Raw genomic sequence first — 72,089 nt, 5'->3', positions numbered from 1 at the left:
GCTAATGGTGGTGAAATGTAAATGGTAATGAATTATTACCTGGTTCAGATATAGGTGACGCCAAAGACGAGAAGGATGACGCAATGGAGTAGGTACTCGATACCGTCGACGTAGAACATTCCGATACGGAACGTCGTTTCGACAGCGAGTGGTGTGCAGATAATTGTTCCAAACGCCGTCGGAGATATCTGCGTTCCCGATTTAAATGCTCTTTATGTACAGAATGTTTTCTCTCTTTGTCCTCTAGATTCTGGAAAAAAGATCGAATTAAAGTGATTTACTTCACGTGCAAATTTCAACGCGATTACCATAATTAGAGTCGTAAATGGCGCGTAACGAAACAATACTAACCTATGAGATCCATGATATAATTTGCATTATGTAAGTTTAATTAATGGGTAGTGTTGCTAAGTTAAAGTATAATACGACAGAAAATCTAATTCATTTACCTAGTGCCAACTGTCAAAACAATGAATACACACATAAAATGAGAAAACATACTATGGGCACACCTTGGTACTTTTAATGGCGTTGAGGGTTTCCTTGCAGAAGTCACAGTCATTTTTTTTAAATGACCGATGCCTATTGTAGGTAATTAAAATATTAGCTTTCATTGACATTTAACAACTACATGTTCGAAATTAGGGCTAACTGACAAGATATAGTGCCAATTAGTGCCAAATGACAAAGGCTAATCGAAATAGTGCATATACTATTTATTTATTTTTATCTTTTGGACAATAAAGATTATTATTATTATTATCGTCGTTTTTTTACTCACTCATGGTGGTATGCTTCACATGAGACGGGTCCTAACCAAGTCATCATGTGGTAATGTGTGGCGTTTAGTGTCATTGGTTGAGAGTTATTATTATGGTCGGCGTTTCTTGTGAGAACTCAGGTCTAGCCTGGTTAACTAATCGCACGGATTAAAATCAAGTAACGATTAGTGTCTGTGTCTGTGTCTGGTGAAGTTATGTAGGGTCCCCTTAATAATAATAATAAAAAAAAAAAAATCACACACGTACATTGGACATCTAGGGGTAATGTAATTCGTACTTACCAACACACCTATTGATGGGCACAATAGCCAACGCTATCAGGAAAGAGGAAAACAAAACAAAACAAAAAAAATCATTATAATAATTCCTGTAATTTTATTAAATAGAGCCTGTCCGTTTCCATCTTCGTGATCTCCAGATACGTACCGAAAATGAAGCGATTCATCCCTTCGTCCCATTTCATACGTCTTTTGGAGGTTTCCTTTGCGCTGGTCCCATCCACAAGCGGTTGAGAAGCAGGCACAAAGGTCTCTTCTTGGCGGTCCTCTTCAGGTGTTATTATTATTATCGTTTTTTACTCACTCATGGTGGTATGCTACTCCGGTACCTTACGAATTAGGAAAACTGCAGGAGCAGCAGAATCACTTTACTTGGACAAACTGGTGGCCGCATGCACGTTTTACTTTCAAAAGCAGGACCTCGGGATAGTTCGTTTGGCACACCTTTAAATAGGGTACCTATTGCAAAAAATTTCAGGGCTCTAGGACAAGTATAGCAGATTAAAATAAAAAGCTAATGAAAAACCCAATCACGGCGAGTTCACTGGCGCAGGTAACTAGTCACAAATGTAAGCCTTGTCAATTGCTACGTAAAATTGAAGTAAGCGTATTAGATTTTAGTTCCTTTTAAGAGACTTCAGAATTCAGATGTATCCATCCGTATGTTATAGGTCTTTATGAACAAATTTAAGAGCAAAAATAACACACTTTCTGGTATTGAGAATGCAAAATTTACGTTTTAGAGTAATTTATTAATAGTACAGTGCAATTAGACCCAAACTTCAACATCCAAAGTAAAAGTTTCCCTCCAACTGCAAATTGTTCTATACTGTCCACAGATTGTTTGGTAGAAAGTTACACCATTTTAAGCGTCGGGTTTGGTTGGGAGGTGGAGTACAGTTGGAAAATTAATAATTTTGAATAGTTGTTCTTAAATATTTAGCAAACTGTGTGGTTTAGCGCGAAAAGTGCCGTATACAAAAATAATCTACAGTAAATTGCGAACAAAAATGGCCTCGTATATAATCTCGGTAAATTGAACCGTTCCAGAGTTACGGAGGGTGTAACAGTAGAAATTTTTCATCTTTTTTTTTAGATTCTTTTTGAAAAAATATGAGATTATCACTAAGGAAACTAATTTTTTGTTAAAACAAATTGCGCTTTAGTGACCGGTAGTATGTTACTGATAAGTCCTTGAAGGAACGCTAACCTTACCACCTTCTCAAGGGGGGCCATTTTTTAAAGAGACTTCCACTATGAGGACAGTAATTCTTTGGGAGTTGCAGGATGTGTTGATATTGCTCTCAGGTGTGCAACAATCTTCCATCCCCAGCCCCACTTCAGCGGGTTCTTCTTCTCATGCAGCCACTGCTACACCTTCTGCCTGGTAGCTGCTGAAGTGGGGAGAAGCGCAGCCAACTTGAACAGTGAATGTATAGGATGCTTTGAAATAGCCTGCAAGTAACACTGGTAACGAAAACAAGCCAGATCTTCAGTGTTATTTACTTCAAACATAATTTCATTTTTCCAGAAAATCGAAAATACATATACGAAAAATGTCTACTTTTGCACCCTCCGTAACTCTGGAATCGTTCACTTGAGCAAGATTATACAGAAGACCATTTTTGTTCGCAATTTAATGTAGATTATTTTTGGATATCGTATTTTTCTCGCCAAACCCCACAGTTTTCTAAATATTTAAGAAAAACTCCAAAAATTACTAATTTACCAACTTTCCTCCCCCCTCCCATTCAAACCCGACGCTTAAAATGGTGTAACTTTTTACCAAACAATATGTGGACTGTATAGAACAATTTGCAGTTGGAAGGAAACTTTTACTTTGGATGTTGAGGTTAAGCCGTTTTTTCGACTAATTGCACCGTACTATAATAGTGAACTGTTGATTTTGTAAAAATTAAATGGTTTCCTAATTAACCTCTATGAATCTAATAATGCAGTTTGCCAGTTTTAAATAACTCGCCTAACTGAATATGATCAAAGTTACTACTCGTGAGTAAAACCAATATAAATAATTTCCATAAAATGTGAGGTTCATTTTTATGATATGATAATTTGTAGTGACATTTGTAGGGTATTACAACCCTTACTAAATTTAGTTTTTCAACGAATAACCCATTTTTAGCGTATTTCCATAAAAATTTAAAAAAATGCGCTATTGTGGCCACTTTGTCCGTCCGTCCGCCTGTCCGTCCGTCCATTCGTTCGTTGAGACGCTACTAGTTCTTTATCAAAAGAGCTATTGTTCTACTTTTTTCGCTATTTGGTTCGTTATGGTGTCGAGGCTTGCACCAAGGAATTTTTTCTACGTTTATTACTAAAAAAGTTATTGTAAAAAAACAAAAAACCGTTTTTTACATGTTCTATAAATTTTACACTTTTATCGTCTGTCTGTTGGTCTGTCCGTCTGTTCCTTTGTCTGTCTGTCCCTCTATCTGTCCGTGTGAACGATAATTTTGTTTAGAAATGTCCGATCGCTTTTAGATCTCCGTTAGTTATGAACTGAATTGCATGAAATTGAATATGGGCATAGCTTTAGCCATATAAATACGCTAGGCCAAAGGCCAAAAGTTGAGTCGAATCGATTCCAAATTTACAGTGCCCTTTTCGCATCTCGACCATTTATAAACCGAATTGCAAACTTTTTTATTTATAAAAGTATTTGAATTAAATTTGATACATAGGCACTTGGAATAAATGAAAATCTAACGCCAGTTTCAAAATTTGGTTTTGCGCAAGCGCAGTGCCAAGTTTTTTATTTATGGAAAAATTTAAACGAAATTTGATACATAGGCGCTTGGAATAAAGGAAAATCAAACGCCAGGTCCAAAATTTGGTTTTGCGCATGCGCAGTGCCAACTTTTTTTATTTATGGAAGCATTTAAATGAAATTTGATACATAGGTGCTTGGAATAAAGGAAAATCTAACGTTAGTTTCAAAATTTAGATTTGCGCATGCGCAGTTCCAACTTTCTTATTTATGAAAGCATTGAACTGAAATTCTTCTTATAAACAAAAATTGAAGTAGCACGTCAACAATGGATTGCACATGTGCAACGCAATCTTTCATATTTGTGGCCGGATTTTTACGATTTTAACAGAAGTTGCATCTTACAAATGGGAAATGAATGCAAGGGGAAATGCGCTTTCTGTAAATCGTTTACGATTACTTTTTAACTTGTTAAATATTGCGATCCCGTATTTGACTGTTGAATACGAGCCACCATTTGGACCAAAGTTTCTTCGTGTTCTTTTCTATGTGTATTAAAGAAACTGAATTGCCCCAAAACGAATTGATAGAATTCAGAAAGTATTATAATGATTACCTACTTAACCGATCTTCTGTATTTTCCGGAGCATAACACGAATAGGTGCTATAAGATCAGTTTATGGCGACAGTTAGCATCTGCGTTAACTTCATTCTGATCCACATTATGCGATATCTTGCACGCAATTTTATCGCATGCAATAACTAGCGCACAATCTTCTCAGTTCTCAGTCACACACCACATGGTCAATGCTCAAGTATTAAGGATATTAAGGGAAAATGCTCTTTTCATTTTAAATACTTTTGAGGATTAAGTAAAACAAGTTAAAAAATCATTATGCAAACATAAATGACGAGAGCGTATTTTCCCCCTATCCTAATAATATTAATGATAGGATCGGAATAAAATACCGGTAGGCACGAGATCCTTACCCCATTCTCTTTCAAATGAGCCGCCTATCGTCGAAGTCTATATTTAATGAAAAATAGTGGAGCGTATACAGATACATATGTACAAATTTTGAAATGGGCATTAGTTTAACTTTTATTCTAAGTGTCTGCATATGAAACTTTTTTTTAATGCTTTCGTAAATAGCATTGCGCCTACATTAGAAATTTCATTGAATACCTTCATAAATAAAACATACAGCATGCGTTAACCGTAATTTTTAAACCGGTATTAGATTTAGTTTGAGCCCTATATCGCCCAAATCGGTTCAGTGGTGTAGAAGGAGTACGTGTGACAGACGGACGGACGAACGGATGGACGACAAAGTGCAGCCATTAGCGATTTTTCACTTTGAAGAAAATACGCTAAAAAAGTAATAGTTCATAAATGAAATGGATAAAATTAAATCGAGGATAAATAAAAATTATCTGGCCATGACCACCTCCAATAAGTAATGTAAATATGTATAACGATATCTCATGCTATAAGTAAAGCCCCGGGTGGTTTTGTTGAAACTACAAACAATACTCACTATCAAATGAAAATAATTTGTATGCACTCAGGGGCAAATAGCATAATATATACATTGACCAATCAAGTATCTATACATACTGAAGATTTGCTATGAATGTATTTTGTGACACTGGAAGACTGGAAAAATTATGAAGCGGAGAATGATATCCACGGTGTGATTACAACACCTAACATTCCCCATACTTGCTGCAAGTCAAGTATGGGGAGGTTAGATGTTAGAAAATTCCTCTTTTTATTTATAATTATCAATATGTGTGTCGCCATAACTGCAGAGAAGACAGGAACGCTGCTATTCATTACCATAGTCCACGCAGATACTCTATCATGTTTTCCCCCTCACAATGTTCACCTTATTTAAAATCCTGCGATTGGCATTACGATATTTCCATCGCTTAACCACATCCAGACACGTACGAAAAACTCATAGGTAAGTACCTACTCTGCATTCATCGATTTTTGTATATTGAAGTATATTATATCATAATATAACATGATTATATGGATGGAATCTTCTTGCTCACTCTGTTGCTATTTCATCAACTATTCGTAATACTTTGTAAGAGAGGGGAACAGTAGGTACAGGCTTGTTTTTCTTATTCTTTTTAGCGTATTTTCCTCCTTCTATACGGCTGAACCGATTTCGGCGATATGGGGCTCATTTGAAAGGTCTTGGTCCAAGGATTCCGTACATACCGATGTGTTTTGGTTTTGCGCATGCGCAGTGTCAAAAATTTGGTTTAACGCGTGTGCAATGCGAACTTTTTTATTTATGAAGTAATTAAATGTAGCTTTATAATTTATATGTATTATATTCACTACGAATATAAGTAAAATTGACGATGACAAAATATTGTGTTGCGCATGCGCAATGCCAATTTTCTTATTTAAGAAAGCATTTAAATGCAATTTAATACATAGGCACTTGGAATAAAATCAAATCTAACATCAGTTTCAAAATTTGGTTTTTTTTGCGTAAGCGCAATGTCAACTTTCTTATTTAAGAAAGTAACTATAGAGCATTCGCACCTTAGTATGCAGTATGGGGTCTTATGGACTATATCCCTCCTTTACTAATTTGCGTCATTCTTCAATAACGCTATCCTTATTCCTTACCGCAATGATGCCAAACTTACATATGATTGAATTTAAGCTTTAAAACAAAATATAACGTCAAATCTTCTTGTATTGTCATTACGTGTGTGGTTCGTTTTTGTCTTTCGTATTTAACACATTTTATTGTCTCATTGCTTTAAAAATCGTTCTTTTAAGAACGCCTCCATCTCGTACTTTATATACAAGGTAACTTTGAGTGTTCTTGTAGAACCGTTATTTGATTTCATCTTTTTAGAATATCCCATTAAATGGAAGCCGAAGCTGAAGCAGGATCTGCTAACGTGAAACGCCATAAAGGAGAGTGTTTTAGCCGGAAGGAGAAACACCTCATTATCAACGTGCTGAACTATTTCTCGGGAACGATGAACGTTACTGCAGCTGTGAAAGAAGCAAGTAAAGCTTTATGTTGTTCTGAACGGAGCATCTATGCCATTAAAAAGGAAGACGGAAACGAAGGTGTATCAAGCCCGAAAAAACGCAAGCAAAGAAAAGGGAAACAAAGCAATGATCGTCTTCATGTGTATGATGAAAATGTGCAATCAGTTATTCGACGTAAAGTGCATAACTTCTTCATTACAAATATTCCACCAACTATGAACAGCATCTTAGCTTCCGTAAATGACGATAACGATCTACCCAACTTTAAACGCACCACATTATTCAATCTCTTGAAAGATATGGGTTTTGAATTTAAGAAGGTTGGCCGCAAGAGTATCCTTATTGAACGGGATGATATTATACGATGGAGACATAAATACCTACGTCGCATCAGGAAGTTGAGAGAAGAAGGTGCTTAATCTTTTTATTATATTTAATTGCAAATTACATAATATTTATATTTTAGGTAAAAATATTGTGTATACGGATGAGTCATGGGTTAACATTGGTCATTCGGTGAGCAGGGCGTGGCATGACACCACCGTTGAAAGCAATCGTCAGGCATTCATCAAAGGACTCAGTACAGGTTTAAAATCACCCACTGGTCTAGGGCCTCGCTTTGCGTTAGTACATGCTGGTGGTGATAATGGTTTTATTCCGGGCGCGGAACTGACTTTTCTCTGCAAAAAGAACACTGCTGATGCACACAACGAAATGGATGCAGACACTTATGAAAAGTGGTTTTTTGAACAGCTTCTACCAAATGTGCCACCGAATTCAGTCATTGTTATTGACAATGCCTCGTACCACAGTAGAAAGTTGGAGAAGATACCAACAATGTCGTGGAGAAAAGAACACATTATAGATTGGCTTCGTGAGAAAAATGTACCGATTGAAGAAAATCCATTAAAACGAGACCTACTGGCTTCTGTTGCGCATGTTCGGCATCACTACGACAAAAATAAGCTTGATGTTATTGCACAAGAAAAAGGTTACGAGATTCTCCGTTTACCTCCATACCATTGTGAATTAAATCCCATTGAAATGGTGTGGGCTCAAGTTAAACATCATATCAAAATGAATAACAAAACATTTAAAATAAAGGACATGGAAGAATTAATAAAAATGGGTTATTCACAAGTTACGGTTCAAAATTGGCAACATTATGTCAATCACGTGAAAACTATCGAAGATGGCATGTGGGCAGCAGATTATCTTCAAGATGATGTTGAAGAATTTATAATTCAAGTGTCGCAGTCATCTTCCGATGAATTTCAATTCGATTCCAGTGACTAATATGTATACTGTACATTTGTAAATTTTTGGGGACTTAATAAATACAAGCTGTTCTCGGCCACATTTGACAAACATTCAAACAATTACAACTTGTTATTAATTTACCTTTTTGACTTCTGAGGTTAGGTTAAAAAGTAATAAATAGTGTCTAAACTACCGTTTTACGGTGCAGTAATCGATCCTATAATAAGTTTGGCAAGCATGTACTGTTTCTCCATAAGCCCCATACTGCATACTAAGGTGCGAATGGTCTATAAATGAAATTTTTAGGCTATCATCACAAAAACGTTGATTTTGTTGTCGCTTTTGCGGCCATAAAGTTTAACTTTATTGTACGCTTCTGTCAAACTTTACTTTATTGTACACATCTGTCAAACTGTACCTACTTATTTGAAACTGATGTGTGAGAAGCAGTAATCCGTTTGATACAAAGCCTCTATCTGGTTTAGCCCCATCAAGGATTGGGTCATCCACGTGCGTTTTTTTCATTTTCGGACTTGTAGGAATGTTTCACACTATTTTGCATAATCACAATGTTCACATTTAAAATTATAGTTTGACGTTTCAATCTTTGCTGCTTGCAGACCTTTTTGAAGTGTAGAAACAAAACATGAGGAAGATGTTATTGCTTACATTATTATACGAAGAATCACCAGCAATTAACCGAGAACACAAGTAGCTGCCTATTATACCTACCATCAAAGTAGGTAATCAGGTTTCTAATAATTGTACAGCATGTTAACTATAAGGTCTTGGAAGCCACAGTTACGAAGGACCTATTGCATTATTAAAATTTTGTACAACGGAGGAAGTTGCGATTGTACTTTTACTCTCAAACGCCTGCTGTTATATCATATATGACTTAGGGTCGCAACGCTTGCAGCTTCCAAAATTTCATTTGGGGTATCTGAACTGTCGCTATCACCCATTTTGATACGCACAAAACACACGCAAAGATGCTAATTATAATTTATTACATATGACAGGAAATGCTTTGTTTTTAATTGTCTAAGATAACTATGATTTTCAGAAAAAATATGTTTATGAGCAAATTTTTGAATTCTTTTTTGATGATCGCCTAAAAAATGTTGTGTGCACCTTGGCCAAAAGTGATTTGTTAGGCCTCATCTGAATTGCGGCCTCGGCTACCGCCTCGGCCACAAACAGCAGCTTCGGCCAAAAAAGATCACTTTTACGGCCTTGGTACACAAATAACTATTAATACCTATGTAGGCAAGGGGTCTAGGACCCTTCGCCGAATGCCCACAACACCGACACGATTTTTTGATGGTCCATATCGCCGACTAGGGACACACGGTCGGTGTGACCGTGCCCACATCGTCGACAGGTGTGCAAGGGACACAATGCCGACCATGCCCACACCGCCGAAACGTGTCATACTCTGTCCAGGTTCATTAAGAACGTTCGTATGAGTTTGTAGTTCGAAAAAAGTTAAAAAAAATATTCTAAACCTACAATAACCTACCGTCAAAATCTGCTTGGTGTTGCCACCGTCCAGCTTCATTAAGAACTGTTGTATGAGTCGACGTTATGGTCACGTTCGGCTTAGTGTCTCTTGTACACTTGTCGGCGATGTGAGCGCGGTCGGCGTAGTGTCCCTAGTCGCCGATATGGACCATCAAAAAATGGTGTCGGCGCGAAGCGCCCTGGTCCCCTTGGAATAAAAATAAAACTAACAACCGTTTCCGAATTTGATTTTTCGCATGCGCAATGCCAACCTTCTTAAATTTCATATGTAGACACTTCGAGTAAAAGTAATGCCCATTTCAAAATTTGTTTATATTATATACGCTCCACTATTTTTCAATAAACTGTATACATTTCGACGATATGCGACTCATTTGAAAGAGAATGAGGTAAGCATCTTGTGCCTACAGGTATTTTTTCCCGGTCCCAGCATTAATATTATTAGGCATCAAAGCTAGCGAAAATTATACAATAATCCGCTCGATTAGAAAATTCTGGTCAAATTTCAGCCCTGATGTAATCGGCGTAGATTTCCAGAACACAAAACGCTATAAAAGATGAATTTCTTGGCTTAATGATTTACGGACAGAGAAGGGAGGTTACATATGGGGGCGTGCAACACCCAACGATTATTAAAATTTTGATTGTTCACGTAAAACTGTCAAACTGCCCATAAACGAATTCCCGACTGATTTTGACACCTTTCACTCAGTAATATTTGGACTTGTTACTTAGATCATATAGTATATGAACTGCTAATTGTAACTAAAATATGGTCAAGGACATCGCCTGGGTATGTGAGTTTCAGAGTAAACGAGCCTGGCCGAAATTGTCCGATGAGACACGATTTGATATTGTCAACCTATAAAATAACAAATGTCAATTAATTAATCGCCTAGATATCGCAAAAAAAGCAAACCTGTTCTTATTTGTGGACGTATAGAAGATAATCAAGAGTATTTTTTGCGCGATCGGTCATTTCTGACTATTTACCATGGGTGTTTCCATGACAGTACGTAGAATTTACCAGTTGCTATGATTACGACGACGCCAAAATTACTTACCGATCTAAAAACAGAACAGCAAAAATACTTACCGACGCCTTTTTAAAAATCAACAGTCTTACATTACATTTAATCTTTAATTATTGTTAGGTACATTAAACGTACAATTTGTGCTGTTGTTTCCTATAACAAGACGCTCATAAAGTCATAAAGGAAGTGCAAAGCTAGTAAACTACATCAGACACATGCACATTTTTATGAAATTATTAATTTCAATTTTGACATTTAAACTGGTTACCTAGTGATGTACCCCATACCACTTCGATCATTTCGATTTATTCTGCTCGTTAATTTCTTAGTGCATATTTATATTGGTTGCATAATTTTAATTTCGATCGCGCAAAAAATGTTATAAGCACGTCGAACGTTAAGGGTACCGTTCTCAGACAATAATTGGAGTCGTCGCTTCGCTCCTCCTCCAAACAATTGTCTTCGAACGGTAAAAATCCCTTACCGTTCTCCATACTTAATATACTATAAAGCTTCCCGTACTACGCGGTTACCATAAAAGCTACTCTTTACGCGATCCGAGTGGTGTTTATACGACTTTAGTTTACCCTGAGATTCACATACCCACGACTACAGTGCCCTCTATCCGTGACCACCCATTTTGTATTGAAAGCATAGGGCCACAGATCTACACATACACAGATTGCTAACCCTATGCATTTTTTGGGAAACAAATTTAGGTATAAAGTCACTAGATATAGAAAGTACCGCAATCATCCGCCATTTTTGGGCAAATTTGCTGCCAACTTAAAAAAATTGACAAATAAAATCTGAATAGCTGTAATTTTTTATAACCTAACTTCATAGTACTGTCATGTTTTATAAAAATATATACAGATATCTCCAAACAGGTGGAACAATCCCTAACATTAAAGTTACTAGAATCTGGTAACTTCCGCCATTTTTGGGCAAAAATCATGCGTTCTCTCTCTAACACACGAGCCCAATGGATTGCGGTACTTTCTATATTTAGTGACTTTATTTAGGTATACTTAAAAGCGCCCTCTATTGCGGAGCAGTATAAACATGTATCGTTTAAAACTGTAATATGACGCTTATGGATTTATGCGTTAGATGTCGCTGAAACAAAGTTAAAGCGTTAAAGTTTGCACAATTCGAATTCCTTAATATTCGTATTATTACAGTGATATGATATGATAGGAGGTACGCTGAGCCATAATTGTTTAATTTAACACTGGAGCTACTCATTCGTCGTAAAGGAGTTATTAAAAGCGGGTACCTGTGGTCACAGATACACACGAACATAGGGCACCTTCTTAAAGAATCGTGAAGGTTTTTTGAAGTGGGCGGAAATTATTTGCAGCTTTAAAGGTCTTGACAGATTGCTAACCGCAAAGGTATACTTAAAAACTATGTATATCTCTGCCATAATTAACGTTACACTCTTTACCACGTCGATAAGATATAAGATAGGGAGGTTATTTTCGAAAAGTTGATAGTTTTCCAGTTGTAAGCACAAAACTGCTAAAAAAATATCCTTTTCAACTTTTTTGTATTTTTTTCAATGTTGCGTCATGAAATTTTGTTAGCAAACTTCGGATTCGGATTCGGCACCCCAAAAAACATATAGAATCACAGAAATCAAAACTACCCCACAACTTTCCTGGTAAAAATACAATTAAACTGGATTATATGCACATTTTACCGCTTTAAATTTTTTGCAGCGACATCTAATGCATAAATCCATAAGCGTCATATTACAGTTTTAAACGGTACATGTTTCTACTGCTCCGCAATAGAGGGCGCTTTTAAGTATACCTAAATTTGTTTCCCAAAAAATGCATAAGGTTAGCAATCTGTGTATGTGTAGATCTGTGATAGGGCTAATAGCAGTCCATGTACTATATGGTCTAAGACTTGTTACCTTGTTTTCCTGAAAACTCAAAAATAAAAATATCACTGCTTCTCTTCAGACAACTTGATGTTAAATAAATATACTGAATACTAATGAAAAACATTAAACATTAACATTAAAATTTTGATCTGTATAAAATTTCCACTTCCCTCTACTGAAACACTCCAATTCTGAAAATTCTATACGAAAACTTGCCCAAGTTAAAGCAATAATTAATATTCTTGAATAGTAGAGTTTTGTGATAGCCCAATTCGTTCCTCCGTCAAGCTTTTAAAGGTAAAAAGCATATAATGATGTTTTTCTGTAGTGTTTGGCCTACTAATTAACCCCCTAAATTCGTCTGTTGATACCGATGTCCAAACGGCCCAAAAAAGGAAAAAATGGAATTTTTCAAAAAGTTCTTATTTTTAATTACAACGGTGCGTTTTTTTGTCGTTAGCTCTAATGGTAATGAAAATATAAAGTATTTTTCTCCGCGCATTTTACATTGCATATACCTACGGCAAGAACGCACACATAATCGTTAGCCATTCGCTTAAACAGTGTTTTGGCACAATAAATAGTCAATTTTTTCTACAAATATTCGTTTTTCAACGCCCGCAAATTGCTCTTGAGTACGAAGCTCTAGAAGATATTTTAAAAAAAAAAGTTTAAATAAAAATTATAGCTGGCAGCTTAACGAATCCAACGAGGGGTATAGTTTGAAAATATCTTTATAATTAAAGGCACAAGGAGGAAAAATGTATGACGTTGCACGGAGTAGCGGTGGTCGCTTTTCAACCGATTCGATGAGTCCCCTCCTTCACGCAATGTTTTTATTCACTTCAACTCTCGTTAAGTAGACATCTTCTTGTTCATCTCGAACTGAATCTTCTCAAATTGATTTATTTTGATTTTTCTCAAGAAGTAATAAATTTAATAACAGAAGTCTTCATCGCTGTGCTATGCTCATCTTTTTGTGTGTCATGTGAAGTGTATTTATTAACAGACACTTTTCCACTACAATCATACAATTGAGCAAGCATGCAGCCACTTAATTTTTTTGCCAGGAACACCTTCCCGTTTTACATCAAAAAGTAATTATGTTATTGCTTTGTAGACATTTTTGGATTTGCAAATGGAAAATATAATACCTACCTACAAACAACCTGTTTTAGACGAACTAAAACAAACGGAAATTATATTTTATACAAGTCCGGGTATCTGGTTGTCCGAAGGGGTTTAATTATACCCCATTATTGCCCAGTTTGGACCACAATTTTGCTGGCAACTCATTTATATTGTAACAACGGGAAATCGAAATAGACTGCGACTACACATAGGTACAAAATCCTACAATTGTTTTTAAATAATAAAAATTAAGAATAAGAATATTATAACAAGGATATTAATTAAAGATATAATATTTCCTCTAGACTACACTGTCGAGGAATGGAACCACCATTACCTCGTTAAATCGCTAAGGATATTCTCTGTATCAATTAGGTTCTTGCTTTGGGATCACCTGAAACTGAAACGTACAATATTTTTGCATCCTTTGAAATACGGGTTCAGTAAAATTCATATGCTCTACATCAATGTGTGCGATGTTTGCAGTCAGTTCAACCGAATTGGAAAAGCATCTGCATGGAAAGTGTTTCAAAAAAACTAACCACGATTTACTTTATGTAGAGCAGGGATGGCCAATTTCAAGTGGCTCTTAAGAAAAATTCAACTTGGGGGGTCGCATTATAACATCTTTGTATGCAACACATCAGTGATATTGTGCATATTTTTTATTGGAAGGAAATGCATACATTTTAGTGCTTGTTTTACGGGTCGCAAAAAACTAGGTATCATCCGACCCGCGGCCCTCATGTCTGACAGCCTTGAGCCATGTAAGAGCATATGCATTTTACTGAACCCCTATTTCAAAGGATGCACAAATATTGTATGATTTTGTACCTATTCGAAGTCCGATTTCCCGTTGTTACAATATAAATGTGTTGGGAGCATTAAAATTGTCGTCTAAACTGGGCAATGATATAAATTTCCACCTGAGGCCTTAAAACAGCACAGCTTAAGAGCATTTTATCAACATTTTATATGGAAAAGCAGTTTGACTCCCATCTTAAATACCTCTAATTGTGAAGAATATGGGTGGAACTTAAATGTGAGGGGTATAATTAAACCCCTTCGGACAACCAGATACCCGGACTTGTATAAAATATAATTTCCATTTGTTTTAGTTCGTCTAAAACAGGTTGTTTGTAGGTATTATATTTTTCAGTTGCAAATCCAAAAATGTCTACAAAGCAATAACAATAATTACTTTTTGGATGTAAAACGTGACGGTGTTCCTGGCAAAAAATTAAGTGGCTGCATGCTTGCTCAATTGTATGATTGTAGTGGAAAAGTGTCTGTTAATAAATACACTTCACATGACACACAAAAAGATGAGCATAGCACAGCGATGAAGACTTCTATAAGTTATTAAATTTATTACTTATTGAGAAAAATCAAAATAAATCAATTTGAGAAGATTCATTTCGAGATGAACAAGAAGATGTCTACTTAACGCGAGTTGAAGTGAATAAAAACATTGCGTGAAGGAGGGGACTCATCGAATCGGTTGAAAAGCGACCACCGCTACTCCATGCAACGTCATACATTTTTCCTCCTTGTGCCTTTAATTATAAATATATTTTCAAACTATACCCCTCGTTGGATTCGTTAAGCTGCCAGCTATAATTTTTATTTAATTTATTTTTAAAATTCTGATTCGTCTAAGAGCAATGGCGTTATAAACAATATTTTAAAAAGTTACATTTTGCAAAACACTGAGGTTTAAGCGAATGGCTAACAATTATGTGTGCGTTCTTGCCGTATATGCAATGTAAAATGCGCGGAGAAAAATACTTATATTTTCATTACCATTAGAGCTAACGACAAAAAAACGCACCGTTGTAAAGATAATTAAAAATAAGAACTTTTTGAAAAATTCCATTTTTTCCTTTTTTGGGCCGTTTGGACATCGGTATCACCAGACGAATTTAGGGGGTTAATTAGTAGGCCAAACTCTACATAAAAACATCATTAGATGCTTTTTACCTTTAAAAGCTTGACGGAGTGGATTTCTAAATCACTTTTGAGCGCGCAGGAACTCTACTATAAATCGATTAGCGGTTTCAATCTTATGGCGTACGATTCTGCCTTTCATTGAATTTCATTAATTGTTTTGGCCCGCACTAAATACCGAAGTTACAAAATTACTTAGCGGCATTCATCTCGAAATACAACTTTCGTCTAAGAGTTACCGTATCAAGGACCTTACATATTTTCTGGACTGGAGGAGATCCGGCTAATTAACCTTGTATTTATGTAGGTACTTGATGTAAGAGACTTTAGAATGTTTCACAATTTGCAAGTGGAAAAGATGTGGAGTTGCTTTTAAATCTGTTTGAGTTGACCACTCTTAAACTTGTCAAATTTTGGATTAGATTAATGTCATGTTAAAATTATTCAAATTCTAGTTCTAGGAAGAAAAAGAAATTTGTACGACAATTTAATTTGTAGCGTATTGCCATTTATAGCTAATCTATCACAATCCTATAGTATGTACGACCTTCGATAATATGTTTTTTGAGGTTAAGAAAACGAGTTTAATAAAAAATATATTTACTAAAAATATTATATACACTTAAATAATTGGCAATACATTTCTTGTAACGACACGCAACTGCAGAAATAACTTAGAAGGAAAAGGAGACAAACAGTGGAATAATAAATTAGTCTCTTATTTTAGCTTGAGGCGTTGATATTTTAACCATATATAAGCACTAAATAAACAACTACACGTTAACAGGGAGATTAGAAGAGCGGAACTAAGCACAAATCCTTGCGCTGACATGCAAATACCATCGTGGTTTGTTAGACTGATCGCAGTACTCGAATTGATGTCGTTAAGATCTTCGGGTAAAACGACTCTTAACAATTTACCAATTTTTAAAGAACTATCACTCGTATCATTTTGAGAGTACGTATCACGTTTTCGTCGACCCGGCTCAAGTTTCTGATTGGGATCTTGACACATCTCACAGTCTGTTTTGCAAAGATCAACGTTGCATTCTAAGGTAAGGTCCATGACGTCTGGAAACTTGAAGGCATTAAAGAATGCGTAAGCAATGATCGATGCGCCGGTGTCCTTCGTATTTCTGGTCTTTTGGAATGCACCGAACAGTTTTGGTTTCAACACGCAACCGTAATCGTCGGTTAGTGACACCACGTTCTTACCGCTGCTGTCTTTAGCCCTGCAGTCCTTAACCTGTATGTCGAATCCAGGATCGCCGGTTACCGAAACGACTAACGTCATGACCTCCCCGATTTTAACAAGACCATTAGCCGAAGGCGCAAATGGACCTCTACCTCGCTGAATATCCAAACGTGCCATTGCGGTATCGCCACTAAACGTCACGATTTCTTGATTCAACATGTCCACGCTCAGCGCCACGTTTAAGACCTTCTTCAGGTTTCCTTCCCAAAGACACCGTACTGAACGAACGGTATCCCACACCTCCTGAATGCCCGCTTCATTTTGTAGCACGAGTACATTTTCCAAGTACGACTTTCCTTGAGTATCAAAAGCGTTGACGAATTCCGTTCCGCACGAATTTAAGCTGACTGTGAACGTGTACTTGGTTTTTCCCGAATTTTCGTCAACGTATCTGCAACGCGGGTTGTTATAGTGATCCTTTGAGTAAATGATGCCATCGAACTGTCTGTTAAATTCTATATTTATCGTCATCATATCTTTCGAGCACTCAACGTCAATGGCGTGAATGTGGGGAGGATGTTTCAGGTCGTCGTCTTCATCGTCGCGTGCGGAAATTGCGGTGGTCTGTTCAGAATCGGTCGGGTAGTGGTCTGTGATTTCTTCGTCCTTTTCCGCACTAGGGATTGTATTTTCGTTATGTTTTGGAGCAGGCGTCGAGTAGTAGTAGCCGGTTGTCGGAGAGTCGGTTTCGGTTGGCGATTGAGTGGGATAGTTCGTGACTGGTCGCGATGTGATAAACGGTCGGGGACTAGAAGTAGGATAGTAAGATGTTCCATTTGAATAGGAGTGTGTAGTTGATGATACAGGAATGAAAGAGGGACGTCGAGTGGTAAATGGCTGGTTTGTTGTTGGATAATCTGTGGTGGGGTATCGATCGGTGCTTGGGTTCGGATAGCGATTTGTTGAAGGGGAGCCCGTGGGATAGCGGGTAGTACGATAGTCTGATGTTGAGCTAGGGTATTTTGGTGAGGGATATCCGGTGCTAGGAGAGGGGTAGTCGGTGTTTGGGGAGGGGTAATTACCGGTGCTGAAAGAAGGATAATCTGTGGTGGGATGTGAGTACGTGGTGGTGGGGTATCCCGTGGTGGGGCTTGGATAACCCGTGGTTTGACTAGGATATCCCGTGGTCGGATGGCGTGAGGAACTGTAGGATGGGTATCCGGTGGTAGCGGACGGATAATTGGTATTAGATGAGGGGTACGCGGTACTGGGTCCGTGAGGATATCCATTATTGTCTTCTGTAGAAAATGACGGCCTGGTTGGTACAGTGGCTGTATACCCATGTGTCGAAGACGAGAATGTAGGCTGCGGTTTGGAAGGATATTTAGTAAAATCAGGAACTGGTGGTTTCAAATCCGGATTATACGCTGGATAGCCATCCACAAATGGAGGTTGGGGTGTCACACTTCCTGCGGCTGGATAGCCTCCAAAAATTTCATTCTCTCCGGGAGTTGCAGTTTGAAAAGGCCTTGGTTTTTGCGTATTTACTGGAGGCAGGTACTCTCTTAATGATCCTTGTCTAACTGTAACACAAAAAAGTCATGTTTATGCCTTTACTTTGCGAATACGTATAATTGTATGCCACTTATGGTATACGCAAATGGTAAGTAAGTATGTTTTAACCATAATAGGCAAGCCAATGAAAGTTAATTTTATGAGAAAAGAACTTTTCTTAGACGAAATTTTTGAAATCCACACAATGAAATACAGTACCACTGCAATTATTTATTTGAATTTAAAAAAAGTGCTTTTTTCATTATTATACTATACTTAGAACCAAGCATTTGCTACAGATATCATCCACTTATAAATAAATTATTACATACTTCGCCTACTGTTGTCTGTGTACACGCCTTGGAGCCATTGGAGGATGTTTTGAACCATCTGATCTGCACTTGTCTGCCTGGCAACTCGTTTTCCTAAAGGTGCACATATTTACATTACATTTCTATATACACTATGCAATTATTTCGTGCAGAATGTAAAAAGCAAGCAAACATTTACGAATGAAATCTGGAAAGGACATAGCATAATTTCTTCAAGTCAGGTAGTGAAAATAGCTATACAAGCCTGTGCTCAAGACTCAAGAGTAAAGTGTTTCGAAGATTATGATGTTTATTATAGTTTCTTTCATATTGTCTATTGTCAGGAGCAACAATTGGTACAATAATGTTTGTTATTATCAAGGCTAATTCCGTATACTTTCTGCAACTTCGCTACCTACTATATACTTATTTATTATTCAAAATACTCTTCATGCTGCTGAGTGTTTATCCAGTGTTTAGTGGTATTCAAGTTACAGAGTCTAAATAAACTACATTTGCGAATTTCATTATAAATTAATGATGCAGTGCGATTGTTGACTATTCTTTAAATAAATATAGGGAGGAAATTTGTTTCACGTTTGTTTTAAAGTTAAAACATTATTACCTACAGTATGAAATCATAGAACATCCACAATAATTCCCAAATATCATTTTCATAATATACAAAAAATTGTAAATGCAAAGGAAAAGCCTAAATTAATAATAACTGAAGCTGAAGCTAAAGAAAAATTAACTGATCATTGTAACAGATGGTTGCTTTAGGCTTAGAAAGATTTGGTTTCGAATTTACAAATTTTCCAGTATAGGAAATTTATACGTGTACCGCTTCATAGTGAAAAATGCTACAGTGTTGCCGGTTCTAAAGACCGTTAACGGAGCATGATGGACAGATTTTCTGCTATACTCTTACATGTTTAAAAAAACGTGACCGGGTTTGCGTCGGGTCCGTTTCGGTTTTTGGGCTTAGCGACTATATAAGGAAAAATTGGGTGGGAGAGAGATTCTTCACTGAACCCTCAGAGCGAATCTATGTAAGTCGAGCGCGACATTTTAGATCGCGTAACATTTATTTTCAACTGAAAGTTTCAAGACGAATTCGTATAGTCGAGATATAGGAAGATTTAAAAGCCGCGTAATCTGTGTGAGATTTTTATTACGAAAGTTGAAATTAGTTTCCAAATTACAAAAGAAAACTGCGCCGCCAATTCGACGAAATTAATGTCGGGTGTGATTTTAAATTCATTGCGAGTTACCATCATGAGTAAAACTAATATAAAGTGGGGTGTTTACGCGAGTGAACATTTTTGTTGTTTTGTTTTGTTGTTATTTGATCAGCACGATCGCGTTTTTCCCACTTTACCCAACATATTCGGCATTGTTAAGATTTCGGGTGTTATAAAACCGCGACCCGAAACGGCGAAGAGAAAGTGACAAAATGTGGATAGTAAAAGTACGAGGACACGTTGTAGTAGTGCATCAAGCGCATAATGGCTGGTAGCGTGAACACGATCGCGACGCCCAAGCTAAAGGGGCCGCGAGAACTACTAAGCGGACGAGACATGAAAGCGATGGCGAAACTTGTTCTCTCTGTTGATGCGACACTTTACGTCCACATTAAAGAGACAAGAACAACGCGGGGTTTATTGCAGAAATTCGCAAGTCTTTACAGCGATTCGGGCTTTACCAGGAAAATTAGCCTTCTCAGAAAGTGAATCCCTAGAATTCTAGTCGATTGCCACAACATGGCGGGCTATGCAAACCAAATTTTTGAGTTGGGGCAATGTCTACGGACTACGCCCGGTTTTGAAATTAACGATGAAATCATTCGAGCGATTATGCTGGCCAGTCTGGCGACCGTCAACGCGGATTCCATTAAAGAAATGCTATTCGACATTGAATTCGGCGACGGTAAGGGTAGGACAAGGTGGTCCCGGCAACAAGGACGCACGGGCCCAAGCCGCCATCCACACAAGAAACCTGGAAACGGTGCATCTCCTTCGAACCAACGCCAAGGTGGCCTCAACAGCGGCGGTCTCACAAGTGACAGTTCCACAAGTGTCAAACGATGTAAATGTAAGTAAGGTGGTCATCTCAAAAACAGATGCCCGCAATTGAAAAAGCAGGCAGACAGCAAGAACAAGATATATTCGAATTTGTTTTCTGATATCTTTCCAAACAGGGTCGGAATAAAATAAAATCGAATATGGTTACTTTCGGTTTTTCTCGAATATCTCCGGAACTGATCGGAATTTCCCAGTTTTTAAAACATCATCTTACCATTATTATGTTCTATAAACGCATTTTCTTCGAATTTAACCGGATGCGCTTCTCTTATGGTTTACGCTTTCCCCATGCTGTTTATTCTAGGACCAACTGTATATGCCGGCCCGTGTGGCGCAGTTCAGTTGAAGCTGGACTGTGGTGCTAGGGCCCCTGGTTCGAATCCGGGTTCGGGCATGGATATTTGTAAATGTATAGTGGGTTGGGTTGGTAGAGCAGCCTTGGCTGAAACCCCGCCCACTCAAAAATAAAGGCAAAATAAATAAATAAATAAATAAATATTTGTCAGGATGTAACTTATCCAAGAACGTTGATGAAGAAATGGTATTATCTTGGGTGAGACGCGAATTCTCACCTATCAGTCTATTGCCCAGTTTAACAAGCAATGATTAAATTTAATCAATGATGAAGTTACAAGTTACCCATGCAATCTCATCTCTGTCAAATCCTAGTTTGCCAAAAAATTAGTTAAATAAAAATTAAAAAAGTTGCAACCACAATTACGATTTTTTTAATTTTCGTTAAAATAATATTCACGAAATTTTGGGCAAATGGTTCATTTAATAACCACTATTAAGAATGGTAGAGAAATTTTTGTTAGAAGACATTTTGGTTGGTTGGTTGGTAGTCGATATGAGGAGGAACGTTACTAATTGATGTTCAGATAAAAGCAGCTTTTTAAGATACATACCAACCAAGGAGAGTGAACTGCAATTAATTTTAATTCTCCTACTAAAGAAAACACTATTTTTGTAGGTTCATTTCAAAGAAGAGCATTTTATCCCCTCCTTCACCTAGTTTTATAATTGGGTTGAAATTTTGCTGATGGCCATTCTCTTTTCTGACTGTTGTGCTTATCACGAAGTACTTCAATTGTGATTTATGTTAACACTAAAATTTGCATAGAAAGTGTTTAAAAATGATAATTATTAAGTAATATGTATTACATTTATTCAAATTTAAAGTTTCAAGATTCTGTGTTTGCCCCATTTAGTATACCACGAGGAACGGCATGTGCGTACAGACACACTTATAGTTTCGAGATGATATTCGAAAGAAAGGATCGTATTTGATTGTAGAATTATGGTGTCCTGTACTGTTACGGTTTAATAAATTTAATGAATGTTAGTTTAATTTTAAGACCCTTATAGAAAACGACTGGGCAGAAATGATTATTTAAAATTTCAAAAAAGAAACAAATGAGACAATCACTGCCTCTAAACCTGAAAACGTCTGTACCTAGGGCGAGTGTCACAATACGGTACGACACTATTGCTAACTTTCTTAGATGTAGATTTAAATGGACGGTTAAATTATCAAATCTACGGAATCTAAACATGTAATTAAAAAAAAAACAAGACAACATCTCATTTTTGAGATAATAACCAAATTGCGATTTTCTATGTGGCACACCCTGTATATTATTACATCATATGAGAGTTTACTAATAATTCTCTACAAAATTTCTTTATTAAATCAATTAACCAATATACACTGTGTCTAAGATAAGGATATCCATCATGGGGATATCGGAAACCATAGAATATACGACTGTGGTCAATTAGGAAAAAGGTTCGCAATTAAAGAGTTATTATCACGCTTTAAAGAAAACCAGAAAATTCAGATTACTTCCGAAGATATTCCAGAAAAACCGAAATTGACCGATTTAGTTTTAATTTTTTTCTAAAGATATTTGAACAGATACACATGAAAAATAAAAAAAAAAGCTTTCTCATTGCCACTTTCTGACCTTTACAAGACACGGTTGAGAGATTTTTAATATAAAGTTTCGTTTCGAAGAAATCATCATTAACTTTATTTTTCTATATGGCCCGCAAAAAAGGTATATACTGTATTGAGTAGCATCCTTATTACGAAATACGCATACGAAACTGTTAGTTTCAGCAAGATGGTGCACCGGCGCACATTGCCCTAATCGTACAAGAATACCTATTGGGCATATTTTCCAGGAAATTTGTTCCCGAGGTATTCTCGCACTATTAGGGCGTTGTGTGCGGGTGCGTTGATTCGTAATAAAAAATGCTACGGAATACAGTATGTACTTTTTATACCGGCCATATAAAGAATAAAGTTAATAATTTCTCCGAAACGAAACGTTGTATGTAAAATCTCGACGGTGTCTTGTAGAGCTCAACAAATTGCAATGAGAAAGTGTTTTTTTTGTATCTATTCAAATAACATCAGAAAAAAATAAACACGAAATCGGTAAATTTCGGTTTTTCTGGCATATCTTCGGAAGTAATCGGAATTTTCTGGTTATCTTTATTTTATCCATGAAAATGATAAATTAATATACTTACATAAAACATAACTGAAAATAGGATTTATTATTGTAGGTTAACAAAACAAAAATAACAGGTGAAATAATTAATATGAAAATAAATTGCAAGTTAACAGAAGTTAAAGAAACGTTTCTATTTTATTCTGTACATTTTAAGTTGTTAACCCTCAATTGGAAGCTTTGGCTACAATTCGGAGGCCCATTGAATTAATTATTCGGCCCGTGTGACGCAGTTGAGTTGAAGCTCGACTGCGGTACTAATGGTCCCTGGTTATAACTCAGGTTCGGGCATGGATATTTGCGAGGATATTTGTAAATGCATAGTGGGTTAGGTTGGTAGAGCAGCCTTGGCTGAAACCCCGTCAAAAATAAAAAAATTATTTTCTAAATCTATGACGGTCTTGTATTGACGTTTATAAAGTTCATTTTTTACACAAACAAAAAGCAAGAAATCCAGAGGGGTTAAGTCTTGTAAAAGAGGCGGTCAACAAACTGGCCCATTAGTTTGTGTCCACCGATCTCCAAATAAATGGTGCAAAACTTTAGCAATGCTGTGAAAGTTATGCGCCGGAATTTAGAAGAACTAATTTTGAAATGTTGTTTTTCTGCATGGGTTTTAGGCAAGTTGTTGGTGTTGAAAATGGCGATGTCTATTATGTAAATGGATTTTGTATTTTATCGATAAGTCTGGTCTATTATTGTGAGTAGTTTCAACCGCGAAAATTTAAAACCCAATTCCAACTTTTTAGTAACTAAGTGACGGGATTTTCTAAACATCCGATACAAACGAGTATATGCAATTACTACGTTTCAAGTTAATTGGGTCATTTGGGTTGCGCCACGCCGAGCATTCCTTGAGGTTCTGCAAGGAGAGTCTTTAGCTACGAGCCAAGAGGCTTAATAAACGAATTTCCAGTTTCTCGAATCCTAATTACAGAGCGATCCAGGACTAGAGGGTAGATTTAAATGCCGTATGTTTAAGGTAAATTATATTGTATTTTTAATACGGACCGTTTTACTTTAAAGATTTTTACGGACTGGAATGTTGACGTTGAGCCAGTATAATTAGAAATATGCTTAAAGATTCGGTTTAATTACTTTTATACTTGTAGGATTTGTCGTAAAAGATTTTTGCATTGTGATCTACATTCGTGCATTCCGTTAAAAGAAGTAAAAAAAGTTTTCCGTTTAAAATCAGTATTAAGTATGTGTGCCGAAGAATATTTGTTTTGTGGAAGTTAAGAGTCGTGTAAGATTTGTCCGTATATGTTACTATTTTGTGTAGGACTGAAGTGTTTGATTTGCAATAAAAAAATTTGTATTTGTGTTTGGTGGTGGTCCTTAAGTCCTCTACCTCCTTGAAATTGAGGAGGGTAAAGTCGTATTGTGGAGGAGTGAGGGTTATGTATATGGCGTTTTGTTAATAGTGTACGGGTGTTTCTCGGGATTTGTTCATCGTATAATCACATAATATGTGACCCAGACCATTATCTCAAAATGTATAATAATTCTCTCTGCTCAAATTTGAACATCATCCCAAAGTCTTTTGGAAACATTCTGTTTGTTGCACTAATAGTAGACTATCTATCAAATCAGACATAATCAACCTTTGCAGTGACTTCCGATTTTTTTATCCGATTTGTACGACGTGTGAATCAGTTGGTACGATCGGACAAAGAAATGAGGAGTTTGTGGGTAAAATCGGACGTACTTGCAGTGTAAAATATCAACGGACTTGGATTTTCACCCGAATTAGACTTATCAGTTGTGATGGTTTTGCATTGACACTTGTAAGGTAGAGTCGTAGAGTTATCATAAAATAAAGCTGATCGAACCTTTTATTTTTTTCTTCGCTTATACACAGGTGTGAAACCTCAAATATATAATAAAACATCTATTTCAACATGTTACTCTTGCACATTTTACGCGCCGTTAATTTGGACAAATTTCTGCTATGTTCTTCTTTACAATACAAGAATAATTCGGGACCTTTTCACGCTTGGATTGCTCATCGTAGTATTTCATTTTATAAAAACTCTCACATTTCACGCCAGTAAACAATACCGGAATCATTTCATTGCAATTGAGTAATGGGCGATGAGTATGACGAAAACGAATCCCTTTCATATAGCATGCATACCGGAATACGCAAAAGCAATAAATAACGTGAAGGTACTTACCATTATCGACAAGATCTTTTTTGATAAATAGTGCTTGGCGTTGAGATAGTGTCGGTGGTAAACAAAATATTGTCAGGCAAATGACAAATGTAGCGATATTTGGTTTCATCCTGAAACAAAAAAAAGAAATCAATACACTTAGGCATCTATATGAAATAAATAAATATTAACTGGTTAAGTGGAAGATCAAACTTCATTTGGACGTCCGAGTGGAAGATTAATGTTGATATAATTTATGAATTTGGTTCATGAGTGTCATAAAGATCTAAAAAATAACTAGGCAACCCTATTATGGTGCGAGGAGTCTGCGTGAAAGTTTAACAAAACAATATATTATGCAGATTCATGAGACTATCAATAGGTTTTTCTTCACAGTGAATTACGCTCATAGTTTACGTAATTACCTAGATCTTTAGACGACTTTAATTAAATATTAGAATTACCTACGACGACCATCCGCATCGTTTCCGGCTGTCTGATTTATATTCATGAATATAAAAACAAAGAAAGAAAACGTGATGCGGCTACGCTTAAAGTTCATTAATTGTCATTCTTTTACAAATTTTAGGAAGGAAAACGTATAACTAAAATGTCATTAGCTTAATTCTGTGAACGAACATAATGAGAAGGCTTTATGAAGTTTAATTGGCTTTTACTTTGGAAGTGTCGTAATAAATATGCGACGGTACCTAATTGTGTACGTTTTCCTAAAAGCATTAAATGCGGAAACGGAACGAATACGAAATGAGCACCACTACGAAAATATAACAATTTTGGAATTGTATCATATGGTGGATGTCGCATTTTGAAGGTATTTTTTTACTCATATAAAATCATTGATCACCTATAGAAAATAGGCCACAGTGCAAACCGTAATTACTCCTACTAATACAGAAAAAAGCTCTGAGTTGTGGTGATGCAATTAAAACACGTTTAAAGTGTGAACTTTTAAAACGAGAACTAATTTCTGACAACCATTATTCCGAAAGTGCACTATGCATAACGCGTATGATGCATTATGAGAAAAGTACGTCAATCACTTTAATATGGACATGGTCGAATCAGAACACTACACATTCAATAAACATCTCTACAGTCCTTCTCATTTATTGATCCACGTGGTTTGGCTTCGTTTTTGGAGGAACCCTCGTCGAGTGGAGTGATTTGCTAGGTGAAATGTTTTTGCTTGTATCGACGAATGGATGTTTTAATAAATTTCTCGAAATCTAACTTACAGATGTGCAACGATTTTATGCAACATGATATAGATCGACATGGTAAATTTACAGCTTTATCCCCACCTGGTTTTACAGATCAGAAATACTTTAGCTAGAGGTCCACCGTCCATACAATTTATTCAAAGTAGGCACTTGGGGTTCGTTGATCCTGCATTTAAGAAAATGCAAGTGATCACTACTAATTGAAATATTTTCAAATTCAAATTTCATGGAAAATGGAAAATTAGTGCGATTAGGTCGTTGTGTGCAAGTGCACCATCCTGTTGAAACCAACAGTTTCCAACTTTTGTTTTTTTTGTGTGTCGTACGTCTTTGTATTCGTAATATAAAATGCTACTCAATACAGTAGGTATGTACTTTTGTTACGGACCATATAAAAAAGTAAAGTTGATTATGATTTCTCCGAAATGAAACGTTGTATAACAATGATGTCTTGTACAGCCCAAAAAGTGGCAATGAGAACGTGTTGTTTTGGCATATCTTCAGAAGTAATCGGAATTTTCCGGTTTTCAATAATTCTTTTCCCTAATTTGACCAACCTCGTATCTTTTATGGTTTTCGAGATCCCCATGATAAACATTCTTATCCTGGACCGTTATACCAAATTAATTCTATAACATTTGACAACAAATTTTGTTCATCTGCAATGTCAGAAAGACTACAAGACGAAGATACGATCAATCAGGAAATGCCTCGCCATCCAGGATTTTGAGAAAGAGACAACGCCAGGTACGGAACTCCTGTCGCGTTCCCTTCAGGAAGATTTTACATCTTCAGCAACCGCTCCACTCTAGAAAGCATTTCCGGTGGAAGAAGAGATCAGAAGAGAGGTATTATTATCTGGAACTCCATAGGCAATCCGTCACCAAAGCGCGTCTTAAGCGCTCTTAAGGATCAAAGTATACGAGAAGTTCGCATGCAATTTTCATTTAGCTGCACAGCACCTGCGGAATTGAAGGCACCTACTGTGCAGTTAACTAAGAGTGTATTGATTAATAGACAACGGTTCTCATTTAATTTGACTGTGACTGTGAGATATGCATATTGCATATTTTAGTTTATTATATTTCGATTATGTGTTTTGTTTTTAATTTGCTTTTTGATTAACTTAATTTGACTTTTATTTAATGTTAAGGTTTTTCTCCAGTCGTGCTCTTTTTCCCTTGGCAGTCTGCGTTTGCTACAGTGCGTCACCTTTAGGCTTTTCTTGCTTTGCTTTTAATGTACGTCATCTAACTTCTCGGGCTTTCAGAATAATTCCAAAATAAATGAACTTGCAGACATTACAGCGTTTTAATTGAGTGTTCCTGTCAGACTCAGTCCCGAGTCATTGTATTATCTTCGGGTAACGTAGCGAGCCCTACCTTATACTATCCGATCATGTGCCATTCTTTTGTTTCAAATTTAAGCGGGAACTCAGTTTTGATGTTGGAATTTACAACGTTGCCGCTTTGCTTCAAAATCTGTCATGTTAGTTTCGACCCTGGGAGTGGGTTAAGATCAGTACAACGTATTTGTTTGTAAATATTTCGTAAGATCGGTTCTCTTTAAATTTTGTGTTTATAGTAAGCGGGTTGTGATAAATATTTTGTAGTATTGTTTGACATAATATGTTGCTAAATAGCAACCCCATACTTGGGACACATCGATGGAAAGCTACTGAAAAATGCTTTCCAGTGGTACCCATAAAGTCACTATTCATTAAGACAATTTAACAAAAATTTAATAATTAACAAAAAAAAAATAAACAAAGATTTGGTCGCTAAATTGGAAGAAACAGGATCTGTTATCAATAAAAAAAGAAAGCAACCAAGATTGCTTAATGAAGCATCTCAGGTTGAAGTTTTTGGCCAATTTGCCATAAATCCCTCAATGTCAACATTTAGTTTTTTTGTGTTAATTATTAAATTTTTGTTAAATTATCTTAACAATAATAATAATAATAATAATAATAATAATAATAATAATAATAATAATAATAATAATTTATTGCCCTACAGATTACAAAATCCAATTACAGGACAATTTAATCAAAATTAAAGTGGTGTACAAAATTGTTAGAAGTAAATGACATAAAATATCAAAGATACACGTAAGAAAAAAAACAAGAAAAATTATACAATAATAATAATACTAATGGAAATTACTAAATAACATTCTAAGCAAAATCAAATACCAATTTCTGCTAGGAGGTCGCATAGAGGACTATGATGAATATCAATATGTTTCGATAAACTATTAAAAATTCTAATGGTATGGTATAAAGGCGATTTAATTAACATATTAGTATGGGGAGTAGATTGATAAAAAGTTACAATATTTCTCGAAGAACGAGATGGTACATGAAAGTTTATAAGTGAAAGTAAATAAGGACAATCAATTAAATTATGTAATAAATTGTACAAAAAAGAGATACAAATTTCACAACGTCTGCGTTCTAGGGATTTAAGGAAAAAAACGTGAAAGCAAACGTTGTTGGCTATAACCTCGTGGGGGATACTGATGATCAATTCTATAAACTAAAGATTTTAAGAATTTGCGTTGTACATATTCAAGCTTATCTTTCTGGTATTTTACAAAGGGATTCCACACTATAGCACAATATTCCAGTCTCGAGCGAACTAAAGAATAGTATAAGGTCTTCAACGTTGTGAATATTACTGAATATTGACTTTATGGGTACCACTGGAAAGCATTTTTTAGTATCTTTCCGATGTGTCACAAGTATGGGGTTGCCATTTAGGATTTTTGAAGAGGGGGGGGGGGGAGGTTAAGGGAGAGTGGGGGGTTGTCACTCATAACGTCATTCTGGTTCCCCCTTGACACCCCCGAAACGGTTTTGCGCGATTTTCTTTATCTTCTTTAGTTTGGAAAATATGACCGACTACAAGTTTTAAAATGGACACCCCGTATATTCCGGGCGCGAAGATTTCATCAAGATTATATCCAAGTTCAAGCAATTACCGTTACATTTTGACGCCCATCAGGCGGGCCCGAATTAGCAAAGAAACTACCGTTGCAATTCTGTTTTTTATTTTAATTTTGCTTGATTGTGTACATACAAAAATGTGTTCTTACAACACTAAGAAAGAGTAAACTAAAAAATAAGTTTTTTGAAATCAAAAAATTATTTGTTTCACCCCGTCTACTAAATTTCTTGTCAATAAATATTTCTCATTTTTCGATTATTGGATCTGTGATTATTTAAATTCACTTTTATCGTTTATTTAAAATTATGTTGCAATACCCCCGTACCGTAATCAATTTATGCGGTTAGTTCCCGTTTTAGTTTTCAGAAGAAATCGTAATTTTGGACTGAAACAGTTGGAAGCTACTCCAGACTCCAGGTAGGTTTACTTCTGGTGGTAATGTTACTCCCTGAATGCGTTCCGAGGGCCTAGATGCTCTATATAATTTTTTGTACCTTATATGCTGCGCAGCGTGTGAGTTAGAGAATGAAACACTTATCAACTTAGCTTTGAGGAAATGGCTTCTAACTAGCCGTTACTATCAAAGATAAAAGAAAGAAATTCTTTGTTTTTCACAATGAGTGTTAATATCAGTTTATTTAACCCCTTTTTTATTTGAAAGGCGCTTCTCCGACTGGAAATTGTTCCTTCGCGTAAATTTCATCACTCATAAATAAAGGGACTTGCTACGAAACTCCCGTTTTGACGTAACATTAAACTTGCAGGTAACTCACACTTTGCCACCAATCTGAGTACTGCTTCTTAACGACGCAATTGAAAAATAGTAGCAAAGTTCTTGCATAGAATTTTTTTTCACTCAAAACAAAGCTTGTAAAACTTTATCGCTATTAGATAAACTTTTACAAACGAAAATTTTAGCGCACATAACTTGGTACGTAACTGCTCGCGAAATTAGCCACGAAGAATGCGACACCCGTCTAAACTTGTCTGCCGAAAATCTCCTTCCAATCTGGTCTCCCTAGCGTTCCTCTCAATAACAGCTTCTTGTCGAATTGCACACCTTGTTATGGCTCTTATTCAAAACATAGTTTTGTTCACGTTCGCTGTGAAGCGGTATTATGAATAAATTTTCCTATGTTGAACAAAATTCAAACTTGAAAATAAAACCTTTGAAATTCCAAAGCGACCACCCGTCACATCTAGTCTTTCAGATCCTCCCAGAAACAAATGGAGCACATTAATCTGAAAGTGTATGTGTACGTATGTAAGTTTATTATTCCCCATTTTTTTGTAGTAAACTGGCAAAATATTTTTACTTAATGTAAAATTAAAATTAACGAAACGTTTGGTCAAAACGAAAAACACTGAATGTCCTTAAGGTCTACAGTATTTTTGTAATTGTCTTATCTACTTTTAACTTGGTTGCCATGATTCTTGATGCTGCTGGTGCTGATTCTCCGAAGTTTTACAGATGTCGAGAATAAAAATCTCCAAACCTACCAAGCAAATTTCTTTGTGCACAATAATTTGAAACTATTTTTGAGGTATGCACTAACTTTCCACTATTTACACTCCAAGAAGTGTCGCTTTCAGTCAAATCTCAACTAAAAATTATAAATCGCTCAGTAATGATTAATGAGCAAAACAAATCTGGTGGATATGTTAATATGAATTTAACGTATGAAATAACAAAACATGGGGCCGTATTAAGTAAAAATGGAAAAAAGGTTTCGCAAGTAAACATGGGGAGCTACGATCTATTAAAAACGTTTTTCCCATGTTGATTCCCTATATTTGGTTTTGGAATATTCACTCGGTATGTAGATAATTAAACATACCATTGCGCAGTCTGCGCCTGCGCATACTTGATGTTTAAAATATGTGATATGTTTGCCTTTAGTAGAAGATTCTTTGGCTAAAATTTCAAAAAAATGTCTTCATAAATAAGAAAGTTGGCCGCAGATGGACAGGCGGACGGAGAAAGTGGCCATAATAGCGAAAATGCGCTAAAAAATGAACAGGATCGAACTCCAACAATAATTGTTTGTGGAGCAATATTGGCGCCAAATCAAGGAAGCGTAGTGACAAATGCCAATATTCCCTTTGATTTAGTTAAAGGAGCGTGATTATGAAACTGGCCCTTTCCACGTTCATTATACCGCAAATCGTGGCATGGGTACAAATGAACAAACATAAGTCTATGATACACGCGAATAAGATGCTTTTACAGGTAGATGTTAGCAACGTGCTTTAAAATGTAATGTATTATTATTGTACCCACATTAATTATAGATCATTAATGTCATGCGAAGGAGGATAATTAATCATGAAGCATATAAAGGACACGAGCACGAGGGAGGTCTTGCTATCATTACAGTCTATAAATCCAAAAACTTAGTGCATTCTGCATCTTTGCACGCGTTACATAACACTTAAAGAAGAGACAATAAAAAATTAGCGACGTTTATCGGCTATTTTTATAGCGCTAATAATTACTTCATAGACGTGGTTAACACTTTCTACTATTAACCTGCTGTGCCGTAAACAATAAAAAACACTTACAATGCTTAGATTGTTTAAGAAGATCTCCTTAATTTCCTTGATTTACGAACGTGCCCTCAGGAAGTTGGGTATTCAAATTGTAGTCGTAAAATGACATAAAAGTCTTGAAGTTATAAATTATAATAGATACATGCGTTTCGTGCCATTGCATATATAGACACGTTAAATTGCGTTAATTTGTTTGTGGGGCGATGCCTAGGTTTATTTCGAATAAAAAAGAAAGGTCCAAACAATAAATTACTTAGAAGATCTTGTAATGCATTCTTCTATTCGGCATCGCATATACCTATACTATCACTTTCTATTCGATTCTATACTTAACCCCTAACCGAACTATTGCAATAAAGAAAGTTGTCACCGGTATGGTCAACGGTCAAAAGGTTAGACGGCGGTAATGGCACAGATCTTAGATGATTTAACGAAGAAGAGAAGGTGAATGTATACCTACGTAAGTTTTATAGCTTAAGGTTTCTGTCACGAACACGACGCAGCTCTCTTGTGTTTATCCATAGTTTTCACTTTCAAATTCTAACTAATCACACAATCGTAGATTATCTTATAGGTATACTTTCTTTCAAAGATGCATTTGCATTTCTATAATAAATAAGATAGTCGGGTTCAATTCCCAGCATTCACCAGATGAATACACGTTGTCCAATTAGATTACTTCTGACTTCCGATTATAATTAAAATTCCTATAAATCATAATTATAGTTTCATTGTAATGAACCATTTCTTTGCCTGAATACGTTGCTCGTCAATTTTTAATAGGTAGGTAGTATCTACACATTATTCACCTGCACTGCAATTTCCAATTACTAATAAGCGCCAAGCATTCTATAGACTGCGACGAGTCATGGACATTTTTCACAGACGCTAGTATGAATGTGAAAAATATTCTCAGATTTTATAGTAGCCATCTCGCAGAGAAATTACAATCGCCTTAAGTTTGAACTTTATTTACCTACAACTGTATCTAATGCAGATTAATAATTCAGTTCGGAATTGAAAGATTTCCTAAAGGCCAACATTTGGTGCAAATTTAAGATAGGTAAGTGCGCTTGTCATGTTTTATGCAAATGATATGATGGAAATATAACCTATTACCAACAGGGCCGTGCGGTATATTTTTCCAATATGATGCACGTTTCCGAGATGCCGCCCATGTAGTCCTTAAATCTTTTTTTATGAAAATGACATTCAATTGTGATTTTGCATAATCAAATTGAAGAGAAAAATCCAAATTAAGAAAAATGAATGTGTTAAAATTAATTTATTAATTTCACTAGTTTGCGTTGAAAAAAACGTTATTCCTTTGTTAGTTATGTGAAAGCAATTTGTATCAAAAATCATTAAATAACTTAAGTAAATCTACATGCCTAAAAATTATTTATAGTGCATGCGTCTACCGAAGCGTCAACAGAACTAAGAGGGTCAATGTTTTTGTGTTTTGTGTTTTTGTGTACTCTTTAAGAATACGTAATTAAAACTAGTGGTTACTATTTAAAAATATATGCCCCCTTTGACCATCCAGAAGTACGCCACTGACCACAAATTTAAAGTACGTAGATTGGTAGCAAATTTTTTGCTATTTTGGATACCATAGAAAGCTGCTTTAAAAAAATGTTGTTTTGAAGATATATTCAGTGTTCCAGACAAAATGTTCACCCTGTACAATGTAAATTCTTCTTGAAAATCACTTACATTTATCCCCGACCCATTTTGAGTATTGACTCGAGATTACCGCAACAGCTTTCCAGCGTTGTGCATTGTATAACTCCTGGAAATTTTCGCTATGGGTTTCCAGAAGTGTCATTCGTTCATTCAGCGAATATTAAGGTTGTTAATCAAAATATAACAGGATATATGAATATATGTATAAATTGTATATGTAGAACAAAGATTATACCTTTTATTTTCTAAACTCTAAACAGTGCAGTCAACACGTGCAACCATCTTTTGATTACAAATAATAACGATATTTTATACAAGTATCTACTCGATATACAAGGTAAGTATAAAGTTCCGAAACGCTCGATTGTCTCCGTTATTTATGAAGCAATTTTTTATAATTGGCGTACATACAGAGTGCATTTTTTGCTTATCGTAAGGGATAAAAAATTGGTGAAATGAGGGGAAAGTTGCGAATTTTCGTGCTGAATAATAATCTGAAAAAATATTTTCAAAAGTTTTGAAAATATCACAAAACAAGTATAAATTGTACACAACTCTTGTGCAGATAAAGCGCATTTTTTTCAACCGAAATAGCTTTTGTGTTGACATCACCAATGGATATATTTCTTGCAGACGTCTCAAACGCCCTTTGTGAGTACCCTCTTCCGACAATCCGTTCTTGAGGTATAAGGGAATATACCCGATCACGATAAGAGGTCGAGGAGGAGGGCTATGGTTGGTAGAAATTGAGACCTTTCATTAGAGTACCATGAAGGATAAAACTAGTAGTTTGTAGAAAACGGTAGTACAAACCAAATGAGAGTAGAATACCATAAAGGGTAGAACCTGTGTTAACCCCCCCCCCCCCATTTTCTAAAGTTTAAGTTGGCACCACTAAAAGCATGCGTATGCAAAATCTGAGACCAATTGGTTGTCGTATGTAAAAGTTATACATGTTTTGCTCTCAAAAACAGCATCTCAGGAAATAATTCGTGGGGGGGGGGGGCTTTTAAACAGCGAAATTTGATGGCCGTCTCGCACACCTTCAAGGTATAGGCTACCTACTGCAAAAAATTCCAGGACTCTAGGACCATTGCCCTAGAAGTAGTTCGAAACGGCAGAAGTGGGTCCGGACGGACGGACAAAACGCAAACAATAGCACATTTTTTTAAATTCAATTCTTTGGACGAAGAGACAAGTTAGGTGACCGCGCCGCGGGCGTCGCCATTGTTAGCAATGCCATGGTTGGGGAACACTTCCAGCAAGCATTCCCCAACCCTATTAACATTATGGGGTGGTGTGGCATTCTTCTGGAACGATGTTGCCTCCCAACGATAAAGAGGGGAACGGCGAAAAAATCGGTTAGAAATGTCCTCGGGAAATGGAGGTACGGATCAGAATTCAAAGAATTGCCCAAGGCCGATAGTTGTGCTTCTTGCTCATATTCATTGGGTCTATCGCCAAATCATCCACATCTTAAACGAACCATATTCTCCCAGTTTTTATGCACCAAAGAAAAATACCTCAAACTAGGTTGTTGGCGCTCTGGAAATCGCTGCAAATATGCTGGAGCAGCCATGTGGGAATTTGGATGCGAAGTGTAGTAAATTTGTTTCAGATCTTTTTGTTCTGCACCTTAAAAAGGCATTTTCGCAATAAAACTAACACAAACGTAAATTACACTACTTGAAATAGGATCAAACTGTCGAACTTTTGTTTAAAACAAAAGAACGTTTCGTTTGTGTGATGTGATGATTATATAACAAATAATATGCATTAAATAATCGCAATGTGTTCTTCATGTTTAGCCGGAAATGACATTAACTCTTGGCTTTTATATGCAACACCCTGTATATTTTATGGTCGGACGCAGAACAAAAAACTACATTTAACTCGATTTTTGTGTTATAAATTAAAGTAAAAAATACGTGCATTGTTACACAATAACAAATATACTATAGTAATGGATTTTATAATTGTAATGTCTTCTTTTGTCGACTTCTTGTTTTCAAAGGTAATGCGATTTGGTACAAAATTTCCTGTTTTAATTTTTCTATCACTTTTAAATAACACAAAAACCTTAGGTGTACCATTTCTTATTTAAATTTTGTTCTACGTTCCATAACAATAAAATATAGAGGATGTTGCATTTAAAAATAAAAAGTTAAGGTCATTTCCGGCTATACCGGAAGTCGAAAACAGAAAACATTACGGTTATTAACTGCATTACTTTATTCTAATACTCCCAGGACTTTATACATACCCTGTATAGGATCAGTTTTAATCTTCCATGTGATCTATGATTTTGTACAGACGGGGTGAAAAATTTAACTGGGATAAATCAGTAGGATTAGAGGAAAATTATATTCCTACGTATTATGTGCGGCGCATGTGCCGTCAATGTTAGCATTAAGCCTGCATTCGTTTAACAATAACAATGGAAGAAGAATGCGAGATGTCATTCCACCATTGATAATGATCGTGTCTGTTAAGAAGCAGCATGCCATTTTCGTCGAACTGTGAACCTGAATCAAACAAAATACGGTATATTACATAACGAGCGTTGAAAGCGATACATTGCACATGTCTGTAATTATTGCCAGACTAGATGAAAGATATTACCTTATCACGTCGTAAGGGACGCTTGATTTAGGTATTTTCTGTGTTGCGATTGATGATTCTCTAGAACTTTGAATGGTTCAAAATTGAAACACACTGTAGCTATAACGATTCCTGATAAGAGGAAAATGTCGCCATCTGTTTCATAGTAATTCGAGAGAGAGTTGTTCAGGTGAAAATGTTATGTACCATTCCTGAAATGTTCAACGCATTTTTTGCAGTAAACCCTAGAATTGCACATCAGTTGCACTGCCTACCATGAACATTCGAACAATATGAAATATCGAAGATATTAAAATAGCTAGTGGTAACGATTATCAATCGCCAAATTATAGAAAGCAGATTTTAAGATTCTTACACGAATGGATTGTCTCAGACAAAAAACTGTACGGTACCGGTAGGTATTGTTTAAAAGTGTTCTTGCAATTAGACCGTAGCAGAAAATGTAAAGGTGATTGCCAGCTAGCGGAAATAAATATAATCATGTATTATATACTATTTAAAGCTCATTTGGCTTGTTTCATTTGAATGCAATAAATGCACATACTTTATGGAAATTATTAAGATCTAAAAACTGTTTACGTTTACAGTTACAGGGTCATGTAATTTATGCAAATCAAGGAAAGAAACAATGCGAATTTGTTCTTTCAAGCCCATTCCAAGAATTCATTACATACGCATTACAAATGGTAAGCGTATAGAAGTCCTTAATTTAAAGCTAAAAACAACAGTTACGGCTCTTAAATCCGGTACCCTTCGTCCTGTGTAATAACTGAAAACTTTGTGGAAACACTCCGTAAATTAAATAAGGTAGGTACGAAGGTACTACCTTCACTAGAGAAATTTTTTGACATTCAGCTCGCATTCGGATGCACGACTTTTAATCCGGCTCATAACTAAAAGCACTGATCGTTGAACTCGTGGGAATCGATTAGCGAAGGTTTCACATCGCTGTCTCTCTCGAGACTCTCGAGGAACAGATGGACGGATAGTGGGATAAAACCTTTTGATACATTCCCCTCAAAATTACGGCCCCAATCAGGAGGCGCCCCTGTTCAATGGTATTGCAAGGGCATATTATGCCCTTCCTTTAGGCGCACGAAACTTTCTGTAGATACACAGACGACGCAACATGATATCTTTTTCGCAACAGTAATTTTAACCTGAGTTTTAATGTCTATCCAATTAATAAAATTTGTAATAACGAATTCCGGTAGCAAAATAGATACTGTGTTTCCCAAGTACCTACTTCTTAATCAATCGCCGTGTCTTACTTAGGGGTACCAAACAATTTCAAACTTTTGGTGAATAACCTACCGATGTGTTATGTATAGCTAAAATTTACTAGCAAGGACCAGTCATAAGCATGCACCTAAGGTTTTGTTATAGGCCTATGTCTATGTCAAAGGGTAATCACTGTATCGAAATAAGGAGCAATCGCGCTATTTAATTTCTTTTCTAAAATTACGATTCTGTCTACGAATCGGAGATAATTATGATACCATCACGAATGTTAGAATTATGTGACAATTGGGTCATTCACATTGAAAATATAATAGAGTTCCAATTAATTACGCCATTTACGCTATCAGTGAAACACATTAACAAAAATGCAGTTCATTTGTTACACATAATCCGTTAAGTCAACAAGTAGATGACCAATGTATGTTCTGGACCAGGAAGTGACGTCACACCAACCTGAAACGAGGTCATGACGTCATAGCCAATCAGAGACGGATACGCCCTTCTACGCCCCTCCCTTTCAGGTTCGTAAGGTGGTCCAACAGCTCTTTCAACTGGTCCAACAGGTTAGAGAACCGGTCCAAGAGCTTTTTCTTCTAGTCCGACAGCAATTCCACCAGGTTTAAGAGCTATGTCGACTGGTACCGGTTCTAAAATATGTTGGACCGCTTCACGAACCTGTAAGAAAAAGCTGTTGGGCCGCCTTACGATCTTGGAAGGGAGGGACGTAGGAGGGCATACCCGTCTCTGATTGGAAGGTGACGTCATGACCTCGATTCAGATTGATGTGACGTCACTTCCTGGTCCAGAACATACATTGGTCATCTACTCCAACAAACTGTATTTAAGTCATAGTCAGCTTATTTTGCCATAACCTACATTTTAGAATACGAGTTTAATTAATTTAAATTAATATTTCGAAAGACACTAGTTACCCGATGCGATAAGAAAGAAAGTTGTAGACGATTCTAGGGGATGACCCAGGGTCAAATCCTGATGGTCAAGCGGTAAACTGCGGTAACTCAAAAACCAAAAATCAAAACTTTCGGTAAAACTAACAAATTTGTCTAGTGACAATGACAGTGATGAAGCACCCGCTCCGCCCCGAAGTTATGACCGCACCGTACAGTTATGAAATCGTCCAGATTTTCTGAACACCTGGTATCTGGAAGCGTTTTGAGTTTAGCGCTTGATCGTTACGAAGGAGTTCCTAAAGTTAATTATTTGCTAGAGGAGTGAGTTGTCTGCATTTACATTTTTGTGGAATTGTATATTTTACCACAACTAAGTAGGAACGTAAGATTTGTAATGAATTTATCAGTTTTTCCGACCGTCCCGGTAGGAATATTTAAATTATTCTTACAGCCGCCGAACGCTCTGTTGCCAGGGAAGAAGGGAGTCAATTAATATTTTAAGATTTCAGCGCCATTAATTAATTATTAAGCATTTTAGTTTCCCATAATAAGCGAAAACCAGGATCGAAACCAGTGCCAAATCGAATTGCTTACACGTTATCGGTCTGGCAGACATGCCGGGGTGTAGATAACGACAACAGTTGTTGCGCCGGAAAATTCCAATTAAAACTAGGTGTTGATTGGAGTAATGTATATTGAAGTTTGAGTGCACTTAATTTGGTGAGTTGTAGAAAAACCGGCAGACGGCTTTCAAAGTTATCTAAAAATGAGCGCTCTTAAAAAACGAGTCCGATGTCCATCTTATATTTTTCCGATAACTATAGGCCGAGTAATTAATTAAAAACCGAACTAATTTGCATCGCTTTAGTTAGTACTAAATACAGCTAGGAGCTGGAAATTCCCTATTCCACTTCCCCAAAATTCGGATTTCTTTGTAAGGCAAACGCTGGATTTTGTGGGTATATTTTGTAGTTTGTAATTGCCATACGTAAATCTTTTGCATTTTGTACTTACCGTAAGTAAGTCTATGATCTTTTGCCATTTTTGATTCTTGCCGTAAGTAACTTAATTTATTGAGTAAATCTGTAAATTTTTGCGAAACCGCACCGTAGTTTTATTTTTTGCCATTTTGCTTGCCGTAAGTTAGATCTTTTCTGCTTCTGCATTTCTCACCGTTAAGTACCGAAATTTTGAATTCCTTTTCCATCGCATTCGCCGATTTGTGCTTTATTACTTTCGCTCCCGATAAAGAGTCTGCCGTAATTCTGTTTCAGTTTTGCCGAAATGACCGCCGCCATCTGCTGGTTCTACAGAATTCTCGGAGTTACCGTTTCTCCGATTGAGTTTACTCCAGAGACCCAAAGAAGTGGTGAAATTTGCATTTCTTCTTTAATGTTTTTCTCAGCAACCATAAGAGCTACAAAGATGGGTGGCACGTCTTTGAATGGGTTTTCGGGTATTCCGTATCCGATTTTGAAAAATTTTTTTCATAATTCTTACCACGAAAGGGCGCACCCCTACTCGGGGGTGCGAAAAAAATTCTGATTTTGACGAAATTTGGTATCTGGGGGTTTTTGAACATAAAAATCGCGAATGTGGAATTAGTTTTTGAAAGTTCCAAAAAAAAAAGTTCCACTGCAATAGGTACTTGGTCGGACAACGAAAATGGAGAGAATTCCACGAAACTTGTTGTGTATACTTGATGAGTTAAGGAACAAAATTGTCGAACAGTTTTTTAAAATAACTTTTCAAACAAAAGTTATACTCATTTGAAGATTGGGCCTTCGGGTTACAAAGTGACCCCCGCCTACTAGTGAGTGATCTTATTTCGTATGCAGTTAATTGAAAATGTCGCAAATAACAAAAAAATAACCTCTAACGAAATGTTGCTATGTACAATATTAGATGTACTAAAGTTGTCCGATTGAATAAGGAAATGCAATCAAGCTTTTTAATTATGTCATTAAACTGATGTGACGTTCAACTATTGTGGTATAATAAATATGTTTATGGAAATGTTTTACTGACTGGTTTACTACCGTGGGTTTAATTCAAACGTAGGTATAGGTAGATACTTTGTATAATTTCATTCTATGGAGGACTAAAATATGAATTATACATATTGTAGATAAGTAGATCGAGTCAGGCTAGATAAAAACGGAGCTACAAACAGAAAACAAAAGGCAAACAACAAGAAAATAGCGAAGAACAAAACAATGGTGAATTAAAACCAAAAAATGTATAGAAGAAAACACTGATAATCTGATGGTAATGCAACTAGCCAAAGTTGAATTACCGAAAGTTGTTTAATAATCCTAACTGACATATTGGCTCAGTTTGTGGTCACCACATGGTAAACGTAATGTAATTTCTAAGTTCTAACGCTGCGAGTATTTGAAGGATACACGACGTTTAATTATAAGGTGCCTAGATCATAACTCATAACCCCTTCTTTTCTATCAGCAAATGCTTTGGAATGCCTGTGTGCAGTCACTATAGCATTAGGAAACATTACATACGATTACGGCAATATTTATGGATGGAAGGACCGAAGAGACTGTTTCTAGTCCCAAAACATTTAGACTGTAATGGATTCAAGGTAGTTATATAATCTCATAGTACTCGTACCGACAATGATTCAAAACCACCAAAATTCTAAAAGTACATAATTCTGAGAAGCGATAAAATTTTGGCAGGGAAAGTTGTAAAGAAAAGACATACATCAAGTACTACCATTCGTTATGCAATAATAAATGGGATTTTTTGAAATGTTCACACGACATAACCTGCAATTAAAATCCGATTCAATACAGAAAACTGCATAAATTTGTATATTAAAACAATTTAAGTATTTGCTTATCCCGTACATAATGGTTATAATTTGCTTTACGTTTCACTACTTAAATTATTTCTAACGCAACTGATGTAATGAACACATTATAAAACAAAAGGTGTTATGAGAACAAAAAAAGTGCCGGCTACATACAGCGTCGTAAAGAAAGAGAAAGTAAAACTCCTCAAGATTACTTATTGCACCCCCATAGAATGTAATTTAGAAATTTTTAGTGCCGGCGCTGTACAGATTCTGGCTTTACTTTCTATGAGGCAATTTGATATTTAGATTTTTGAAACCTCTCAGCCGGCAATTGTAGGTATGTAATTACTGATGCAATTCAGTCGATCACAATAATTGTTAGCTTGAAATTGAGCATTAAATACATCTAAAGATCAATTTAATGCTAGACATAAAAAAAATTGAACCAGTTTTGTTGTATGGCTTGAAGTGAACAATGAAACAATCAGGAAACGAAGATAATGTAGAAAGTTACGTAACGCGAACAATACAATGCGAAGGATGGAGGAAGACTGGAGTCGAGATTTGCAGAAGTCTTGCAAATTAATTAAGTACAGTAATCAGGTAGTAAAAGAAGGCGGGTTAATCAAATACTATTGTCATTAACTGCGTGGGCGTGATAATAAGTAAAAGACATTTAGAGGTGATTTACTGATCGCCACGTTCAAGTATTGTTCAAAAAGCTAATGGATTGCCCGATTGTCTACAGTGCAACTTTACTCTAGTAGCGCAGGGCTCTGCTTAGGCCCTTAAGCTCCATAGCTGTTACCTACACAAAGCAAAGACTTTCATCTATTTTTTACTTATGGAAAATGCAACGTTTTGCATATACTAAATAAATAATCAAAAAAATTTCGACGTCCCATTCACCCACAATTCGCGTTTGAAGTTTTAACTACACCATCAGAAAGATCTTGTCCCGCATTTACTGCCAGCCAGTCGGCCTGCCCGCTAGCCGGCAAAAGTAAGATTAAATGCGCTAAAAGGCAAGAGATTATCACTTTTGTTTAAATACAAAAACCCAAACCAAAAATCCCCTTGATATAAAATAAAGAATTAAGAAAACTATGTCAGTTGGGTCCATTTTTTTTGAAAACTTAATTACCACCTTTATCTACGCCGTTATCTAAATTGAAGGAAAATAGTACTTTTTAAGTTATGCTGAAATCCTTCCCGTTGCTAGAATAATAAGCTTATAAGTGCGACGTTGTAAACGATTACAAAAATTTATATCGGCAATTTGTTACGCGCAGTCGTGTGTAAAGCTGAGGTGTAGAACTATGGATTGTAAATAATAGAAGACAAGGACGAATAATTAAAGTATCATCTACAAGGTGGGTATGACATCAGTAAATATCCATTACAAAGATGTGAAGAACTGAGAACATTATAAATTATTATGTCTAATTAGAATGTTAAATAAAGAACAAAGAGTTTGTGGCGACCATAACGCCATCGACTCCAACGTGATTCAAAGAAAAACCGTACCTAAAAATCTAATAGTGATTGTGTACGGACAACAACTGAAGAATGCAAGAACAACTACAGGAACAGCAAATTCTCATGGCGCGGCTTCAGCGGAAACCAGACTTTTAATCCGGCTCATATTTCATAGCACTGATCTTTGAACCCGTAAAAATCGATTGGCCAAGGTTTAACATCATAAGGGAAATTTTTTTATTTCGAAAAATTCCCCTCAAAAGGTTAGATTACAATTTTTTCGGTAAAAGGACTCCGTCCTATGGTTTGGACAACTAGATGCCGAATTCCATACATGTAAAATCAGGACAGTCTGTCCTGGACAGACATCACAAGATTTTTACAGTGGCAGCTGAACTAGATTGTAATGTATTACAACATGTCTCCGACGTCGACCCTAGACAGATAAACACGAGACTAAAGACAAACTCCTACCGGCGTATTCTGACTCACAAAATTACGAATTGCGAAAGAGGAATTCCAGTTTATGATGGACTAAGGATGGTTCCGACTGTCCAATAGCCCGTGGATTCATCAGGTCCCCAAGAAAACACCAGGAGACTGAAGACCTTGCGATGATTACAGACCATTAAATAACATTATCTCCCAGAAAAGTATCTGGTGCTAAACTTGCAAGACTTTTCTTATACGCTCCGCTTATAAGTCCAAAATGATCGTAACTTTTTTATTATGAAAAATTCACGATAATGCTATAGAAAGTTAAATAATCACAATGCCTTGGAGCATCGAATGAGCTATAAATATTGGAAATCGATATCGTGAAATAAAAAGTTATGATAGTTCAAAGTGCGCACTTTACATCTGCTACACGAATTTTGGAAGTTGACGGTCATTTTTCTAAAAACAGTGCATAACAAGGTAGGTAAATATGAATGCTGTAGATTCTGCTATAAATGTACTTTCATTTTACAAAAGGAATGATTGATGTATATCGCTTAGTTGCTGAGAAAATAAATACTTTCGGTGGTCTAGTCGCGCGCGCGAAAATGAGTAAGTTTCAACTTTAGCGGCCTATAACTTTTGTCAGGACCACGGGAAAATGTCGTAAAGCGAGATTCTGAAGGTTCAAACATTTCTGAACAAAATGGTGTGGGTCCCAATTCTTTCTACCCCGAAAAAAAAACTACCTCAAATAAGCGAGTTAGCGCTGGCTCTCCGCTGCACTAATACTTCTAATGGTCCACTGCAAAACATCAACACAAATTCTATTAATAATTCTGCGAATAATGTGTACACCGAAGATCGTTTCTGACGCATTTGCACACAGCACACTTGATTTTCCAGCTACAGGTAATTAGTTCTTTACAACTTTTTGCGATATTTGGGATAGTAGACCACAATGACTGTGACAGGTGGTTGCTTTAGGCTTCAAATTTTACAAAATTGCCGGTATACGTGTACCACTTCATAATGAAAGAGAACGGAACTAATATGTGAAAGAATGAAGCGCGTTCAGATCAATTTTTAGACCACCGTTTCTGAGATACTTGATGTATTACTACCTATATTTTTGTATATATCATTGTAATCAGGATAAAGAATGCAAAAATTGACGTAAAGATATATAGGGTGTTGCATTTAAAAAATCCCAACATTGGGTCAAATGTTAGAAACAGTGGCCCAAAACATTTTTTTGACTACGACACTGGATTCTACGTAAAAATATTTAAAAGAAATAGTTTTTACCTTTTTTTTTATCTTACATGGATAGTAAGATAGGATAGCATCCCTTAAAATCACACTTTTCGTTTTAATCCTGTATCTCAGAAACAAACGTAGCTATTGATTCTGTTTGTGGCATTAAAAGTTTCACAAAAAAAGTAGCACAGGGTGGTAAAAACCCCAAGACCCAAATAGGACACACGGTACAGTGGAACATTCAACTTATAAACCTCTAGACCAGTGGTGCTCAAACGGTCGATCTCGAGAAATATTTGCGATTTTCAGAGCAGACCTACACCTACCTTGACTTAAAGAAAATTGATTTTGCGAAAAACTAAATTCTACCGTTTCTACTAATTAACTATAATGCTGGTCTAAGCACTTATAAAAACTTCTTTCATCCGTTGAGAGTCTAGAGGGTGGTTCCAACGGCGCGCATGACTACCAGGTTTATACCTATCTTTATTCTTAGCACAGCGATATTGAGATGAACAATTAACATAGTGGGAAATTACTCTACTTTTTCCCCATTCCTTTTTTAGATCATGCGATCTATAATAAAATTGGCTGAGCGATCATATTCGGATACGATAACATTATTGAAAACGGGTTCAGTGGGGCAGAGTCCACAGAGATGTGTATTAGTATTAATGAAGCAGCTCAGGTTGAAGTTTTTGGCCAATTTGCATAAATCCCTCAATGTCAACATTTAGTTTTTTTGTGTTAATTATTAAATTTTTGTTAAGACGAATATTGACTTTATTGGTACCACTGGAAAGCATTTTTCAGTAGCTTTCCAACGATGTGTCACAAGTATGGGGTTGCTATTTAGGATTTTTGAAGAGGGGGACTGGGGGGTTAAGTGGGGGTGAGAGGTTGTCATTCATAACGTCATTCTGGTTCCCCCCCGATACCCCCGAAACGGTTTTGCACGATTTTCAATATCTTCTTTAGTTTGGAAAATATGGCCGGCTGCAAGTTTTAAAATTGACACCCCGTATAGTAAAAGGGCAAGAAATATTATAATTAGTTGACGAAGACGTTGACGTTGACTTGATTTTGTACGATCGCCAATTCAAAAGGAAATTTGGTCTACGTGAGTTTTGATGCGTAAGTTTCATGGCTTTTGAATTGGTACTTATCAGCGTAAAATTTGGGAAATCTGTTTTGCTGGAAAAGGTTTAAATAAATTTGTTGCTAAAATCACTCACACATCTATCCTTTGTGCAGAATAAAGTTGATTTTGACTAACGTAAAATGCTATTATTTAAATTTTGCAAACTTTTTGAGATCGAATGTAAATGATTTATTCTCGGTCATGGTTCAACCCTCCCCTGCCCGAAATTGACCTTTTTAGGTGTGAAAAATGTTTAAATAAATTTCAGTATTATAGGTATACGTCTCATTTTGCAATCCAGACAAAGTTGATCTTCACGTTCCACTTTTCATAGGCAAAATGATACGGCGGTGCTTTAGATGTAAAAACCATGAAAGAAAACGCACTTTACATTCTAGCCCAGATAAGCAGAGTAGATACGTTAATTAATGGTAGACACTAAAGAGGTTAAGGTTGCTCGACGCGCATATAATTATAATAAATAAAATGTTTAATCGTATTCAATAAAATTATATAATGAGGAAACTTGTATGCGAAAATAGAAAAACTTAGCGGAAGGATTTTTATGTAAAACAAGCGGTAATGAATATTCAAAATAATTTGTCAACTTTCTATTTTCCCAATCAATTCATACGCGCGCATTAATTCGGCGGTAATGAAGATAATGAAAGTGAAAAATCTATCGTTTTTTTTTGTTACGCGTGGTATTAATTATTTAACAATTGCTTCACTTTCCTTCGTTTTCAAATATTTACCTCTGCAGGAAATGAGAATACTTTCAAATGCAAATCGGTAGCTCCTAGGAATTTTTGTTTTGAACAATAAAAAAGATTTACTGACAACGAGCCAATGTAAATATTTATAAATATCTCAGAGTTAATGGTTTATGAATCCCGAATAGTTTCTTCAAGTACCTTTTATTTGGTTTTGTAATGGAAGTATTGGTAAAGCGATCCATATGTCTACGCGTGGTTGGTGGTAGAAAATTTCTTCTTGTGCACGAACCGTTAGATGAAAAATTAATTGTCCCAGACACTGTTCGGAATCTCATTCATGTGTATCGGGGAGCGTCTTTTTAATCTCACCAGTAATTGTGCATAATAAAAATGCAATACATTTCGTAATATGAGAAATAAAATTGTTAATTGGTTGTTTTTGGAGAAAGTCCTCGTTAGAATACCAAGAATATTTATTCCCAAGTATCGAAAAAAATCATTTGAATAAGTAGGTATTTGTTTTTTTAATAAGGGCGATCAATTTCCATGATGATAAATTATGTCTTCTTCAATCATGATTTCTTCACTAACGAACGCGATGAGGCGAATAACCTTGTGCACTTTCAACAGTTTTCATCCTCGACAATTGACAAATTTGCTAATCACGTTACAATTAGGTATCGAATCAGTGCGTGATTATATGATAGGTCAGTTTTTCAGTGTAACACTAATTTCATCTAGTTATTTCATTCGAGACGCTTCTCGATTGGGCAACTTTTTAAAATAAAAAATTTACACTCCATTCGCGTGTGAAATGGAAAAATAACAATAGACGATTACTTACATTGCGTTACATACACAAGGGAAGGTCGAATTGATCTGTCACTCTTAATTTTGCAAAATTGTGATACATATTTGCGGTTTTCTTTAAAGAAGCAACCGGCCCAGGAACCGGCCAGATTGGCAAATCGCGAACATTTTTTGTTATAATTGAGGAACCTCCTTTTAATTTCGTGTATAACTTCAGATACACATCTTAATATAATCATGTTGAAATGCATGCAGACTTCATTTTTCTTGTCCTTACATAATTGCTTGTAACTTTACCAGGACCTTTCTATTATAATGTTTTGTATTAGAAATAACAATGATTTGTTTTTTGAGAACTGGATTAACTCTCGAAATTGGTGCTAATTAGTCTTGGATTGTAATATCGTGCCATATTTGGTACATTAGATTTGAGGAAAGTATTGGTGTTACTTCATTATTTGCAACTTATGAAATACTTAACAGTAGACTACATACGATGTTTACATAACTGAATGGCGCATCTTGTGCATTACCTATACCTCAATCATTAATTAGGTCTGACAAAAGGTTAAAACGCCAACGTTTTTGAATTAAATCGCCGCCTGTGGGATATCAAACAATTACATAACCAATTAGCTAATTACACCCTACCGTCACACTTCTATCCGAGACCGTTATAATTTTCGATTAGGTTGCAACATCAGTGTATTTGTCGAAATTTCAGCACGAAGATTAATTTCTGTTCTTTATTCACACAGTAGACAGTTCCGTATTCGAAAAGTAATTGTTCTGAGCGCATTAGGCTTTGCAAGCTGAGAACTGAAATTGGGCGAATGATAAATCATAGGGCCGGCTGTAATTAATTTTTGACAATACCCATATTTGTTTTCTGTCAGGTACGTTTGTAATAAATTACTGATTCTAGATCAGATAAATAAATTTTCTTCGCTCTGATTATTTAATAACAAAACTCGATTTTGAAGGAAAATACCTTGTATAATTACAAGAGAAGAATGGAACACATTCTGATTATGCAGATGAAGGTATGGGTATAGTATAGTAATAAAAGCGTCCATTAAATCGAGAAATAACACATTTCTATTTTCGGTCTCATTCAATACAAAAAGCATCGCACGAACTGTGTGAAGATGGTCGCATAAGACACTTTCATTTTCACGTAACTATTATTCAAATAATAATGTGTAATCCATAGCGACGTTAAATAAAATAGCGAAAGAGAATCGCGGTAAGCACAACACAACTGCACCGACTTACCTCTTACAGTCTTAATCCTTAAATGCCGCACAAGAGAACATAAAACTATCAACTAAATGCTGTGCTCATCCCATTTACCTTTTATATATACATGTGAACTGATGCTTTTCTATCTCCCCAATCATTCTTTTGTAACTTTCATCTAAGAGTAATTTTAATTACCGGCTTGGTCCATTGTGCTTGTGTACCTATGAGAGAGAGTAACTATATGACCCAAACGCTGAATTTATTCTTAATTAAATATATTAAATGAATCTTCAAAAATTGTTTAAGAATAAATCGAGAACTAATTGCTCCCATGAATATCATTCGCCATGTATTGTCCCCAACAAATGATCAATAAAAGTTATTGACTGTATAATATTATCCAAATAAAATAATTTATTATAAATACCCATTCAAATATTTTACTTTCTTTTTAGCGCATATTAAATCATTTAAATTTTTTCTTTATTTTGTGCAATGACAGACAGTTTTCCTTGTTTTAATGTAGTCAATTGACCAATTCGTTCCTGGACGATGATGAATGCCTGAAACGATGACAGTAATGAATTGGCGAAATGCTCTTTGCCGGAAATGCCGTTTGCCGCATCCACAATAGCATTTTAGTCACTCTCTGGTCCTTGGAAACCTCTTATTGTAACGTAAACCACATTCAAAGATTGAACGTTCCTTTAGGAGGTTCCGCCACCTTGTGTTTTGTAGGTTTTATAATTTTATAGACTATGTCAATTCAACTGGCATGGCGCGATTTTTCTGAGGAAATCTGGGTGATATGAATTCTTCTTCTTCTTTGTCTCTTCTAATGCGCAAGTTGCATGTTTCCAGACCTTCTTTTCATTATTTATGCGCGGGCGTCCCATGCTTCTCTTCCCTGGCGGTGATTTGCCTTTGTTATTCTTATTTTCGTCTGTTCTGCTGATATGTTGATTCCATTCTTCCTTTCTCTGTCTCCACCACATGTATAACGTTGGTAACCTTTTCGTACATGAATTATACCAGAAATAATGAACACCCGGTACGGCCACCGGCTATAGTAATGATAATCGGAATCTTACTGTCATTTAGGCAACCAACCGTACACTCTCTAAAATGGCAACGTTGAAGTGTAAGTTTTCCGGCGGGTATTCGCGTGGAATGGACCGCACGGGCGTCGTGCACTCCCGTCTTTGCTTCGGAATTTCTTCGTTTAAATATAAATAGAAACGCTAGAGCGGGTATAATTACAAGCATTCGCAAAACCGGATTTTATGCATTCCATTCTTGACTAATAAACGCCGAAGCAAAGACGACAATGCGCGACGCCATGCGGCACATCGCACATGAATCCCCGCCGGAAAACTTACACTTCAACGTTGCCATTTTAGATAGCGTATAGTTGGTTGCCTAAGTGGCAGTAAACTTCCGATTACCATTACCACAGATCTACACATACACAGATTGTTAACCTTATGCATTTTTTGGGAAACAAATTTAGGTATACTTACAAGCGCCCTCTATTGTGGAGCAGTATAAACATGTATCGTTTAAAACCGTAATATGACGCTTATGGATTTATGCGTTAGATGTCGCTGAAACAAAATTAAAGCGCTAAAGTTTGCACAATTCGAATTCCTTAATATTCGTATTATTAGAGTGATATGATATGATAGGAGGTACGCTGAGCCATAATTGTTTAATTTAACACTGGAGCTACTCATTCGTCGTAAAGGAGTTATTAAAAGCAGGTACCTGTAGTCACAGATACACACGAACATAGGGCAGGTTCTTAAAGAATCTTGAAGGTTTTTTGAGTTGGCGGAAATTATTTGCAGCTTTAAAGGTCTTGACAGATTGCTAACCGCAAAGGTATACTTAATAACTATGTATATCTCTACCATAATTAACGTTACACCCTTTACCACGCCGATAAGATTTGGAATACGTATATACATATATGATCTCTTGAATACGTGTCTATAAACAAATCACAAAATAAATTCACCGATTACAAATATCAAATGCCAAAAATAACGAATAACGAATTCGAATTATGCACACCTTACCACTTTACACTTTTTGCAGCGACATCTAATGCATAAATCCATAAGCGTCATATTACAGTTTTAAACAGTACATGTTTGTACTGCTCCGCAATAGAGGGCGGTTTTAAGTATACCTAACATCCTAAATTTGTTTCCCAAAAAATGCATAAGGTTAGCAATCTGTGTATGTGTAGATCTGTGCCATTACTTTAGTAGGTGATCGTATATGGATAAACTCAACCCGGCCCTTTTTTACGAGAAAGTGTAGCTTCCGGAGCTTTTTAGGGTATTTTCCAAAAGAAAGTAAACGCTATTGTCCGCACTTGGTCAGCCGGTTTGTATGGCTGTCCGTCTGTACTACTACTAGTCCTCCAGTTTAAGCTTTCTCGTTGTGGTTTCTTTCTTATACGGTGTAGCACAGCCCTATGTGTTATTTCTTAGTCTAAGAATTGGAACTGGAAGGTAGAAGTAAGTGTTTCAATTTATAGTGTCGTGTTTTAGCCGCCGGTAAGGAAATAAAGATATTGTAACTAACTTGCCGTTGGTAGCTGTTCCCGTAGAGATGTGTTAATTATGCTTGCAGCCTCCGAAAGCTCTCGTCCTTTGGAAGACCAGAGAAAATTAATATTTTATGCTTTCAGCTCCGTTAATTTCCCAATGTTAAGTGAAAACGAGTATGAAAACCAGCAAGGCTATATGCACTTTACGATAGACCTCTCGCTTGTTCTGAAAGCCCAGTTAACAATAGGCCTTACTGGACTACCGAATATTGGAATTTTAATCCGGTCAATTAAGTGAGTATAATTAACCCTAGGTAATTAATTCTGTTACAGAAAACGTTATCAAAATGGGTCGTGTTTGGTGTCAAATGAAGTACGCTTAATTTTGAATTTTAATTTATTAGTCTCAGAATTTTATCACATCAGGGGACCGAGTAAATAATTAAAGAATTTTTAAACGTTATCACCAGAGTACGGCGTACTGGCTGGAAAAATTACCGGTCCGTTCCACAAATTTCCGTATTCCGAAAGGTGACGCCGTTATTTAGTGGGAATCTTTGCATCTCGTGGAATCTCCTTGTAAATTGGTACGTTGAATGTTCGCATTTTATCGTACCGTTTAATTTCTAAGTAAGCGTTTGATACTTTTCTTTCCGTTAATTATAAAGGGGCTTTGGGTTTGCTTTCCTGCATCTTGTGTCTCACTAGATATCGTTAATGATTTGTGCTTGTTTCCGCTCCTTTTCCGTCTGCCGTAATTTTGTTTTGGCTTCTTCGCCAGTAACCAACCTTCCAAATTCTGGAACTGACCGTTTGTCACCAGCCGAGTTGCCTGTGGTTTCCGAGTTTTCGACACTACCCGACCATCCTGGACCAGGAGCAAGGATCAGCAAACTCCCGATAGCGCTCAAGATTCCATACTGTGAACAATGTGCCAAAGTAAGCTGTATTTTTGTGGTTAATAATTGTACTGATTAATTCTATTTTTTCCAAACTTTAAAGTTTATTTATTTATTTTTTTATTTATTATCCCTTTCTTGTTCTGCTATAATGCTTTTTAGGGGTGCCTCTGCAGAAGGTCTTAAGTTGTTTTATACTACTCCGGTATTTACCTTACGAATTAGGAAAACTGCAGGAAAACCTAATTCGGAGTAGCGGGCAGAATGCTCGAAACTGGTCTAAGGTAATTTCCATCTCTGACACAGATGAAAAATTCACCTCAACCCAGGTTCGAACACTCGATCTCCGGATTTATAACAACGCTCTTCCATTGAGCCATAATGCCGGTTAGTTGTGTAAGTTGTGTGTGTGCTGACTTTACTGAATAGTTCGTTGCATGGCGTGTGCCCCCGTTCAGGGATTCCTACACGTAATTAACGCAGTAGATCGTAAAGCGGAACACAAGTATTTTGGGCTCATCAAGTCATCGTTGTTCTAATTACCGAGTGGTTTAACTCGGGTGCCTTGTTTCTTTTTGTTTTAGAGTGAAGTTGATGGAAGCGTCGCAACAAAGCTCTCTTCCTTCGCAGGCTATTTCGTCATTAAACGGTAAGATGTTCAGGATTATTTTATGAGATACTTGGATTTCCATTATCGGCGCCATTTTGTCGTAAAAACTTTACAAATTGGGGATTTTTATTTGGTAGTAAAGACGTAATTGAACATAATCGATCATGAATTAAAAAGGGATTTCAAGTTTAATTTTGTTAACAATTTCACTGGTAACTATAGCTGAATTTTTGGGAATTTCTGCTACGACACAAGGAAGTTTACGAAGAATTTGTATGCCCTACGAACTAACACCTATGAAATATCTCGTGCCTTATTATACGTTATCATTTCGATAGCTGCCCGTTTATGCAGCAGATTTTGATAAAAATCTATAACACACATACTAACTCACGTCACATAGGAAACGTACACTGACGATTTTTACCACACGCACGTTACTAAGGGCAGCCGAAAAGCTTTTGGGCGGGTGCAGGTGTGAGAGTGGTATCTGTGCTGGCCCAGCAATTTTTTACCTCTTTCTCTAACTCCGATTGCTTTCGATGAATACTCGCGTCAGGAATAAAGGAAGGTAAATAAACCAAGAATATTTAGTTAATTATTGACGTTGGAAGAAAAAACGCTTGGTAAATGAGGATGAGGAAACAAATGGACAAGTGGAAAACATTTTACTTTTTTATTTATGCCATTATTTTTGAGTGGGCGGGGTTTCAGCAAAGGCTGCTGTACCAACCTAACCCACTACACATTTACAAATACATTCTTAGGTCATATTAAAATAAAACTTTATTTAAATAGTAATAAATGGTAAAATTCGCTCGGCTAATCATCCGCATCTTAAATCAACTTTAGCAGTTCCCGTTACAACAAGCTAATTTAAATAAGCAATTATGTCAAAAACAACTCCGTAAATTTTATTAACTTCGCCGATACTACGCATACGCGAATCATGGGACAAGCACATTTGGGAACGTTGTGCTGGGATAAAACGCTAATTTTAAATCTCCCATCAAGATCAAAATCGATACGATGCTTGAATTATACCTTTAGTTCAATAAATACTCTCAAATGAAGGTAATACATCGTCTGCTTTATTTATGATGCAAACGTTATAAGTTAAAATTTAAGTAAACAATTCAATGTAAGCTTCAATTCGTAACTGAAAAGTCTGTGGCGATCCAATGCACATCGGCGGAACTGGAACAGTTGTTTAGAGTTTTAGTTTACATTAGATTAGATTAGAAAATGTCAATTAATCAAATATTAAAAAACGTTATTAGTGTTACTTTAATTCTATTATAAAATTAGTATGAATATTATCTACGATATAACAACCGCTGGAATAGTGACCACACTACAAGTCTATCACTCGCATACAATGTGAACGAATATCCTAATACAAAATTGAATTATAATTTACCCCACAGTCCTACTCGCACGACATAAACGATTGTTCAGAGAAACGCAAATACGTAGAATGTAAACAACATGTCCCTTATTTGCACCAGCTGGTATGACGGCACATGTGACATGCATGCGATTCTGGTTTCTAATATTTACGGAAAAGTAGAATAACGAAAGCAGGATTAAACAACAAAGGCCTCCTTCCAATCTTACAACATTTTCACAGCAATCTTTGATTTGAATGGCAACCGATATACGGTGTGTTAATTACGAACAACGAAAGCTTTGTAGGTACATGCTGCCTCTTCAAAAGCACGTGAATTGGGGAGTAAGTAGATCAACCACAATTACGCCTCCTAAACTGAACGATTGGTAACTGCTTCTACACGTTGATCAATTGTTGATTTGTATCGAAAAGCACTTGTTGAACAATATTTAGCACTTTTTCCATTAAATTTAAATCATTAACGCCACAAAACAAATACGACTAGCTCGTCTTGATCACTCACGGCGCCAAGGCCACGAACTTGAAAAATTAACAAAGTCACTCTTTAGCTGCGAAATCGGAAAATCTCTATCAAGGACATGGACTTCCATCGTTGAAATCCCAAGACCACAGCTCTGTAAGTGGGGAAATTCCTTCCTTCGGCCACGATCTTGGATCAACACTCAAGGTTATCGCCCTCCCAATAATTTAAGGTCGTGACCTTGGACCACCATCCAAGGCCATGGTCTGGTAACGTCACGTGACTTTGGAGAACCTCCAGAGCATGACCTTGGGACGTCACATTAGCTTGGTAAAACCCGAAATCATGACCTTGAGTCAGGTCGAGGCCACGAGGTTGCGAAAACCCAAGGACGTGATCTTGTGACGCCACAATGTAGTGGAGATAGCTGTCCTGTTCTACTTACATGGTAATTTACAAATACATATTTAGGTACCACCTCTGTATTAATTCCTATTTCTATTTGGTCCTTTTATAATAGTTTCTATCATTTTTATTATGTCGAGTGGTGCATCCTTAAACGCCAAGAGGCTTACTGCTAGGTTGACATCATCATCCAATAACTTTGCTGTATCGTGTGGAAGCATTTTGTATGCTCCATTCTGAAACCTTTTAGAAATCTTTTTCAGCTTTCCTTAGATGAGATGTCGTATAATTGAACACGGGTTTGGTGAGATTGGGTATACAATCTCGAACTTTTGATGAGCATCAGAGCATCCAGGATATATCTCAACGTGAGACGACTTTTGCATGCGCATTCTCTCTAGTTTGATTTGACGATGTTTGGGTCTGACGGTTTACTGTCAACGTCATTGGTATTAAAAATACTAGAGTGGTTCTGAATAAGCATTGTGGAAGAAACATTTACATTTTAGAGCATGAATTTAAGAAACGCTTATTACTCAAGCGAAGCGAAATACTCTACTATTAAATCCCCTGAATTCTGCAGATAAACTAGAAAGTTCAAAGGACGATGACAACATGCAGAAGGTTAGAACGGCAAGCGTTTAAAAAGAAAAATGAACACACGCACGTATTAACAAAACTATGTAATTATTTACATCAGCTAACACCATATTATTCATGCAGATCATATTTGGAATAAATTATTTAACGATCAAAGCGTGTAACCGATGATACTGTTTGTCTATTAAAAGTTACTTGGGCCATGTCGTAAAGATGCGTTCAACGTTTAATTAATTAATACGGTATAAAGAACGGATTAATTAACAAACCTTTCATTATATTTTACGGTACAGAGCTCTTGATTGTTGCATGAATACAAGAGGTACCTATATGAAACAGAAATTGTTTTCGAAAATAAGAATTACACAGTAAGGGAGGAAACTTCTTTGACAACGCAGAAATGAGGAAGACACGTAAGAGAGTCTTTACTCAAATTAAACCACCCCAGCATTGTGCACACTGCCCATATACCATTTGATCAAGACCATATTTGGGAAGTTAGGCATAACTTGTGTTGGCATTTGACGACCGTTGAATGTAATTAATAGAACTCTTAACAAATTAGAAGGGAAAAGCGAGGGAAAGAGAGTCTCCACTGACAAGAATCATTGCTGGCAGTGAAATCGTTTTTCATTGAAGGGTACTAGGAAGCCTAAACCCAAAAGTACGTAAAGAAACTAACTTATTGCAGGCACTTCGCCTTTTTCGTATAAAATAGCACCCTCACACCCTGCGCTTTCAACCATATGCTAACATGTTCATTGTTCAGATGTTCTTTCAACTAATCACTGTTGTGTGTCTACTAGTTGACTAGGAGTACTATAATGAAAGAAGATAAAACTATAAAAGCGAGGTTAGGGTTGAATGGAGGATGATTAAACACGTCCCAGTCCAAATCTTGCAGTTGCTTCGTTGCGGATCGTGGTCGGGCATTGTCATGAAAAAAAATAAACTAAACAAATATAGAAAACGAGCTCCTGGGTATGGCTATAGCATATGCAAAACCAAATTTTAAACCTGATGTTAGTTTTGCTTTTATTTAAAGTGTATATGCATGAAATTTCACTTAATTGCTTCCATAAATAAGAAAGTTGGCACTACACAAAACCAAATTTAGAAAATGGCGCTACATTTGCTTTTATTCTTATTATTTATGATTTGATTTGATTTGATTTGATTTGATTTGATTTGATTTGATTTGATTTGATTTGATTTGATTTGATTTGATTATTCCAAGTGACTATGTATCAAATTTCATTTTAATGCCTCCATAAATAAGAAAGTTGCCACTGCGCATGCGCAAAACCAAATTTTGAAACTGGCGTTAAATTTGCTTTTATTCCAAGTGGCTATGTATCAAATTTTATTTAAATACTTTTATAAATAAAAAAGTTTGCAATTCGTTTCATAAATGGTCGAGATGCGAAAAGGGCACTATGAATGTTGAGCCTAATTTTTGGAATTGTGTTTTATATGGCTAAAGTTATACGCATATTGAATTTCATGCAATTCGGTGCATAACTAACGGAGAAGTCAAAAGAGCCTTCCTTATTTTTTGGGCTACATTGCCAATTCACGAACTCCGATCTACAAATTTCATAAAGAATCCACCTACAAAACTTTATCGTAATCGTTCCATTCGTTATCGAGATATCGTGCTAACGGACGGACAGATGGACAGACGCCGCAAAATTATAAACTCGCTAGGAGCTCGTTGATAATGCGTTATGAGAGCAATTTTTGTCATTTGGTAAACTTTATGCTCAAAGATGTTACTCAAGGGAATACATGAGTAAGAACCAATTTTCGTAACTCATCATCAGATTAAATTAAACTGAACAAACTGTGGTAAAATTGCTCCATGCACAAAATTAATGGTTTCTAGCCAGAACCGAGGTTCATCACCGACCTTTTGGCAAGATTTGATTGACCTTGTGTGCCATTTTATGTTTGCCGGTCACTAAACCTGGAAACCCAGGAGTTGGTGAGTTTGAGACCGGTTGTGGTAGAGTATATCCCCTTCTTTCTCGTTGAGTGAGATCCTTAATATTCGATCTACTTACGAGCGAGTGCTGTACTCGGCACCGATTGTCTGCGGAATCGCATACTAGTATTATGGCCGAAAATGGCCTGCGGCCTGTCAGCCGAAGCAAACATTTCTTTTGAAATGGTGGGTTTTCCCACCAGTAGAACTTTCTTTGACACGCTTTAATACATATTCATGAAAGTGATTAAAGTGAATTAAAGTATGAGTCAATGGTAAGAGAAGGGAAAAATTAATCATTTCAGTTAAGTTATAATTTACTAGCAGCTTGCTTAATTAGCAACCTTAACCAATCACAAATAATTGACGGCCGAACGCAGAGGGCAAATATTAATTAATCATAATTGCGTACAACGCATAATTTCCACGTTTAATGTAATTAAGTTCGTCTTCGGACCACGCCTTCAACGGCGACATTTGCACCCCAATTTCGAAGCAATCAGACCATTAAGTTTAGCGACATAAACAAAAGTGATATTAAATTAAGTATTCAATTAAATTATTCATTATAAATGAACAGATATTACCTATTATATTCTATTATATTATATATTACATATTCTTATATGTAATTTGTTCCTGTTCTATTATTTTCATTAAACGTTTATTTATAAAAAAAAAAGATATTACCTCAGCAATATTCCTACGATGAACTCGAACTGCACTAAGAAACGTTTGACTAAATTACATAATACAATGGAACCATATTCCACTCCAAATTTTACAGAACGAAATTCACTTTAAATGCACGTTTCTACTAAGCAAGTTTGATCTTTACTCTACCAAGAAAAATTATTGACAACCCCCGAGCGCTTTCTTTTCAAGTGAAATATCTATTTCGGTATTTATTTATTACTTCCTGGAAACTATACTAAACGTGAACTAAAACAAGCATTTTTGTTTACACAATACATCGCCTATTGTAGTTTTGTTTATGTGACAAGTTATGGACATTTATAGCTTCGAAACTGAGTCATAAAAATATCGTCCGTTTATAAAATGATCCCTATTAATATTTAGGAAAGGTCTTGCAACGCTCGTTTAGAAATATTAATTTAGCTACATCAGTACATTATGTTAAAATTAGTGTTTTTATATCGATTTTAATTTATTAAAGGCGGATCACTTCAGTACGTAGGATTGAATGTCAGGTTGTCCTAATCGGTCCTTACAGGGATGGATTAGTGTCAAAGGCGTACGTACCAAAAGCGTACATTGTGGTATTGGCGTACAAGGTAGGATTGGTTAAATACTAGGTACTAAACCAAATTTATGTCCGGTTCCACAAACGGTGATTAAGGTTAGTCAATGATTAAATATATTACAATCACATTAATCGCCACATTAATCACTTTTTAACCTGACATTACCATTTTAACCAGGCAGGTGTTTATTTTTAAAGTAAAAAAATTCTTCAAGCAAGCCAATCAACAAATAGTAAATTAAATTAATTATAAAAATAATAAATTGCAGATCTAATTGCAATCGTCGCCGCGGCATTCAAACTGCCCACTTAAACACTTAATACAAAAAGATATACTTAGGTCCCTGGGTTTTATTAAAAAAACGATATTCGAAATTGCCGAACCGCGAAAAAAACCACAAAAAGCGACCGCAATAATTTCCCTTCTTTAAAAAAGAGCGCCTTGTGATAATGTGATTACGAACTGGGTATTCTATAACTATTCCTTTCTCTACCGTGATATAACATTGCACACTAAATATTGACATATTCAAACTACCAAAGGAAAGTTTCACATTTTAATTTGCTCAAACAAAATCCAAATACTGCACCGCATGTCTAAAAAGTTGATAAATTATATGGAATTTATTTACCATAATTTTGAAAGTAGCCGAGAATCCAATTTATTAATGCAATCTCATCATATTGCGCAACACTCTGAAAGAAATACTCGAGCCTATGTCTGTGAAGTTGACCTGGATAAAATAGCCCGGCAGCATCGCATCATGCTAGATCGTTAGTGCTTTGTTAGTGCTCGTTAGTGCCTCACAAGTTAACATAAGGGCTCAAACCGTTTTCTCAAAATAAAAATTTTTTTTTGTTCGGGCCAACTTCACGTTTGCCCGGACAATGACTCCAATTTGCATCAAATTTTGTAGATCGTTAGTGCTTTGTTAGTGCTTATTAGTGCTTCATAATTCAACGTTAGGACTCAAACCGTTTTCTCAAGAATACCTTTTTTATTTGTTCGGGCTAACTTCACGTTTGCCCGGACAATGACTCCAATTTGCATCAAATTTTATAAATCGTTAGTGCTTCGTTAGTGCTTTAGAATTCAACGTTAGATCCCAAACCGCTTTCTTAAAATACATTTTCCTGTTGGGGACAAACTTCATTTTTGACGTAGCTCTTTTCACATTGGCATGCAGCGCGATTCATCTATACGTACGGTCACCGTTCCGTTACCGCACCGTCAACGAAACGTAAAATTATCTCGTTTACAAATTTTGACGGGCCGGACGGTGACGTAACTGTATAGTCTATAGCTACTATATATACCTCAACTGACTCGTCCGCCATTTTGGAGCCCACCGACAATTGACGCTTGCAAAATACGTCTCAATGTCCACGTCCCAATGTCTGCGTCCTAATATCCGCGCCCCGTTGTCCGCGTCTCAATGTCTGCGTCCTAATGTCCACGGCCTATCGTTTGCGGTCTATTCCCTTTGCGGTCTACTGTCTTGCGGTCCAATGTCCGCGTCCTAATGTCAAAATTTGTTTGGTAAATTTTAGAGCAAACCGTCTTTTTCATAATTTTTACGTTTTGCGTTTTTATTCAGTACTTGCCTTACATGATATGTAGCAAAATATGTTGTTAATAGTTTTCATCATTTGAAATCACTTAATGGAACTTTCTCGGAGCACGGAGTGTACCGCGTCGTTCTAAAGGCTTTCTATTGGCCAATTTGAATTATTTTGAATATATAATTCTCAACTATTACAATTAGCAAAATAATTAATTCTACTGCTGTTTTAATTAATTTTATATACATTCGTCTTCGTCCTATAAAAGGAATAATTCTTATCACCCAACAATGCTGTTTGTATGTTACGACACTGGCAGGCATGTCTTGGTGACAAATGGTCACAGTTTTATTGAAAGTATTACCTGTCCTCTCTCTTTTCTAGTCTAAGGCTATAGACATATTCAGGCTGCACTACAGCACTTGATTAAGAAAGCAGACTCGTCCGCCATTTTGGAGCCCACTGACAGTCTGTAAGATATTACGCTGTATTGTTTGATCGTTATGTTGTGTTATGTTGCCAAGGTAACTTACTGTCATGAGAAGCACGTGTTTTGCACACGTCAATTGTCGGTGGGATCCAAAATGGCGGACGAGTCAGTTGTGGTATATACAGGGTGGTGACTTGCGTCACGCATCATAGGGATTTCAATGTAAAATTCATAACATGCGATTATTGGCTCCCCAAATTATTTTAGAGCAAAAATGTATGAAGGTTTTTTGTAGAAAAAAATTTTTTACGTCAATAAACCGTATTAGTTTTCAATTTTTTACATAGTAAAGACGGAAAATTGAGAAAATAAAACCCGCTTCTTTTTGAATAATCTGCGATGCCATGGAATTTTCTAAAACAAAAAGATGTCAAGTTGTCAATTAGCAGCTGCATTTTATGATCGACTTGGTTACTGTCTTGCAGTTAATGGTGACTTATTCGAACATTTACTGTCAATTGTTGTATTAGCAAACCGTTTTTAGTAATTTCGTCTTTATTTATGTTGAATTCGCTGTTCTAAATATAATACTTTTTGATAGAATTTGATTTGTTTTATAGCAGACATTCCATGACATGACGGATTTTGGCGTAGATTTTGTATTATAAAATTCCATGGCATCACAGATTATTGAAAAAGATGCAGGTTTTATTTTCCCAATTTTCTGTCTTCATTATGTAAAAAATTGGAAACTAACGCGGTTGATTGACGTAAAAAATTTTTGTCTATAAAAAACCTTAATACATTTTTGCTCTAAAATAATTTGGGGAGCCAATAATGGCATGTTATGAATTTTACATTGAAATCCCTATGATGCGCGACGCAAGTCACCACCCTGTATAGTAGCTATAGACTATACAGTTATGTCACCGTCCGGCCCGTCAAAATTTGTAAACGAGAATATTTTACGTTTCGTTGACGGTGCGGTAACGGAACGGTGACGGTACGTATAGATGAATCGCACTGCATGCCAATGTGAAAAGAACTACGTCAAAAATGAAGTTTGTCCCCAACAGGAAAATATATTTTAAGAAAGCGGTTTGGGTTCTAACGTTGAATTCTACAGCACTAACGATTTATAAAATTTGATGCAAATTGGAGTCAATTGCCCGTATGAATAAAAGTAAGCAAATGCTTATACTTGCAAAATTTAAAGTAAATACTCGTAAGTGCTCCTTCGCACTGCGCGACTTAGCAGTGCTGCTAAGCAGAAGGACAGGACGCAGTGCAGCGCCGCTAAACAAACCAGTATAAAGGGGCACTTACGAGTATTTACTTTGAATTTTGCAAGTATAAGCATTTGCTTATTTTTATTCATACGGGCCATTGTCCGGGAAAACGTGAAGTTCGCTCGAATCAAAAAATTTATTCTGAGAAAACTGTTCGGGTCCTAACGTTAAATTATGAAGCACCAACAAGCACTAACCAAGCACTAACGATTTACAAAATTTGATGCAAATTGGAGTCATTGTCCGGGCAAACGTAAAGTTAGCCCGAACAAATAAAAAAGGTATTATGAGAAAACGGTTTGAGTCCTAACGTTGAATTATGAAGCACTAATAAGCACTAACAAAGCACTAACGATCTACAAAATTTGATGCAAATTGGAGTCATTGTCCGGGCAAACGTGAAGTTGACCCGAACAAAAAAAAATTTTATTTTGAGAAAACGGTTTGAGCCCTTATGTTAACTTGTGAGGCACTAACGAGCACTAACAAAGCACTAACGATCTAGCATGGTGCGATGCTGCCGGGCTATTTTATCCAGGCCAACTTCACAGACATCTCGAGCCTGCCATGCAATTAACTATAAATTGCCAATAAACTCCAGGATCTTTATACAGCAATCAATCTTACGTCTGCAATTCATGTGCATTGATTTTATGCGACAAACAAGTCATTTTTCTATATAAGTTAAACTGGTTATCTATTACGTTAATAATACTATGTATACATCAGGATATTACTTAATTTAGGTACATTATTATAAGGTTTATTATTTATTAATGCTGAAGCATCGTTCATTAGGTTTATTGAAACACTTCATTTAATGCATTTAATCAAGCATCATGCATTTATACAAAGCATTCTAAACGAACGTGTCTACACTGTGCCCACCATATACTAATTGTGTTGGATGTGTAGATTCGCCCAAAAAGAAGTTTTATCTACGTGGAGTGGAATGACGAGAACATAGGACGCATCACCCATTAGCATCATGTGTGAGAGTAACAAAGCGCATAATACACATAACACCCTTCGAACACGATTCTATTTACGTGGCGTGAAGGGAACATGGAACTTTCTAAAGGTTTACAGTTAGGATTTAGGGTTCTTATTGGTTAAACATAACTTAAATAAACATACATTATTCGGATCAAAAACATATTATTAATATAGGCTTTACATGATTAAGATATGTGTTTTACAAAAAAATATTTCTTAGGAATGTCTATCATGGGGATCTCCAAAACCAGAGAAGATACGACGCTGATTAAATTAGAGAAAATATGGATAAAACTTACGGTGAATAGGTAAAACCAAAAAATTCCGATTACTTTCGAAGACATTCCAGAAAAACCGACCTTTGCCGATTTCGTTTTTATTTTTTTATGTTATCTGAACAGATACAAAAAAAAATTGCCACTTTTGAGCTGAACAAGACACCGTTGAGAGATATCATTAACTTTATTTTTTTATATGGCGCATAAAAAGTACACACGGCACACCAAAATAAAAATCGTTGTATTAGTAATAAAAAATGTTACTCAATACAGTATCTACTTTTTTTACGGGACATATAAAAAAATAAAGTTGATGATTTCTTCGAAACGAAACATTGAAAATCTCTCAACGCTCTACGCTCTACAAGCCAGCTCAAAGAGGAAATGAGACAGTGTTTTGTTCAAATAACATCAGAAAAAAATAGAAACCAAATCGGTAAATTTCGATTTTTCTGGCATATCTTCGGAAGTAATCGGAATCTTCTGGTTTTTATTTAATTTGAAGCATGATAATAAATTAATAACTGTTTAATTGCGCATTTCCCTAATTTCACCATCCTCGTATCTTCTATGGTTTCGGAAGTCCTCATGGTAGACATCCTTATCTTGCACACAGTGTAGGTATAATATGAAACCCTTGTAAATAGTTTTTTCCCTAACTTATGTTAATAGTTATTTACATTATTAGTGCGGGAACAGTTATTTTGCAGATGAGCGCGAAGTTTGGCGGCGCGAGTGCGCAACGCGCACGAGCGACGCATCTCGCGCGAATCAAGCAAATACTGTTCACGCACGTAACATGTATTCTATTTTTTGCAGGGATTAATTAAATCGAATTTATATAAATTCAAATACTTTTCGCGAGATTTTTGCGACTTATAATTCTTTTGAAAAAATCAAGTCCTCTATGCCGATAAAGTAGAAATCTAGAAATTTAAAATGTCAATTTAATGTTCAAAACTCCTGGTTTAAGCTTATTTTTGCCCGTGTACTACAGGGAATGTTGTAAAGTGTATTTATATTTTCTTTTTTACTCTTCCATCATACTACTTATTAGTTTATGATCCGCACTAAATAGATAATTTCGTTGAATTTTTAGGCACTAGTGCGCGAAAGTAGATAGTCAATTGTAAAATTGACGTTCCCGACGTTCGTGTTTTATTGGGAAAACGCGACTTAGAACGAATGAGTGCATAATAGTATATTGAAAGACAAGTGTTACAATGCGACCTATTGTAATACGACTATCTTGTGGCACGAGTGGCGACGCGAAGCGTAGCCACGAGTGTCCGCAAGATAGGAGTATTACAATAAAGCATTGTAACACGCGTTTTTCATACTATTTTTTCTATTTCGGTGCTTTAATTTAATTAAAAAAATCATTATCAGAAACTATAAGGAACATTAGAACTAACATGTTTTATGTTGGGAACACTTTTTATGCCGTTAAGTTTTAGGTTGGCAGCGTAGTAAGACTGACATTTTGAAGTTCAAACATGGAAGTACCCAGCGAAGTACCTACTTGTACCATAGCCGTCTATAATTACAAGCCATGCTGAGAAGTTTGGCAACGTTGTCCGAAAATCAATCGGTGGGCCGATATAATTTTAATGGCGTCTTGTTGCTCTTGAAAAATTGCATTTTTCCTCTCCTGTGTTTCGCCTTGGTGGTTTTAATACAGAAGAAAGATACTTAAGCAGCTTACAATTGTACATATATTTTATTTAATTACAAAAGTGGATAATAACATTTTTATTTGACGTTAAAATTCGGAACGCTGTAAATTGGTAACTGCATCATAATGTGTTTTCCATCGAGATCTCCGAAATTGGTGAACTTATGTCGAAAGAGGTCAAGGTGAAGCACACGCTTGGGCACTTAATTTAGGCAAAAGGACAGTAAATCGCTGTGCATCAGCGAGGTTTTATCAACGACCAGGTGTGATTCGGAATGGCAGATTTTAAGCCAGTCGGTACTCCAGTGGGTCTAGGTACGAAGCCCCGTAGACTTCAAATTCCCGTACCGTATAGTCCTGGGAATAAGTCGGAAGGTTCCTTCAGGAAATCGACTTGACATGTCCGTGCTAGAATATCTGAAATACCAACTAATAAAATAATTATTGTATTCTTTCACGATAAACACTTACGGTACTTACGTACCACGTAGTGTGTAGGTCATATTTGAGCTTCTACAGGTACTTTGAACAAATACAAGTGCTTGTAAAGCGTCCACTAAGGAGTAGCCTGCTTTAGAGGTTATGACAAGAAATCGATATATTTCGTTTAGCAACTTACCTGAATAATAATTTCTGTTCATTCCGTACGGAGTAACACAAATTGTCGCAATCTGGCTCTGTTAAAACAGGTAAAAAGGAATATTACACCCAAAATACACATAAAATACACCTGAAATCTGTCAATTTGAATTAGGAAATCGGCCTACCATGCAGTGTTGCCATAATTCTCAGCACGGCTTGTAATTATAGACGGCTGTGCTTGTACTAAGTAGTAACTGCCAACTTAAGAGATGAGTTACAAAAAAAAACGACTATAATCACTGTCTTTGTACAACTGTTTTCGGCCGAAAACAGTTGTACAAAATCATCATTGTGACACCGAAATAGAAAAACATTTTTACGCACCATTCCCATACGATTGACACGTGCTTTTGGAACGTTTTAGATTCTATTACCGAACCTTCTTTAAGACGATTCAGTGAAATTATTTATCGCAGACGGTAACGAGACCGTGACATTAGCTCACAAGCTACGAAGGGTAGAGTAGGTTAATTTTTAACTATAGAAAAAAAATATATTGCTGTGTCTATAGATTGCATATTTCCATAGCATTATAATAATAGAATAGCCCCTTCACATAATCTCAATAATAGACTTGTAATACAAACACACACAATTTCTTTTTAAAGGCGGGTTCACATTTGCGTTGTGCGTTGAATTTGACACAAATTTGCTAGTGTGTGCAGACAGTCTTGTCAATGTGGACTATGCGCCGCAAGAAAACGTACACGAATAATTTCATGACGAAACAACGCACGCTCTGTCGGTTTTCCAGTCAACTTCAAAGAGATTTGCGCCGCACAATAGTTGTAATGTGGACTTGTGAATGTGAATGTGCACACGTGGATTCAGCAATACAACACACTTTGTGGGGCAAATACTTTTGCCGAAATTCAAAATTCAACACACAACGCCAATATTTATCAATGTGGGTCTGCCTTAATATTATCTAAAATGGTTAACCGTATATCACATGCTACATGAGCCATGTATCAAATATGTATGTTAATAATTATCTGATTTCCTAAATTGAATACCATCCCATAGTCAAATCCGGCACGAAGACTTGCTAATTTGTAATACATTATACTGATTAGGCGTTATATTTTACAGGTAATTGTGTGTAAATTTAATTATAGTGTTCCAAATTACAAATAAACGTTTTTTTAACCAAATTAGTAAAGTTAATGTGGTAGATGTTGAGGTCGCTATTGAATAAATTTATAAACTGACCCTCCACACAAGAGGCCATATTTAGTCAAATTTCATGTCTTTTTTCCTTCAGTAAATATATGAAGTAATTACCTACCAATCCGTTATAAGGATTGCAAAACGTTGCATGACCCATTGTCTTATCATTTAAAGAAAAACTATTGATTTTTTCACGTTTATTAATGTATAAAGGTACCTATTTCGGGAACTAGAACGCAGAAATATGGCAATATAGGTAATAAAATGTTCATTAGTCTTGGTTAATCAATAATGGGGTTCAGACTTGCCGACTGTTTGTGAGCTCTCGTATTTCAATTTTGCTCACTGAAAATAATCAAACATAACCATTGGACTCCTGCTAGGTACCTGAAATAAATCGGGCCCACAAATTCTTCTAATCGTACCTCTCTCCTTTAACAGAATGAGTGATTGATGAGTTTATTCTACAAGCAATTTGTAGAGTAAAATATAAAACGTGCGCCAAAGTTTATTAGAAGTAGTAATCCATTTTTTCATTTAATTGATAAAAAAATAAATTAAACGAATTGCAAAATTAAAAGAATGAAAACGATAAGGTTTATTTCGTTATTGTGTCTTCCTGGTATTGGCCTATTGTAATTTTATACCTACATCTATTACTACACCTTTTCCACTTTTATTCGAGAAACTATAAAGTTAATTTGAGAAAGTATCAAATGTATTTGAGAATAGTAAAATGTATTTGAGCAAACAACAAATGTAGGTCTGAATAGTGATTTGTATTTGAGAAGGCATCAAATGAATTTGAGAGTAGTAAATTATATTCAAGAAATGGTAAAATGTATTTGAGAAGATATCAATTGAAAATGCGAAAAACAAAATCACATGTATAACATAGCCTGATGCTGCTGCTGCTGTTGCGGGACTACATACAGTAGCGGGATTATAAAAATTTGATTCTTAATTATAATTCATTAGAAATAATATTACATTTAGGTTAATTTTATTTACACAATTTGTAAGTCTTTTTCGTAACTGTTTAACAGTATTTATTCACATAATTCATTAACAACATTAAAGTAACAAATTATTTGTCAAACTTCTCGAATCCAAATCACACATTCTGAAATACAATTAACGACTTCTTAAAATTAAATGATACTTTAATACAAATGACTATTCCCAACTACATTTGTTGTTTTCTCAAATCCAACTGACTGGGTATATTCTCATCTACCTTGATGATTCTCAAATACAAGTATCAATTCTCAAATACAATTTACAAGTTCGCGAATAAAAGTGGAAAAGGTGTAGATAACAACCTACCTTCTAAACTAGACATTGATTCACTAAACTAAATATGACTTTGTTTATTGCACTCTACGTCACTACCATATCTTGTAGTCGATGGAAGGCTACTATATAAGTATTTATAACTCTGTACGCAAAAAATTGTTGTAAAGGTCATTAGATACCTACAGTCCTACATACCTACACTGTGATGTATGGAAGAAAGTTGCCGGTAAACGATTTCTCGTTCATGTACAACTACAATGCTATAATACCTAACTGCTGTAGGTAGTTGACTGGAAACTTTATTGATTTAATAAAGTGCATTCATCATGGAGCGGCTTCGTAAAAGGTGCTCAATTTACTTTACCTAGATATACACGGTGTGCTAACTGAAATGTTTTGACAAAATTCGAAGACCGGTCGATTTTTATATCGAGGGGATCAATGTTTTATGCAAAAATTATACTTGCAACTAACCGTAAATGGATCGACGGGTCAAATGAATTTGCATTTTATGGTTTTTATTACACAACCGTTTTTTTTGTAAAACCTATCGATTAGTTACCCAATACCTAGAAATCGCGCTTTACAGTTTGAAAGTTTAAAAATTAATAAAACCCTAAAAAGGCTTAAACCAATGAATGTATTGCTTGATATAACGTCCATCATAATGACTTCCATACAATAATACAATGTGGAGTCTCCGACATTCTCCGGCGATAATAATTATTTGTTGTAGTAACAATTTTCGTTGGGACACCTTGTACGTACAGGGTGGTTAGCTAGAAGCTACTACTTTCTCATTTGTTACGAGCGCCATATTGGATTTGTACGGCGTGAGATAGGATAGAGGACGAAAAAATAAAAGTAATGATGTGTAACACTTAATGTTTGCATAAATTTCAAAATCAAATGTTTTACTCATTAATTTCTCAACAAACCATCCACGGGTAACTAGATCTTACTGAACCAACATGGCTACGATGGCGATATATTATAGTATGAATTAATTTTGTTGTTCGTAAAAATGCAAAATGGCGTCCATAAGAAATAAGAAGATAGAAGTAGGCTGTAGTTTCTACATGTAACGTGTTCTGGAAATTCTGATAACAGTTTCAGATTCTTTGAAAAAAGTGCCTATAGGAGGTGCTAACGGGAATGACATTTTCAGTTTTTCGGTGATATCTCGGTAATTTTCAAAGATTTTTCAAAAATTTGCGTTTTTTAGTCAACTTTGCCCCCTCCCCCCCAATTTAACCTACGTTGTATCTCTCCCTCCTCCTAATGGTGAACCACGAATTTAAATCACACTGTACATGAGGTGACGTTTTCACATTAGTGTAATTCCTGATATGGTTCCAGATTTTGTACACAGCCACATTAGGGAATCGTTAGAATAGTTTCGCCAAGGGTTTTTAGCGCATTTTTGCAAATTTATTTGTAAAAAGTAGCTTTTGATCTCACTTTGGCTGGCTGGCTGGCTGGCTGGCCGGCTGGCCGGCGGGCTGGCGGGCTGGCTGGCTGCAAATGTGGGCGCGTAGAAGAACTCTTGTAGAAAGGCAACGGGTGTACGTGTATCTACAAGGCCGTGAAATTTGTCAACCTTAGGGACATGGCTACATGATGTGGGGTTGGCGACATCTGGGCGTCATCCTCGAGCGTAGTATACTAACGTGAAGGTTTTTCAGTTTTTTCCTATCTTCTACTACAGTTTTGGTCCGATGCTTTTCAAATTGGTGTCGTCGGAAAGATGTTGTAAACGCGCACAACTCCTGCGTGGCGGAATTTTGTTTTTTGTCCTAGGGGCGAAATTAACGACGTTTTGCGAGGCGCGCGCGCGCGTCTTCGAGAAGTAGTCAACTTCGGGCGCCTTTTACCTTCCGTTGCGAACTCACGCGGTTTAACGTTTCGTAAATCTCGAATCGCTGTCTCTCTTTCTCGTGTCGCCAATAGAAGCGAATTGCGGGTGAACGGGACGTCGGAAGTGGCTACCGTCAAAGGGAATGTGGTAGCCCCCGACCCGATTTTAACTTTAAAAGCGAATTGCGGGTGCACGCGGAAAGTGGGAAACGGTTAGTGAATGTAGTAGCCTTCGACAAGATCTGTTATTGATGGTTGAGTCGAAAGTGGCTAATAGAATACTGATCTGCCACACAAAAATGCGCTGAAGTCCCTTCGATCTCACACGAGGACTTTGATAATTTTTTTGGTTTAGCTCTTAGTTTAGTTAGTATAGTTTCATTAACTTTGCAGATTTTCTCTTCTTTTTTCATTCAATTTACAATACCTTATTATGATTTTCATTAAAGACCAATACCGTTTCTGTAACTTGCATGGTATATTTATATTTAATTTATGTTAAATAAGTGGTAAAATTAAAATGTAAAAATAAAATATACTAGAGGCAAAGCAAAAAAATTCACTCTTTCATCTAGATTTTAATAATACGTTACGTTTACGTTAGCTGCTCGCATATTTGGGCAAAGTTTAATTTCATTTATAAATAATTGACGTTGGCGGGACTCATATTATCCTAAAAATTTAATTTTAATGAATAATAATTAACGGTCACCGAATGCATAATTTGCAAAAGCTTTATTTAGCACAAGTCATATCATGGCCCATGATATTTATTCATAGACTCGCAAATGTTGTGAATTATACGTGCAAATTATTAGGATTTTAATTCAATTAATCAATGATAAATAAACAGAAATTTACTTTTCAGCACGTCTTGTGGCCTGTACAATCGAGCTTCAATGATTTACCACCCGGAACAAGTCCTTTCGATTTCGTTATAAATGTTTAGTTTTTTTAGAACCAGAAAAATAAATCATACGCGCTTGAAACGCGCATCTTTCTATTTTTGAATTGGTCATACATTTAAATTTTGTGTAGGAGCGAAATATTTTTGCGGGGCCTTTTTAATTTTAACAATGATTGTTGGTGGGGGGCGCGCAGCGCGAGGCCTTTTTCAACGCAAGGCCTGGCTCGCTCCACTCGCTCCAGCCTAAGGACGGCTCTGGTTGAGGTGACGCTTAAGGCCCATTCTTCCCGTTATTGCTCGTTGTTCCTCAGCGAATATAGAATGCTGCTTACAAGTTGACCACCACTTTCCATTGTGCAAGCCTCGTAACCATAACGAACCAAATAGCGAAAAAGTAGAACAATAGCTCTTAAGATAAAGAACGTAAGATAAAGAACAGACGGACGGACAGCCGGACGGACGGTCAAAGTGGCCACAATAGCGCATAATAATTTCTTGTTTTCAAATTTCAAAAAGTAATTTCAGATTTCTGATTTTCATGTTCAAAAACCCCCAGATACCAAATTTCTCCGAAATTAGAATTTTTTTCGTATCCCCATTTAGGGGTGTGTCTTTACGTGCTAGGAATTTTGAAAAATTGAGAAAATTGAAATTGCCTCCTTTGCGTCCTCTCGTAGTCGGAACTTTGAGTAAGTTTAGCGAATTTTAACTTCGTTGGGTAATTGAACATACGTATATGTTATACTGGTCACGATAAATTTGATTTACATACAAAATTCCCAAACGTTGCAAAAAGTAATGAAAGTATGTTGACAAACACAAATACCAATTTTAGTAATGCGGTGAAGAAGTATGTTAATTGCCAGTGGAGAAGACAAGATGCTCAAATACTTAATAATTGCACTAACGTAACACGCTTCAGGCGTTCATATATGAACATCGATTTTATAAAGCGAGTTCCGCACTCGATTAAAATGTTTTAGACCAGTAGTTCCCAACGTTTGCAAATTAATTGCACATTTACACTACCAATACATTATCCGATTAGAAACCAGTGCACAAAACGATGAATGGGTAAATTCGTAAAAGTCATTCACTTATAATTAAATTACAACAGCTAATTGTGTTTACATATTTTTACCGTTACCTTTTTAATACCTACATCTCATTGTAGAATTGCGGCACCTATTAGGATTACACGAGAAGAGGAAAAAGCGATTTGTCTAGTCAGGGAATTTTAATTTGAACATTTATTGAGATTGCT

At 36.1% G+C, this 72,089-nt stretch overlaps 2 protein-coding genes across 5 annotated transcripts in view; both read right to left on the bottom strand.

Annotated features, from left to right (window-relative positions):
- Nucleotides 1–9,864, bottom strand: part of LOC116179268 (max-interacting protein 1-like) — a 21,609-nt gene extending 11,745 nt beyond the window's left edge. The window contains exons 1-2 of the mRNA XM_031499022.1: nucleotides 9,602–9,864; nucleotides 40–250 (exon numbers count right to left, since the gene is read on the bottom strand). Of these exons, the coding sequence (XP_031354882.1) occupies nucleotides 40–250; nucleotides 9,602–9,640 (250 nt within the window). The 5' untranslated portion in view covers nucleotides 9,641–9,864. The remainder of the gene's footprint in view (nucleotides 1–39; nucleotides 251–9,601) is intronic.
- Nucleotides 9,865–16,231: 6,367 nt separating this feature from the next.
- Nucleotides 16,232–48,611, bottom strand: LOC116159169. 4 transcript variants are annotated; one of them, XM_031472106.1, is made up of 4 exons: nucleotides 48,566–48,611; nucleotides 25,453–25,562; nucleotides 18,691–18,783; nucleotides 16,232–18,387 (listed from the first exon to the last, which is right to left on the bottom strand). In XM_031472106.1, exons 2-4 carry the CDS (start codon nucleotides 25,559–25,561, stop codon nucleotides 16,328–16,330), a joined length of 2,262 nt encoding a protein of 753 aa, XP_031327966.1. In that variant the 5' UTR covers nucleotide 25,562; nucleotides 48,566–48,611; the 3' UTR covers nucleotides 16,232–16,327. The 4 variants fall into 4 exon arrangements, with proteins under 4 accessions (XP_031327966.1, XP_031327967.1, XP_031327968.1 ...); XM_031472107.1 differs by lacking the exon at nucleotides 48,566–48,611 and adding an exon at nucleotides 44,950–45,019; XM_031472108.1 differs by lacking the exon at nucleotides 48,566–48,611 and adding an exon at nucleotides 44,672–44,938.
- Between the last annotated feature and the right edge of the window lie 23,478 nt (nucleotides 48,612–72,089).

This window comes from Photinus pyralis, unplaced genomic scaffold (genome assembly GCF_008802855.1).
Source record: "Photinus pyralis isolate 1611_PpyrPB1 unplaced genomic scaffold, Ppyr1.3 Ppyr1.4_LG1, whole genome shotgun sequence".
NCBI lineage: Eukaryota > Metazoa > Arthropoda > Insecta > Coleoptera > Lampyridae > Photinus > Photinus pyralis.
This window is presented reverse-complemented; position numbering and strand designations above follow the sequence as displayed.

What these genes read in the sequence shown, in the direction of transcription:
- LOC116159169 (XM_031472106.1), bottom strand. Translation starts at nt 25,561, where the DNA reads ATGAAACCAAATATCGCTACATTTGTCATTTGCCTGACAATATTTTGT. An exon ending in AAAAGATCTTGTCGATAATG is followed by an intron (nt 18,784 to 25,452) that starts GTAAGTACCTTC and finishes GTGCACCTTTAG; the next exon opens with GAAAACGAGTTGCCAGGCAG. An exon ending in CACAGACAACAGTAGGCGAA is followed by an intron (nt 18,388 to 18,690) that starts GTATGTAATAAT and finishes TTTGTGTTACAG; the next exon opens with TTAGACAAGGATCATTAAGA.